The sequence below is a fragment of the Aquarana catesbeiana genome, linkage group LG12 (genome assembly GCF_042186555.1).
Source record: "Aquarana catesbeiana isolate 2022-GZ linkage group LG12, ASM4218655v1, whole genome shotgun sequence".
In the NCBI taxonomy this organism is placed as follows: domain Eukaryota; kingdom Metazoa; phylum Chordata; class Amphibia; order Anura; family Ranidae; genus Aquarana; species Aquarana catesbeiana.
In genome coordinates, this window is record NC_133335.1 from 61820275 (window position 1) to 61892363 (window position 72089).

The 72089-nt window shown below is 44.0% G+C and overlaps 1 protein-coding gene across 1 annotated transcript; it reads left to right on the forward strand.

The window, feature by feature from the left end:
* The first annotated feature begins 3305 nt into the window (after positions 1–3305).
* Positions 3306–19215, forward strand: LOC141114306 (keratin, type I cytoskeletal 47 kDa-like). The gene is made up of 9 exons (XM_073607914.1): positions 3306–3626; positions 7870–7998; positions 11026–11108; positions 11675–11831; positions 13147–13308; positions 15804–15929; positions 17213–17433; positions 17749–17786; positions 18975–19215. The coding sequence occupies exons 1-9, from the start codon at positions 3378–3380 to the stop codon at positions 19115–19117; spliced, it is 1308 nt and encodes a 435-aa protein (XP_073464015.1). The 5' UTR covers positions 3306–3377; the 3' UTR covers positions 19118–19215.
* Positions 19216–72089: the final 52874 nt, after the last annotated feature.

Sequence of the window (72089 nt, forward strand, 5' to 3'; positions counted from 1 at the left end):
AACAGCAGCCCTGCCCGTAACGCAGTGCTGTGAAGAGTCCCATAGGATTTAAAGGGGTTGTGTTTTTAGCACAGTAAAAACACAGCAAAACGCGTCAGTATGAAAGCAGCCTAAAAGCATAAATACGCATCTGTTGCATTGCAGTGCATTGTAGTGTGACGGGGCTCTAACTGGGTGTTACAAACATGTTAGTTAAAGTGCAATCCCGTCCTAAGCTTCTCCAGCAGTCAGTTATATGATATGACCGGTTAAGGGTTATATATAGTGCTCCATGGTATACGGTATACGCTGGGGCTGTGTAAACTTGCAAAAGAAATAAATGCAGCAATTCAGTTTTGGAAAGCCCTTATATCCTGATTATTTATTTTTTTAAACTGCGTTTTTTATTAATCTTTATCACAGAAAGAATACATTATAAGCATAGTACATAGTAAATGTAGTGTACATTTAACAATATGTCAGTGTCATATGTATTTTTTCATACATATATTCAATACGGGAGATTCTGTATTCAATTCCCAGGCGATTAGAAAAATTTGACATTTATTCACTAAACAACCCTAATCAGCTAAACACTTGCACATATAGCAATGAATAGTAAAAATTTTAAGACGCCATAGTTCTTATTTCTTAGATATTTCAGGTAAATAGAATTTTTAGTCCCCATCTCATTCAAGTAGATTCAGTTCTTATGACCAGACAACAGAATTTCAGCCCATCATTCAAAGATGTCACATGTATCCGTAAGTTCTGTCCATTCTCCCCATATTTTCATAAATTTACCAGCACACCCCCTGGCTTCGTATGAGAGTTTATATGTCGGTAATACCCGATTAATCAGGTTTTTCCATTGATTGAGGGAGATTGGTGTGGAATGTATCCACTGCAAAACTACTGTTTTTCTGGCATAATATAATAGGAAGCGCAGGAATTGTTTTTGATATGAGCCCAACTCCACATCCTCAAAAATTGCCAATATACACCACTTTGGGCTGCAAATATTAGGCAAATTAAAGTTATTCGCAATAAAGTGGGTTACTTGTGACCAGAACAGTCTTATTTTTTCACAGCTCCAGAGCATGTGGAGTAGGTCTCCTGTGTTCCTATGACACTTATGGCAGATGGGACTGGTTAGTTTCCACATACGGAAAAGCCATAGAGGAGTGTAATACATTCTATGAAAGATACGTAATTGTATCATTCTGTCCCTAGCAGAAATTGCAGTGACAAAATACGTATTAAGGAGTTCTTCCCAATTGTCATCCGATAGATCTGGTATATCTGCTATCCAATGGTTTTTAAGAGCCTGTAATCGAGTGGATTTATGTTGCCCCAACGTCTTATAATAGGTGGAGATCAGCCCTGTGTGTGCTGGTTGTATTAATGCTCCCTCTAAGGCAGAGTTTTCAAAGAAAACATTTCTAAGACCTAGTTGGGCCATGGCTGCATGTTTTAATTGAAGATACTTAAAACTCCATGTGTTAGGTATCCCAAGTTCCTGCCGTAGTGTTGGAAAAGATTTAAATTGACCTTGATCATATAACTGATGTATATACTTTAGGTCCATTGTCGCCCAGAGACAGGCAACAGGTAGATCATAAAAATGAGGAAATGTAGGGTTAAACCATATAGGATGATTTGGACATATAGAAGCTGAGTCATCTGGAACCAAGGAGAGACATTGTTTGTATATCCTAAGAGAGACCTTTATTATATCTGTGCCTTCATCAACTCTAGCTGTCTTCCTAAATATTACGTTATTTAGAGCTTCGTAGGAGGAAAGCAGAGCAGTGGCAGCATTATGCAGCTGTGGAAAAAGTCACCAGTGTATGTAAACCAATTGTGAAGCATAATAGTAAAGTCTCAAATTTGGTAGAGCTAATCCACCCTGAGTTGTAGGTAATTATAACATAGTCAAAGCTATTCTAGGGTTCTTTGGAAACCATAAAAATGTTGATAGTAGAGAATCGATTTCTTGAAAAAATTTCTTGGGCACATACACAGGGCTGTTTGCCAAAATATATAAGAATTTGGGCAAAAATACAATTTTAAATAGATTTACTCTACCCATTAGTGTCAATGGTAGATTTGCCCAACTGGTTATTTTGTTTTTAAAGGATTCTATGCACGGTAAGAGATTATTTATAATGTAGTTGGAAATCAGTATTTGTATGGTAACTCCCAGATATTTAAACTTTAGAGTGACTTGTAACGGGCAGTCTAAGAGGAGATCAAATGGGAGGGTGGGATCCACAGGGAAAACACTAGATTTAGTCCAATTCACCCTGAGACCGGAAAAGGTTCCAAATTTACTAATTAGACGGAACATTATAGGGATTGTGATTCGTGGGTTAGACAGATAAAGTAACATATCATCCGCATAAAGTGATATGTGTTCTTCTAGTGAACCGATCCACATACCTTGCAGATCCAATGAGGACCTTAGAAGTCTGGAAGAAGAGCGCGAATAATAGTGGTGAGAGTGGGCACCCCTGCCTGGTGCCTCTGTGAATTGTGAAAAGTTTGGATTCTATTCCATTAATCCTAATGCGGGCTATAGGTTGGTCATATAGTATTTTGATCCAGGTAAAAAAGTTATTTCCAAACCCAAATTTTTCCATTATATATAGTAGATAAGGCCATTCAATTGAATCGAATGCCTTGTGGGCATCAAGGGATACGACAGCTCTAGGGACCTTCGACGTATTAGGGGACTGGAGGTTTGCAAACAATCTACGTATGTCTACGTATATTACTATATGTAGATCTCCCCGGGATAAAACTGGTTTGATTGTGGTTTATCAGTGTAGTAATTACTGAATTTATACATGAGGCTAAAATTTTAGATATAATTTTCAGATCTGTATTAATTAGGGAAATTGGCCTATACAATTCACAGTTTATATCCTGATTATTTGTTGCATGTCCCGGCTGAACATTGAAGACGTTTTTAGCATGTGGTGATATTACATAGGACACTACAAGGACATAAATAATATTTTCGGCACTCATGAAATATAACTAGCAGCTGCTGCTTGCCTCTAAATTCCAGAATTAGAATCTGTGCCTTTAAAGAGGTTCAATGACAGCTGCGTCTTATTCATTCTTGCACATTTTTATCTCTATAAAGGTAAAGCTCCCTTTCCATGGAAATACAGTAAAACTTCAGGAATTCATGTCACTCCTCAGACAAGTCAAGCCTGTTTACTTGCAGGAATGTTCTATTGTTTAGACAAGCAGCTATGTGGGTCCCTGGTACAGATAAGAATGCAAGCCCTCCCCCTCTGTTGGGTATATAAGACAGGGCAGAGGGGCCACAGACTAGCTCGCCCTCCTGCACGCTTCACTCTTGTCACTACATCCCTGCCGGAAAAACGATGAGCTTCTCCACCCGCAGTATCAACCAGTCTGCCCGCTTTAGTGGGTCTAGTGCTGGAGCTGGCTCCCCCAGGGCGCGCAGCGTGGCAGGAGGTGCTGCCAGCGTCAGGGTGTCCTCTGCCAGCTATAGCATGGCAGCTCCCGCATTTGGTGCTGGATTCGCAGTCCAAGAGGGCAACGCTTTTGGGGTCAACGGCAAAGAGACCATGCAGAACCTGAACGACCGCCTGGCTACCTATTTGGAACGGGTAAGGGCAACTGGTGTGGAATTTTTAATACCATAGCCAACCTTCAAAATATATTTTACATGCATTGCTATCGGGGAACTGGAGAAAGTGCAGAGAAGGGCAACTAAACTGATGAGAGGCATGGAGGAGATCAGCTATGAGGAAAGATTAGAGGAACTGAATTTATTCTCTCTTGAGAAGAGGAGATTAAGGGGGGATATGATCACCATGTACAAATATATAAGGGGTCCATATAGTGAACTTGGTGTTGAGTTATTCACTTTACGGTCAACACAGAGGACAAGGGGGCACTCTTTACGTCTGGAGGAAAAGAGATTTCAACCCCAAATACGGAAAGTTTTCTTTACATTAAGAGCTGTGAAAATGTGGAATAGAATCCCACCAGAGGTGTTTCTGGCCAGCTCAGTAGATTGCTTTAAAAAAGGCCTGGATTATTTCCTAAATGTACATAATATAACTGGGTACTAACATTTATAGGTAAAGTTGATCCAGGGAAAATCCGATTGCCTCTCGGGGATCAGGAAGGAATTTTTTCCCATGCTGTAGCAAACTGGATCATGCTTTTCTGGGGTTTTTTTCGCCTTTCTCTGGATCAACTGTGGGTATAGGATTGTGTATATTTGATTGTACGATATTTTTTATTTTGTTTATTTATTTATTTTTTATGGTTGAACTGAATGGACTTGTGTCTTTTTTCAACCTGACTATGTAACTATGCTTTCCAAATTTAGGCATCATGCACATAGGGCGTTTTTTATTTTTTATTTTTCCTCCCCTGGACGCCTTTCGTCTTGGCAGGGAAAAAGCAGATAGTAGCGCACCTAAAGCTGCGTTTTGCACACACGTTTAGGTGGATCAAGCGGTTGGACGTTCATGCCTTCCATTAGCTAGAAAATTAATTTATTCAGGCCATTGGAATGAATGAATGCCCAAGAGCTAAATGCACATCAGGCATTTTTTTCTGCACAAATGCTCCTCTCCTGAAGGTCATTTGTTTTTTTTTTTATAGCTCTAAATACTCCTCTTCTAATATGCCTGTAAACGCCTATGTGTACACGAACATATAGGGGGTTATTTACTAAAACAGGTGAGTCTAAAATCTGGTGCAGCACAGAAACCAATCAGCTTCCAGGTTTTATTGTCAAAGTTTAATTGAATAAGCTGAAGGTAGAAGCTGATTGGCTACCATTCACAGCTGCACCAGATTCTGCGTACACCAGTTTTAGTAAATCTCCCTCTCCATAGGCAAAGGCTTTTTTATTTTTATTTAATTCTTTATTTTTTTTACATCTTGTGTGCATGAGGCCGCAAGGTATAGCTTTTCGGGCGTGACAATAAGCCTAGGGCCCCTCATGGAATGAATACATAGCTATACTGAGAGGGAGAGGTATTTTTAGTGCAAATTAGGATCTTAGCCTAGGGTGACCACTCTGCTCCTTCACAGATACAGTACAGTAGAATGACATTGTCATTAACCACTTCAGCCCTGGAAGATTTTACCCCCTTCCAGACCAGAGCACTTTTTTGCCATTCGGCACTGCATCGCTTTAACTGACAATTGCGCGGTCGTGCGATGTTACACTAAAACAGAATTGATGTCTTTTTTTTCCAACAAATAGAGCTTTCTTTTGGTGGTATTTTATCACCTCTGTGGTTTTTATTTTTTTTGCTATAAACAAAAAAAGAGCGACAATTTTGAAAAAAAAAAGCAATATTTTTTACTTTTTACTATAATAAATATCCCCCAAAAATATATAAAAAAACTATTTCTTTTCCTCAGTTTAGGCCGATATGTATTCTTCTACATATTTTTGGTAAAAGAAAATCACAATAAGCATATATTGATTGGTTTATATAGCTATAGTTATAGCGTCTACAAAATAGGGCATAGTTTTATGGCATTTTTATTATTATTTTTTTACTAGTAATGGTGGCGATCTGCAATTTTTATCGGGACTGCGACATTATGGCGGACACGTTGGACAATTTTGACACGTTTTTGGGACCATTGGCATTTTTACAGCGATCAGTGCTATGAAAATGCTTTGATTACTGTAAAAATGTCACTGGCAGTAAAGGGGTTAACCACTAGGGGGCGATCAAGGGGTTAATGTGTTCCCTAGTGTGTGCTCTAACTGAAGGGAGGAGGGGACTGTGCAGTGGAGATGACAGATCGCTGTTCATACTCTGTATGAACAGACAATCTGTCTGTTCTCCCCTCAGAAAACCGCAAACTGGGTGTTTACACACACAGATCCCGGTTCTCCGTGTGCCCCAAACGAAGGCAGGAGGTGATCGCGACCGTCGGGCACTCGCATCGGCTCCGTGGGCGAGCAGGGGGCACGCACGCGCCCCCTAGTGGCCACAGGGTGAAGCGACGTTATATAGTGTCGTTTCGCCCAGCCGTGCCATTCTGCCACAGTAAAACTGTGGCGGATGGTCGGCAAGTGGTTAACATAAGGTCCAAGGTACATCAAAGTATTTAAAGAAAATGCATGAGAGGTCCCAAGAGCCATAGACTACCATATGTACGTCATGTAAATATGGTAGTCTTTGGCTCTTTGGACCTCTCATGTGTGTTCTTTAATGACTTTGATGTACCTTTAGTGGTGTATTGGTTAGCACACCTGCCTTGTAGCACTAGGGTCCTTGGTTCAAATCCCAAGCATGATGCTACCTGCACCCTGTGCGTGGGTGGGTTTTGAAGCTGTTATAGCTGCAAAGGGTGGGCTAACTCAATATTGAACCCTACAGATTAAGACTGGGATGCCATTAATGCTCATGTGCGTGTAAAGGCAATCGTCACAATACTTTTGGTAATATAGTGTATGTATATGACCCTATTATATATATGCATGTGACCTTGGATGATAAAGCAGGCCATACACTTTGCAAATTTTGTCCAGTCTCTGAAGAATAAGCTGAATATGTGATAGTCCCCCTCCTGTTTAACATCCTTTGACCGGAAAATCAAAGGAGCTGAATGCAACATTTTTTGCCAAATAGTGGCAGCACCTGATTGGATGCAGCCACTGCTTGGGTATAATAGGCACCATGGAAGATTTGATTTTTTTTTTGTTCATCCTAAATATAAATATAACGGTGTTTGGCCAGTTCTTTGAGGGCAGTGACTGATGTGAATGTATAATATGTAAAGTGCTGAGTAAATTTCCAGCGCTATATAAATAAATGCAATAAATAATGTGGCAATTAAATCTCTTTGCAATACAGTAGCTTAAGCCTAATACTCCACCCAAAATAATAATAATCAAAGATCATAATAATATAATTCATTTAATAAACATATAAAATTATAAAATAAAAATAAATAAATTCAATTTTATCATTTATATACATTATATTATATTATAATATAATTGTATATGTTATAATGTATATATAAATATATATATTTATAACATTATAAAATAAAAATGATAAAATTGCATTTTATAATTTATATAATTATTATATTATTATATAATATAATTATTTATATAATATTATTCTATATTCTATAAATATAATATTATTATATTTATATAATATATAATTTCTATACATTATACATTATATACATTACATGTATTATATTATTATATAATTGTATATTTTTATAATTTATATATAATAATATTAAATGATAAAATTTATATTATTTATAAAATTTAATTGCAGTTTAATTACAGTAGCTTAATAATAATAATAATATTATATTGCAAATTTTATAATTTAAGTATAAATGATAAGATTTATATATATATTTATATATACATAATATTTATAATTTATAATATTTACTTATATATAAAAAATGTATATACATTATACATTATATACATGATATGTTTTATATTATTATATAATTGTATATTTTATAATTTATATATAAATTATAAAATGTATATTATTTATAAAATTATAATTAAAATTATATTTAATTGCAGTTCAATTACAGTAGCTTAATGATAATGTTACTATATATATAAAATATACATATTACATTATATATATGTGCGTGTGTGTGTGTGTATGTGTATATATATATATATATATATATATATATATATATATATATATATATATATATATATATATATATATATATATATATATATATATATACTGTACTGAATGTACTAATCTAGAAAGAAACACATACATACCACAATTAGAGGAGTACACAGAGAGTGATGAAGGTTTTCTTGTGAATTACTTACAGTTTAATATTGTGTTTCCTCAGGTCCGATCCCTGGAGACAGCTAACAGTGAATTGGAAGTGAAAATCCGTGAGTTCTATGAAAGAAAATCTTCTGTCAGCTCTTTCGACCCAAGTGGATACTATGACATCATCAACAAGCTGCGCTCCCAGGTAACCGGCCTGTCCTTTCATTTTTTTTAATTAAAGGATACAAAACCAAAATTGCAGCAAAAATGTGGATGAGAAAAATTTATTCTGAGTATATTTAGATTCCTATGTAAAAAGTAGAGGTCCTCCCTAAAAGTAATATTTTAGCTATATAGGTAAAGCCTAGTGAGTCAGCCTTTGTTTTTTTTTTTTTTTATATGACTGGGATACTCCAACAGTAAGATCTCCATCCATGCCATAACTAATTCCCAGTTCTGCTTCTGTCAGCTGGGGTGTTCCAGTTGTTTCTGCCATCTTTGTATGTTCCAGTTACTCCAGTTACATTCTTCATAACATAAAATAAATGAAGTCAACAGTGATGGTGGAAACTCCCCATGATGGGGACAGCAAGGGTGTAGACCCACAAACTCAACACAAATATCCCACCAGAGTGTCTCAGAGAGATAGAAGAAACGGTCAGGTTCTACCAAAAACTGAAATATTACATTTCGGCGGACCAACTCTTTAAACTAAAAAATATAATTCCCTAACCTTCCTAAATATCATTCTTTCACAATTTGCATAGTGATTATTTTTGCCCACTGTATAGCTTACCTAAAGCATACAACTGTATGGCTGAATTCGCATTGCACAGAAATCGCATGTGATGGGCACAGCAATGTAAACCCAGGCTTAGACTTTATGCACATTGTATTCTATTGACACTTTTTTTTTCTCCTATAGGAGTTTAGCAGGAGCAAAAATACTGTAAAAAGCAGCGTTTCTGGGTGCGCATTTATGCATGTTCCTGCATCTGGCATTAAAATATGCTATTGGCCAGAATTCTGCCCATTGGAAGGCATTAACGTGGGAACGAGCCTAAACGAGCCTAATAATAATGCATGTTTAGGTGCTTCTTTAAAGCATTTTTTTATGCTCAAAAGCTCCTATCCTAAACGCACAAGTGATGTTTTTTTTTAATTCTGTCTCTAAACTCCTTTGTGTGCATGGACACATTGGTTAACATGGAGGGGTGTTTAGAGGCAGAAAAAAAAGCTCAAACACCTGTAAAAGCATGGTTTTTGACCTCAAGTGTGCCATAATCACCCCATATGTTTGCTCCGGGGCTGACTCCCAGTGAATTCATAGCCCACTGCAGTCACATCTTACACAGGGCTTTCCTTCATTACCAGTGGATGAACAGAGTGCTGGGGCAATCATACCTCCCAACTTTTTGAGATGGGAATGAGGGACACCTATTAGCAAAAGTATGTAGACATTAGGACACACCCCCTGCCCCCCCCCCCTTTAAAGGAGAATTATATTTATACAAAAAAAAAAATAAAATTAGTTGAACCCATAAGTGCTTGTTTTTTTACCACTACTATCCCTTTATGTTGGCTTTTGAAATTTAGAATTTGGATTAAAGGTTTAGCACTAGAAAACACTTTTTGAAAGATAAACAGTGCATTTTATGTACAACTATATAGATCAAAATGAGGGACAAATGGGGAGGAAAATGGGACAGAGGGACATTGTTCCAAATCAAGGACAGTCCTTCAAAATCATTTGGGAGGTATGGGCAATGTACAGATTAAGATGACAGCCCTAGACCCTGCATCTATTAAAACAAGTCAGCAATGTCAGCTCCCATATTTCTATCCAGAAAAGCTAACTTTAAAAACCACAAGGCCATGCTTTCTATATAGCAGGGATCTTAGCAAACGTTCTTGCAGATCCCTATCTGAATTGTCTCTGTAGATGGTGTGTATACATGCTGAAACTAAAGCTGGCCATAGATGGATCAAAATTCCCTGCTGAAACGGCCAAATTTCAATCCATCTATGGCCATTGGAAGTTGATCTAACGATCAACCTCTCTCCAACTGGACTGTTGGAATACTTTCATTCCATCAATGGCTGCAGCACTGATCAGTGTCTCTTGACAGTGGGGAACTCCCCGCTGTCACAATGCAATAGCACAGTGGGGAGAGTCCCTCCTTCCACTTTTCTAGTGTGGATGAGGGGAATCAATTTTTTTTTCCGATCAGCCTTCTGGCCTCAATGGCCGGTCTTATAGGGCGTACACACGGTCAGACTTTGTTCGGACATTCTGACAACAAAATCCTAGGATTTTTTCCGACGGATGTTGGCTCAAACTTGTCTTGCATACACACGGTCACACAAAGTTGTCGGAAAATCCGATCGTTCTAAACGCGGTGACGTAAAACACGTACGTTGGGACTATAAACGGGGCAGTGGCCAATAGCTTTCATCTCTTTATTTATTCTGAGCATGCGTGGCACTTTGTCCGTCGGATTTGTGTACACACGATCGGAAAATGTCCGATGGAGCCCACACACGGTCGGAATTTCCGACAACACGCTCCGATCAGACATTTTCCATCGGAAAATCCGACCGTGTGTACGGGGCATTAGAGTTGTAATACAGGCTCAGCATACCTTAAGATGTGTGCAATTATCTAATCAGACTTGCAGTAATCGCTGCATCTGATGTATACAGAAAAAGGTTTATCGCTAAAATTACTGTACAGGAATTCAGTGCACGCCCGGGAATGCCAAACCTCATATAACAGTCTCCATGTAACTTGACCTAAGATTCTGTAAGAGAGACAGGAGGCCCATTACACTTGGGGGGATGAGGATTCATTCTGGACATTCTGACCTTAAACTGGATGTAAGCGTTATGGAAGATGAGGGTGGCTACAAGTTAAAGTAAAAGTAAAAAATAACTTTCAGTTGAAAACAGCTTAAATGTCAATTTTATTAATCACCTTTTTAACAAATGTAGTTGTACTGTCAGTCAACTTCTGTTTTATATTCAGTAGTCATTGACAAATATAACTAGCTGTAAAACCACATAAAACCACAAGGTGGCGAAAGCAGCTTTATTTAAAATGTTTTGTTTTTTTTGTCACAATATACGTTTAGGAATAGCGCTCTTAAAAATAAAAAAGTACGTATTTACCATAAAGAAACATACAATAATTGTGTATTTATTTAGGCTCATTCACAATATATCTCCCCTGCAGATCCAGGATTCCACCATTCAAAATGCCCGGCTCGTGCTGCAGATTGACAACGCCAAGCTGGCTGCTGATGACTTTAAGATTAAGTAAGTGATTACAGACCATACTGGACTCTGTATATATAGTATGCCTATATGCAAGGATTGTGTCTCTGTGGAGAAGTTATAACATAACACATGATATATTATATTTTTAGAATAGCTCTCTAGAGGACACTATGTCTCTAGAGGACAATGCGTAACGAGAAACCTCCCAGTGGAAGCAGAAATGCCCTGGCATGGATGGGAGTAAGCAATGCCATAAGCTTGGTTATCAGTGGGAATAAAAAAAATTACACCATTGGTGTCAGTGGAACAGTGTCCCATCATTGGTGTCAATGGGAGGAATAGTGCCCCATCATTGGTGTCAGTGGGAGGACAAGTGCCCCATCATTGGTGTCAGTGGGAGGAATAGTGCCCCATCATTGGTGTCAGTGGGAGTAAAAGTACCCTATCATTGGTGTCAGTGAGAGGAATAGTGCCTCGTATTAGTGGAAGGAAAAGTGCCCCAAGGGCCGGATAAAGGCAAGCAAAGGGCCACATCCACAGTTTGGAGACCCCTCCACTAAGAGAAGTAGATTCTTGAAACTGATGTGCTCTGTCGCCACCTGCAGGTTTGAATCAGAACTGGCCATCAGACAAGGAGTGGATACTGACATTGTTGGACTGCGCAGAGCCCTGGACGAGCTGACCGTCAACAGATCAGACCTGGAGCTTGAGATTGAAGGCCTAAAGGAGGAGTTGATCTACCTGAAGAAGAATCACGAGGAGGTAAGATTACCAAGTGTGCTTGGAATATTTTGATTATTAATGCAAAAAGGTAGAGAGACCACGTAGGTGTGCATCTTGCCTTCTATCAGCCTAAGCAATTTTTTGAGTTCAAGTGTTTTTTTTTTTTTAATTTAAACACTAAGGCTGGCTTTAGATTACTTACATTTCAGCTGATTCAGGAGAAATATAAGCACCATCCAGCTTGACAACCGTTGATTTAAAAATTGACTGAGACGGGAGGCAAATTAGCGGCCGAACTGTGAGGGTCATGTTGAGGAACGTTAATCTACAGGATTGTGGTCATGAACTGGTTAAAGTGGAATGTTGCTCTGCCCATTCAGGACAAAGCAACAGATAAACTAAAAGAGACCCTGTTATTAAAATAGAACAAAAAACTGCTGTGGGGTAAAGTGCAATCACTTGGAGGTTACTGAACCTTGGATAAAGATCAAAGTCAATCCTGATGAGATGCAATTCAAGCACTGACAGCCCACCTTTTGTACGTTTGTCCATCTGCATACACAAAAAAAAGCCTAAATCACAACCATAGCACTGTCACATATAAAAAAGGCAAGGGGTTGCCAGTTTTCAAAGTTGATTTACAAGAAGTTATATTTTTTCATCATTTGCAGTTTTGATAACCTCCCCTTCCATAAAAACAATAAGGGCACTTTGACATCAGAATGAAGTGCGGGAAAACCACATTTCATGCACATTTCCAGCCCTGCATTCAAAACGCACTGGGTATGCGATCTGCTGTGGGTGTCAATGTAATCCTAATGACACCCCAATCACAGATCTCAAATACAGTGCCTTTGCATGCAACGGATCACATGGTACTACAGAACATGCAAGCTTTTTGGGTGCGATCCAGTGCAATTTCAACCCATTCAAATTAATGGGCTGAAAATCACATCACATAGGATTCTGGCATAAATTCACACTGTTTCCTTTATGGAAGTTCCTGTACTTCCAAAATTCTGACACTGACCCATCAATTAAGTGCCTTATGATACTTGATCCTTGTGAGTTGCACCATACAGCTCCATTATGGTGGCCTCTGACTGTTGATGATTGAGACACCAAAGCACACATTAAACGTTTCATAAATGTGCCATGGACCTGATCATGTTTAACCATGACCTCAGATACACAGAGGAGAATGGGAAGTCATTCATGACTCAGAGTAAGCCCATCACTAAAAGTGGGGTTAATATCTACATGCGTTAAGGCTATATTGATGAACATTAAAGAAAATACAGTGTTCCCGTATATCATTATGGCTGTGTCCTTACCATCTTCCTTTATGTTTCAGGATCTTGCTGCTTCTCAGCGACGATCTGGAGGAGAAGTTAGTGTGGAAATGGATACCGCTCCAGCCGTTGACTTGTCCAAGGTGCTTGCAGATGTCAGGGATCAATATGAGAAAATGGTGGAGAAGAATCGGCAAGAGGTGGAGATCTGGTATAGAGGACAGGTATGTGGCAAGGGCACTTTGTGCTTGAAAAAACTCTTATGCCGCGTACACACGATCGGATTTTCCGTCGGGAAATGTTGGATGTGAGCTTAATGGTGGTAAGTACGACCGTGTGTATGCTCCATTGGAGATTTGTTGTCGGACTTTACGCCAACAAATGTTGGCTAGCATGCTCTCAAATTTTTCGCCAACAAATGTTTGTTGTCGGACTTTCCGATCGTGTGTACACAAGTCCGTTGCACAAAAGTCCAAAGTACAAATACGCATGCCCGGAAGCAGAAGCGGTCGGTCTTGTAAACTAGCGTTCGTAATGGAGAATTAACATTCGTGACGTGGCAAATTATGAAATCTCCAAATGCAGCGCACAATTCTCTTCTTCTTTAATGGGATAATAATGAAGCTGCTTTGCTGGTGATACCGATGGAGTTATTTCAAACAAATTTTAAAAGGCTTTTTTTTTCTAGTGATATCAAGAAAAATATTATTGTTTTTTTTAATTTTTTTTTTTATTTGTGTTACCACAACACCATTATCCCATAGTTTTTAAGATCAAAGATACAACTATGTTGGTGTCCCTTTTACATTGTATTTTTTTAAATGTAACTGCCTACTCCCAAACTGTCATTTGAAGTAAAACACATAACCAAGTATTATTCTACACAATTTTTTTTATTGTGCATTAAAAAAATAAAACAAATAAAATTAGACATGCTATCTGCCAATAGAGCTAAACCAAAAAGTGCATTCTATGCATCCAAAAATATAGAAAATATACCAAATCAAATCATTATTCAACCAAAAAAATAATGTCAAAGCAATAACTCCAAGGCCAATAATAAATAACATGTTACCGTATATACTCGAGTATAATGGGAAAAACTTATTGACCCGAGTATAAGACGAGGGTGAGAAATGCACAGCTACTGTAAGTGGAAAAGAGGGTCAACAATGCTCATTTGCAGCCTCACTGTGCCCATTTGCAGCCATAGGTCCCCTGAACTTAAAACTCCGTAGTTAAGGGTTTCTAGATGCCCCCTAGCTGCAGCCAAAATTTGGGGTCTCTGAACCCAAAGGGTCCCGAAATGACATTGCTGCAGATGGACACAGTTGACCGACTTTGGGGCCCCGTATCTCGGGGCCACTTAGTGCTAAGAACCCCAAATTTGGTGTGCAAACCCAGTGGAACTAGCACCATAAAATATTCAAAGCTGGGGTTTCTAGCACCAAGTGGCCCTGAGATACGGGGCGCCAAATTTGGTTCAGAAAATGTCAAGCACTTTTCTGCAGCAGAGAATGACATTTTCCAAACCGAATTTGGGGCCCCGTATCTCGGGGCCACTTAGTGCTAGGAACTCCAGCTTTGGATATGTTGTGGTACCAGTTCCACCGGGTTTGCACACCAAATATGGGGTTCCTATCACCAAGTGGTCCTGAGATACGGGGCCCCAATTCGGTTCAGAAAATGAAATTTTTTGCTGCAGAAAAGTGCTTGACTCGAGTATAAGTCGAGGGGGGGCACTTTCAGCACAAAAAAATGTGCTGAAAAACTCGACTTATATTTGAGTATATACGGTATCTCCTCCGATTCCGCAACATGTCTGGTTGACGAACGGCCATTTAGAAACTAAATGAAAAGCACAAATTAACACTAAACAAACTTCTACTAATACGAAATTAGCAGAAGGAGCCCAAAGTGTGGCGCTAAAGAGCTGAAAAGCCACGTAGTACGTCTAGTACATCACTACGTTCGTAATTGTGGCCCAACATTTGTGTGACCGTGTGTATGCAAGACAAGTTTGAGCCAACACCCTTTGAACAAAATTCCACAGTTTTCTTGTTGGAAAGTCCGATCGTGTGTACGAGGCATTAGAGTCTCAAAGTTGAGCTATAGCCAAAACATTTTTGGATGGGGTAAAGAGTTAGTATCTCTGTCTGAATTTGTTATTATCTGTGTTCAGGCTGGAAATTCCAGGAGTTAGAAAGTGAAGGGAAATACAACATTTGCATTGTCACTGAAACAGGAGGTGGAGAGGAACCTTCCAATGGGGACAATTTTTCCAATGACCACCATCTGAGAAGGCGTTTTACCCTCACTTTGGAGAGCTTGCTCACTTTCTGTTGTGTCTCTGGGGCAAGAAATGAAAGGATATTTCCCCTATGGGACACAGAGAAAAAACAAAAAGTTTTACCAATTCCAAACACAACCTTATAGCTATAGGAACAGTTTAGGTTGCCTATACCTGGGGGTGTATATGTCACAAAAGGTCTTTTTTTGGACTAATTTTTGGATAATTAGACCAAATGTGTGGCTAGCCAACTTACTACTTGAAAAATCTGCTTGGATTTCAAATAGGGAAGATGGAAAATTTAGCTGTACAATTTTTGCATCTGCCTGTGTTTTAGCATGATCACTTTTATGTTTTCCAAAGATTACTAATTCAATCACTGTTCCCTGTTTTTTCTGCGTCTTAAGAAATCCTTATTCTCTTTCACAGAGTGAAAGCCTCAGCAAGGAAGTTGCAATAAACCAACAAAGCTTCCAGGCTTCCAAATCTGAGGTCACAGAACTTAGACGCACAGTACAGAGTCTGGAGCTGGAGCTTCAGTCCCTCCTCAACGCGGTAAGTGTACCAGTCTCTTCACCTTCTATCACAGACATGTAGTCCTAGTCATTACTTCATTTTCAGCATTAGTACATGCAGGATGAACTTGTGTCTGCTATAAGCTACTTGTATAACTTACACCAAGGCTGAACAACTCCCATAAGCCAAGTAACTATTGCGCCTTAAAAATTACAGCTGGAGACTAACTTTTGAGGTTTCATTTTTGTTATTGAAGCTGGCTCCTAAACAAAATCCCGCTGGCTACTGGCCTGGATAGACTGGCTCCTGAACTCCATATTCATTTTTCCACCCCTGGCTTACACCATAGAGAGCTTTTTGTTCTGTTTAGTGATTGACCACTACCCTTGGTGATAAATCACCATCAGTAGTATGACTGGGTTACAAAAAATTGCCCTTGTAGCTCCGGATTTAAAGGATAATTGTACTTTACGTAAGAATTTCACTAAGGGCCAATGGCGATGGGCTTTGATGAGTGTTGCCTTGTATTTGACCTGCTTCAGCTGCCTTTGCATTCTTATAGATATGTATGGGGAGAAAAGCAGTTATGAAGAAAACAAAAGCTCATACACACAGACCCTTAGACTCTCCTCCTGGTCTCTGAAACGTGAATTTATATGAGATTCCCATACTTTAGTGTTTGTATATGCTTCTCCTCCATCCTAGTCAAACTCTGATCACATTGCCTACAGTGTGCTGGCGGAACTAAACCAACATTTCTTAACCTTTTCACCCCAGAGGAGCCAACTAAGTAAATTTTAGGTCTATGGAAACCCCTTGCTAAAATAATTTATCAGAGGTGTGAAAACTAAAAATATCGTTGGTGCACTGCCAAGTGGCGTTGGATTCAGAGGTCAATCTGACACAGGTCAAGAAACCCCTAGTAGCCTTTGGAGAAACCCTAGGGTTCCATGGAACCCTGGTTGAGATTGGCTGCACTGAACTTTGTGAGTGAAATTAGATGCACATGAAGCATGGTCTGTGGCCACATTGGTCAAGATTGGGTACAAAAATCATGGCATTTAAACAATCCTGAGGTATGAGGGGCCTATAAAGGTTATTTTTGCAGATGTTGTGAAGGAGGGTGTTTGTGAAATACTTACTTAAAGCCAATCTCCAAGCAAATACAACTAACATTAATTAAAACATGCTTATTGAGACTTTCTATGGTCCTCATTAGACCACTGTCGGCTATATTGGTTCTCTTTTTCCTTAATAAAACTTTCTATGGTCATCATTAGACCACCGTTGACTATATTGGTTATATTTTTCTTCATTTTCAGAAACAAGTGTTAGAAGGCTCCTTATCAGAAACAGAAGGTCGATATGGAGCAGAAATAGCAAAAATCCAGAGCATTATTTCCCAAATAGAAATCGAGCTTCATCAAGTCAGGTCAGATTCAGAGCAGCATGGTCTGGAGTACAGAAGGCTGCTGGACATCAAGACCAGGCTCGAGCAGGAGATCGCCACCTACAGAAGACTGCTGGAAGGAGAAGATGTCAGGTGAGGGTCTTATAAATTCTCTTAAAATATCTTTTATTATAAACTTAATAAAATATATTTTTTAGTTTAGTACACATAAAATACTTCACTTACTGAAGATATATTGAGCACAGATGTCTGTGTATGTAGAACATTAAGTGACACCATATCTTTGGTTAAAAAAAAGACGTGGCATGTGCAGAACAATTCTTTTTTTCCTATGGGAACCAATCCCATTACTGGTATAATTTTTTAAAGTACAGGTAACAGAGCTGTGACTGGAGTGGAGGCCATTCAAATGTTTTAAACATATCATTTTTTTTTTTCTCTCACCAGCTTGTCGTCAGTTAAGCGATTGGAATCATCAGACAAAAGTAAGTCATTGAGCATTTCAAACAAATGATCAATTGTACAGAATTGGCAAGACACAGCTCTTGTATGCAGATGTGTGTCTAATAAAAATAGAAGTCCTTGAGACATGGGTTGAGCATGGCAGTCAGGGAACCAGCAGCTTCAAACAAAAAAAAAAGGTTGACAGCAGCCCAATATATCTGTAATGACAGGTTCATTTACGGAGTCTCTTCTATTAGACAGCTATTAGCTAAAATCGGGACAGAACAATATAATTAAATCCTCATCACAAATTAGTGTATGCGTGTTAATTAGTATAAACACAATAAAGGTAATATTTTAGTTTTTACTGTAATGTTACCCTGCCCACATATGTGCCAGACATATTGATTGACAATCTTTGCACATTTACTTTTAATTGTTAAAATACAATTAATTATATGTACAAAGGGTGGCTTAAAAATCCATTCAAATTATTAGGTCAAGTAGGACCTTTTTTGATAAATATTATGGAAATTACAGAATCTGATTGTAGCGTGGGTTTGCAGTAAGGCCATTATAGAAAATAAAGGGAGGCCAAACCTGCAGGTACATCTAGTTTCCCCTTGGTCATCTATGCCAGCCATTGTGTCCTTTGACAATGTGACTGTTTGTGTTTATCCCAAAGAGTCAGGTGGCTGGTCTATCAGGGATGAAACTCTTGCGATCATACAAGGTTTTCATACATGTCCAGTCACTATATTCCCCAACAAGCTTTGGCTGACTAAGGTGCTCTCTGCCTTGGTTGCTCCTCTTTGTACAAAGCAGCTGCTTCGTACATGATGACAATAAGGGACAACCCAAAGTTATCATTAAAGCTCAGAGCTTTGGGCAGCAGAGAACAACACTTGAACCTGCCAGACTGGGGGATAGGGTAAGCAATACAACTTAATGTTGAACCCCTAGACCAAATGAGCATTTTCCCCTTGCGTTGCAGAGGCGCCCACTGCAGGGGTAGATTTGGTCTAATTCCTGGAGTTCAGCTTTAAATCCACCATCTTCTGGCAACATATAAGTAATCTTGTGAATATGCCATAAGAATGCTCCCTGTGTTCCTGAGATGTTTTCTATGACACTAATCCCATATGTCTCATAGATAGTACATTGTCTCTGCATGCTCCTGTATTAATGAGGGAAAATTGTGTTACTTAATTCTGTCATTTGTCAACTAGGTGTGAAAATTGTCAGCAAAGAAGAAGCACACAGTTCCACCACACAGATCAAGGTGAAGACACTGGTGGAGGAAGTGGTAAATGGGAAGGTGGTGTCTTCCTCCGTGAAAGAGGTGACTCAGGACTCCAAAACCTCTTCATAAAGGCATCAGGGACACGCCAGAGAACGTTATCTACAATAATGTTAACTATACATAGAACTGAACTGAAAAATAAAACACTTGGTGTATTTGCTCTACAACCTGTTTATGTGTTTTTATTCTATTTACAATATATTGATTATGTCTTTATGCAGAGTTTTAAGCTGGCCATAGATGGATGGGAGGAATCTTCCTGGCTGTGTCATTGTATTCTGACAGTGGGACTCCTCCGCTGCCAGAATACAATGATCAGCGCTGCAGCTGATTGGCTGCGTGTGCTAAATGAACACAAATTTTCCAACAGTCTTGGCTGGTCCCTCCCTCTATGGCTAGAAAACTCCCAGAACGTTGCTAAGGATGTTGCTAAGAGACGCACAGCTATTACTGTTCTCATTCACCATTACAGAAGTAAGCTCTCAAATGCTGAGCTCAGGCCTACTGTATCAGGGGAGAGAAAGTGGATGGGAGGAGGCCTAAATCAGAGAAAGAGCTTCCTCCTGTGATGGTGGAGGTGAGCAGTAACACTAGCCTTCTCTTAGCAACAGATTTCCAGTCAGGCTTCATGAGGGATGTAATTGGCCTACACCTATAACAAGGGCGCTATTCAACTTTGGTCAAAGTTGCACAGTTTGTTTTTATCTACAGACATCCCTTATTTGCATAGGCAGATAAGGTGAACTAATCTTTTAAGCAAGGCTGCATTGCACATGCAAGTTTTTATGCATAAGGTATCTTATTCACTATAATTGGGCTGCCAACATAGTGCAGTAGATTGGAAACATACATGACCCTTTCATGGCATCACCCCACCTTATGGCACCACACTAGAACATATGCATTGGTGTGCATTGGGTAATGCCAGCTATACTGTGTATTACCGCAACTCATGAGTTTCAATGGGCCCAAGGGCCCCAATGGGACCAATTGTGCAGACAGCCAGATTCAACTTGATTTCAGGTACATTTAAAGGCTAAGTTCACCTTTTATACCCCTTTTTTTCTAAATTCCAGCTCCCCTATGTACCAATATAGCATTAATGTACTTCTTTTGCAGAAATAACAAAGCTTTCCATTTATTCTACACACACTTACCACACTGTCCTCATGGCTGTTTAAAAAAAACTTCTCCATTACTTTTGCCTTACTTCCTTGACAGACTTTAGGTCATAACACAGGAAGGAGTTGACCAGCTGACCTCATTAGCACACATCCTGCATCATTCAGGGACATCCCCCCTTCCCAAAAAGCTTGTGATGTAACAAATCACAGGACAGCCAGGGCAGAGGGTGCGCGCTCTACCCAGAAGCATTGGTGACGCCCCCACAAAAGGCTACCACATTGAAACTTTACTCACTGGCAGTACTTGTCCTGGCCGGTCGAGACCGTTTTACCTTGTTCCAATGCTGGCTCTACACTGCCCTGCAGTGATTAGACACAATAATTGGGATTTATGATTTCTCCAATCACAAGCAGGGGGCAGGGATTGTGCCTCTCCAAACATTCCCGGCCAGGACAAGTACTGTCTGTGAGTAAAGCGGCAATGTGGCGGCCATTTTTGGGGGCATCAGACCGGCCTGGGGGGAGGGGGGTCCGTGTCAGTTTCATTTCAGGACACTGTATTGTCCTGGAATGAAGGAGCCCGGGACCCGTGACAGACCTGTAAAATGGGGGACACATGGTCATCCTACCTATTACCCACTTCCAGGTGCATGTTTTTTATGTGAAATGCAATCAACCAGTGATCACTAGTCTCACTAAATACACCAGCATCAATTTTTTTTTCCTACCTTAATTTTCATCTTGCATAGATCGTTCATTTGGCAGAGTGTACTGAGTGATCAGATAACAGCCTATGTGGATAGAGCTGCGGTATTGAAAATAAAAGTATGTTCTGGGTTTTGTAAAGCTTATTATACAGCAGGGCTCCAAATTTCAAGTCCTGAGCTACTAGCCAGTCCTCAAGGGTTACTCGCCACCAGTTGCCCCGCCCCTAATTCCGCCCCTAAACACGTCTTCATAAATTATCTCATGAAATGACACTTAAATGTTTTATGCAGAATTAAGTTAAAAAAATAAATATTAACAACAACTTTATCAGTGCCCATCAGTGCAGCCTACCTGTATCCATCAATGCCGCTTCACCTGTGCCCAATAACGCAGCCTACCTGTGTCCATCAATGCCGCTTCACCTCTGCCCAATAACGCAGCCTACCTGTGTCCATCAATGCCACTTCACCTGTGCCCAACAATGCAGCCTACCTGTGTCCATCAATGCTGCTTCACCTGTGCCCAACAATGCAGCCTACCTGTGTCTATCAATGCGGCTTCACCTGTGTCCATCAATGCAGCCTCATCTGTGTCCATCAATGCAGCCTACCTGTGTCTATCAATGCTGCTTCACCTGTGTCCATCAATGCAGCCTCATCTGTACCCAACAATGCAGCCTACCTGTGTCCATCAATGCAGCCTCATCTGTGTCCATCAATGCAGCCTACCTGTGCCCAACAATACAGCCTACCTGTGTCCATCAATGCTGTTTCACCTGTGCCCAACAATGCAGCCTCACCTGTGCCCATCAATGCAGCCTCACCTGTGCCCATCAATGCAGCCTCACCTGTGCCCATCAATGCAGCCTCACCTGTGCCCATCAATGCAGCCTACCTGTGCCCATCAATGCAGCCTACCTGTGTCCATCAATGCTGTCTCATCTGTGTCCATCAATGCAGCCTCACCTGTGCCCAACAATGCAGCCTACCTGTGTCCATCAATGCAGCCTCACCTGTGCCCATCAATGCTGCTTCAGTTGTGTCCATCAATGCAGCCTACCTGTGTCCATCAATGCAGCCTACCTGTGTCCATCAATGTCACTTTACCTGTGCCCAACAATGCAACCTACCTGTGTCCATCAATGCCACTTCACCTGTGCCCAACAATGCAGCCTACCTGTGTCCATCAATGCTGCTTCACCTGTGCCCAACAATTCAGCCTGTGTCGATCAATGCTGCTTCACCTGTGTCTATCAATTTAGCCTCACCTGTGCCCAACAATGCAGCCTACCTGTGTCCATCAATGTCGCTTTACCTGTGCCCAACAATGCAACCTACCTGTGTATATCAATGCTGCCTCACCTGTGTCCATCAATGCAGCCTACCTGTGTCCATCAATGCAGCCTACCTGTGTCCATCAATGCAGCCTACCTGTGTCCATCAATGCAGCCTACCTGTGTCCATCAATGCAGCCTACCTGTGCAGGGGAAGAGAAGAGAGGAAGAGGATTGCCAGCTGGATCATTAGAGCGCCGAGGAACATTGCTGTAACAGCTTTCATTTCAATTGCCGTGTGTTCCCTGCACTCGCTGTCACATACAGCCCTTTCTCCTGGCCCGGGGTCTTTGATATACGTCACACATCCTGGGATTGGACGGGTGTTCTGTCCTTCAAACTAGGTGGGGCTGTATGTGACAGCGAGTGCGGGGAACACACGACAATTGAAATGAAAGCTGCTACAGCGATCTGCATAATAAATATAGGACTGGGACTTTAACCACTTGCCGACCGGGCCATTGCCGAAAGACGGCAACAGCGCAGTCGGCTAGTTCTGGGTGGATGTCCATGGGATGTCATTCCAGAATGTTGCTCCCGCGCGCCCCCTGGGGCGCGCACCCGGGAACATCCAGGACCGCCGGGTCCGGAGGACTCGGCGCATCACGGATCACGGTAAATAGGCACTGATCGCGGCCGTTTACTACGTGATCGTGATCAAATGACGGAGCGGTCACTTGTAAACAAACCGGCGTCACGTCCTCCCTCCCCTCTCTGTACCGATCCGTACAGTGCGAGGGGAGAGGGGGAGAGGGGGAGAGATGGCAGCAGCGCTGTGGGCTGGATGTTTAGTGCCCACAGCACTGCTCAATGTAAATAATGGCAATACTCTGCAACACTGTGCAATACTCTGCAACACTCTGCAACACTTTGCAATACTCTGCAACACTGTGCAATACTCTGCAACACTGCAATACTCTGCAACACTCTGTAACACTGTGCAATACTCTGCAATACTCTGCAACACTGTGCAATACTCTGCAACACTGCAATACTCTGCAACACTTTGCAACACTGTGCAATACTCTGCAACACTGTACAATACTCTGCAACACTCTGCAATACTCTGCAACACTGCAATACTCTGCAACACTTTGCAACACTGTGCAATACTCTGCAACACTGTACAATACTCTGCAACACTCTGCAATACTCTGCAACACTGCAATACTCTGCAATACTGCAAAACTCTGCAACACTCTGCAACACTGCGCAATACTCTGCAATACTCTGCAACACTCTGCAATACTCTGCAACATTGTGCAATACTCTGCCAATACTCTGCAACACTGCAAAACTCTGCCAATACTCGCCAATACTCTACCAATACTTGCCAATACTCTACCAATACTCGCCAATACTCTGCCAATACTCGCCAATACTCTGCCAATACTCGCCAATAAATTTTAACAGAAACAAAGAATTTTTTAATCGAATTTTCAGTCTTTTTTGATTTATAGCGCAAAAAATAAAAAAACCCAGGGGTGATTAAATACCATCAAAAGAAAGCTCTATTTGTGTGAAAAAAGGGACAAAAATTTCATATGGGTACAGTGTTGCATGACTGAGTAATTGTCATTCAAAGTGTGAGAGCACCGAAAGCTGAAAATTGGTCTGGTTAGGAAGGGGGTTTAAGTGCCCAGTTGTCAAGTGGTTAAAGGTGCAGTAGATAACACACAAATTATGTAAAAAATATTACCATCAATCTAATGGTAATTGTACAGAGATTGTACAATCAGCCTTTATGCTTGCTTTAAACTGCTTTTGGAGCTGATTCTAACCTTTTTCCGAGCTGCTTTTACATCTACATTGACTTGTAGGGGAGGAAACCAGTTCTGATACAAAAAGCCCTTGTACACAAGGCTATCCCACTCCTTAGCCTTGTACATAAGCCTCCTAGCCTAAAATCGTACCTATAAAAACGCCTCGAACATCACTCCCAGCCTGGGTATAACAGTGTTCACAATCATAAACACACAAGATTGCTACTAAAAGCAATCTTTAAAAAAAAGTTTCTATAAAACTTCGTCCTACAGAAAATACAGTATGTCTCCAGCCCCAGCCTCTGTCAAGAAGATGAAGGAGCCTTGCGGGTATTCGTTTTCTTTCTGCTGTTGATGGGATTCCTCTTGTACAGATAATTATGTTGCTCATCATGAATTACTCTTGACAGTGCTTTATGATGTGCTATAGCTGCTGGTTATATATCCTGTTTTACCAAAATTAGTCATTTGAGAATGCTTTTAAATTATGACCCGCAGTCAGATTTTTCTTTTTCTTTATGTAGCACCCTGATATTTAGGCAGGGTTGCTCTTAAATTTATTTGCCAAGTGATAGTTGCCTTGACCAATTGCTACGGAGTCAACTGACTTCGCCCTTATTCTGGAATTGCTGCACTTCTCTCTTGTGTCGCTAGGTGGCCGGGTACCTGGCGACATTAGATAAGACAAGGGCATTGCAAGGACAGATTAGGAGTACATGGGGTATCTCTGCCAATGGGCAGGGATTTTCTAGAATCCCTTGGCCTGCTGGGAGAGCCTATTAATTTGGGTGGAGTCAGCTGATTGGGGTTCTGTGCCACCTGGACGGCTGTCTGGGTGGACGTGTGTTGTACAGCCCTGGACTGCTAGGCTAGAGCCTGGGGTCTATCCTGGGGACATCTGGCTGCTGGGCTGTCCGAGGGCCTATCTAGAAGCAAGAGAGCAGTGCAGGGTTGGGACTGCGGCTTGCAGTTCAACCAACAGTGCAGACATCTCAAGTCTCCCTGAGGTGTGAGAGATTCTCGCATTTCTGCGGCAGCTCCCGCACACCCGCAAGCGCCTCCCGATCTCCCGAAAATGCATCCCCATAGCATCCCCATAAACATCCCCATAAACACTAAACAATCTGTACTTGTAATTAGGGCTCCGGTTGGCGGCCATTTTGTTGTGGACCATATTGCATTGTTTTTAACCACTTAAGGACCAGCCTCGTTTTGGATTTTAGGTGTTTACATGTTTAAAACAGGTTTTTTTGCTAGAAAATTACTTAGAACCCCCAAACATTATATAGGTTTTTTTTCTAACAGCCTAGAGAATAAAATGGCAGTCGTTGCAATACTTTTTTTTGCACCGTATTTGCGCAACGGTCATATAAGCGCACTTTTTTTGGAAAAAATTAACTTTTTTGAATAAAAAAATAAGACGACAGTAAAGTTAACCCAATTTTTTTTTATACTGTGAAATATAATGTTATGCCAAGTAAATTGATACCCAACATGTCACGCTTCAAAATTGCGCCCGCTCGTGGAATGGTGTCAAACTTTTACCCTCAAAAATCTCCATAGGCGACGTTTAAAAAATTCTACAGGTTGCATGTTTTACGTTACAGAGGAGGTCTAGGGCTAGAATTATTGCTCTTGCTCTACCGGTCGCGGCGATACCTCACATGTGTGGTTTGACCACCGTTTTCATATGCGGGCGCTACTCGCATATGCGTTCGCTTCTGCGCGCGAGCTCGTCGGGACGGGGGGTTTTTAAAAAAAATTTTTTTATTTTTATTATTTATTTTACATTATTTTATTTATTTTTACACTGTTTAAAAAAAAAATTGTGTCACTTTTATTCCTATTACAAGGAATGCAAACATCTCTTGTAATAGAAAAAAGCATGACAGGACCTCTTAAATATGAGATCTGGGGTCAAAAAGACCTCAGATCTCATATTTGCACTAAAATGCAATAAAAATAAATAAATAAATAAAGTCATTTAAAAAAATGACATGGAAAAAAATGTGCCTTTAAAGCGGGGTTCCACCCAAATTTTGAACAATATCTGTATGTATTCTCTTCCTTGCCTAGATGCTGACATGCCGTTTAAAAAAATTTTAATCGCCGTAATTACCTTTTTATTTTTCTATTCTTCTTTGCACTTCCTGGTTCTCCTCCCGTGGGAGTAGGCGTGTTTCTAGCCTCTCCCAGACTCCTGGGAGCTAGTCTCAGGCTTCCCAGGATGCCACTGAGCATGTGCGGGAACGAGCGGTGAATGCTGGGAGCACAGCATTCACCACATCCAGGAAATAAATGCTTGTGGGCTTCAAATGCCCACAATGAAGATGGAAACCGCCTGCAGTGATTAATATAAGTTATTCTTTCCGACGAAATCTGACACAGGCGGACATATTACACACAATATGTGAGTATGTAATGCTGAGAAGAAAAGTTTGTGAATGAACTCAAAAAAAAAAAAAAACGATAGATAGGTGGACCCCCGCTTTAAGAGGCGTGGGCAGAAGTGACGTTTTGACGTTGCTTCCACCTAGCAGTGTCATGGAGACGAGTGGGCGCCATCTTAGCCTCACTCGTCTCCAGGCACAGGATGGAGACGGACGCAATTGCCTCCGCCGCTACAGACGGCTCAGGTAAGCGGCGGAGGGCACCGGATCGCGGCGGGAGGTGGGGGCCCCTCTCCCGCCACCGATAAAAGTGACCTTGCGGCGATTCCGTCGCAGGGACCACTTTTAACAGAAAGCGGACCACCGCACGAAAACGGGGATACTGGGGGTTATGGCAGCTAGCTGCTGCCATAACAACGATATCCCCCTTCAAAGTTTGGACGTACATCGGCGTGCGGTGGTCCGGAAGTGGTTAATGGGAGAATTCTCAAACGCTAGAGAACAAACGTTCTTCTTGTGTTGAGTCTCCGCCATTTTCCTAAGAAAAACACCTCCTTACAACATAGGACAAAAATAAATAAATAAATAATATAGTATATACCGTATATATATATATATATATATATATATACACACATACAGACTGTTTGTTTATTTGTTAGGTTTTTTACTTTATTTCAGAGTAGATATATATAAAATCTGCTTTGAAGTTAAAAAAAATTATGCTGACATCTTACCATAGCCCCCCAAGAAATATAAAAAAAATTGTAAAAAAATTCTAAGAAATTAAAAAGTGTAAAAAAATAAAATAAAAACTACTGACACCACTCTCCCCTGCCCTACTATCACTCTTCACTGCCCCAACCCCCTCCCCCAAAAAAGCATAGTGAAATGAAATAAAGAAACATATTAAATTGTAAAAAAATCAATTATTAAAAATAAAAAAACTACTGACAACGTCCACTTCCACATACCACCCACCCTCTTCCCTAGAAGCACTGTGGAAAAATATTAAAACGAAGCGCCACCTCCCTAAAATGAGTTTACCACCTCCCTAAAATGAGTTTACCACCTCCCTGAAATGAGATTTTGCAGGTTGGGATGTCTGAAAGTGATGATTCTTCCGGCTGGAGAACCTGTCGTGGTCGGAGGCAGAGGGGAAGCTGTCACCACTAAGGGACCATCCACATTATTACCAGGGACCACAGTGAGTAGCCGGAGCAAGTACCGGAGCAGAATTCTCACCACCCGGGGACGGTGAAGAATTGGGAAACTTCAACAGGTGTTAAGCCAGGACCCAGCCAGCAGAGGTGACGCTTGCAGAGCAGTCTTGTGTGCTAAGCCAGGGACCGAGCAGATCAGTGGGGTGAAGCCTGAAGAGTATCTGCGAGTGCCAAGCTAGGGACCCAGCAGGGATGCAGGAGTGACGTGTGAGGAATATACTGCGTGTGAATATTGAAAGAGCTCAGTGGATCCAATAGCAGTGGATCTACAAGTCTAGTGAGGGAGACTGGGAGCTCGGTTGAGTGAAGTTCTACAAGATGAGATTGTAGAGGAAGCAAAGGAGTTTGTTACAACTTGTGTTAGAAACTGTTATAAGACCATTGCCATAGGAGACAGCGATCCTTCTCATGCAGATGTGGTGTCTTGCTTGATGCCTTCCCCTGCATGGCTGTCTGCCTATAGAAGTCTTGGAGTCTGCCAAATAACATTGCAACTACTTAAGGGTGTCCTGGCCCTAACCCTCTCTCCCGCAGTTCTGTTCAAGAGAAAATAAATCTCTTTGCATTCAAGAAGTGTCTAGCGCCCATTAATCTACCTTGCACTACACTCACCATGCCTTGTAACCCATTCTACATAGAAGGATGTCAGTTGTCCCTAACTCTGGAGGTCACCATTAGGCCTAGAGAGCCCCAGGACCTTGCTACATTTATGTTCGTATTAAGAGGACAATGCAGAAATTCCTCAGCACTCGATCCATTTAGCCAACACAAAAGACCTCATTAAACAGTTCTTAACAGTTAGTGTCTCTGCACACCAGATGTGGGGGGACTGCGTTGGGTGGCTATTCTAGTATAATCCTGGTCTTCTTATCTGCCCAGCTGCAGTGGTGTGAGGCCGGTATGTGGGGGAGTACTGACACGCAGTACTTTTTTTCAGCGCAGTGTGAGGCACGATCAGTGTGAGGCATCTACTACCTCGCACCACGAGGCAGCCAAAAAAATGAAAGTTGCTAAAGTTTTTGCCTTTTCTGGCTCCTGGAATAGAAAAAAACCCCGCTTTAGACTTTCTTATCCACTTTGCCGACCGCCCTATAGCAGGTTTACTGCTACAGGGCTGCTGCGCTGCGCAGGATCATGTGTATATACTCGATCTTGCACTTTTGGGTATTGGGCACAGCGGGAGCCAGGGGCGGACTGACAACACCCAGGGCCACCGGAACAAACAAAGCAAGGGCCCCCTGTCCGGCTCTGCTCATGACCCACCCTTGGCCCTGCCCATGACCCACCCCAGGCCCCACCCTTCATTTTACACAAAGTACAACTTCTTCCTTTTTAAAAAAAAAAACACTGTTTAAAGTGGAGTTCCACCCACTTTTACAACTCTTCAGCATCCCTCACTTTTTTCTCAGCACTTACTGTATATCTGCTGTATTAATTTTTCACTTCCTCCTCCCTGGCCGCGGCCCATCGCATCATTTCCTGTTTGCAATGCCTTCTGGGAAGGGACGGCAACTTCCTCTGACACTGCTGTTGCTATGGAAACCTGACCTGAAAACTATTACACTGCTTGTGCTGCACAGAGCATGTGCGAGATCTGCAAGATGAGATCCAGGAAGAAATACAGTCTGGCTTCAGATGCCCAGACTTAAGATGGCCACGGCCTGCTGTAAGTTTATAAAATAACAAACTACTGCTATAAACTAACAAAACAGACCTTAGTTTACAGACTAACTTTATTAGAATACATTAAGCTTGTGTATTATAAGGGTATTTTTATTTAAAAAGTATAATTTCGGCCGGAACACCACTTTAACAACAGATATAATGGGACCTAGAGGGAGGTCTTTCTCTAAGTGTCCATTGCACAGTCTTTTAGAAAGTGTCCCCTCCAGGCCCCGTTAGAGACTACAACAGAGTCTAATGGGACCTGGAGGGGGGTCTCTCTCTAACAGTGTCCATTAGAAATTCCCTATTAGAGAGAGACCCCCATCCACGAACCATTGGAGATTTCAAAGGAGTCTAATGGGACCTGGAGGGGGGTCTCTCTAACAGAGGCCCATTCAGTGTCCATTATAGAATCTTTTAGAAAGAGTCCCCTCCAGGTCCCATTAGAGACTGAAAAGGAGTATAATGGGACCTGGAGGGGGCTTCTTTCTAACAGAGTGTACAGTGAACACCTTCTTTCACTCTGGTCCTCATGGGACCCCCTCCTTTTGCCATGACTTTCACTCCTGCCCCAACCTCTCACAAAGCAGAAATAAAATTGTCACTGTGAAGCGCTCCTCTTACCTTAACTATGAGTACTGTAGCTGTGGCTGGCTCCCACGTCGTCTGTGGCTGGCTTGGGCGTCCTCTGTGGCTCGCTGGCTCCTGCATCCTCTGTGGCTGGCTCCCGTATCCTCTGTGGCTGGCTCCTGTATCCTCTGTGGCTGGCTGGCTCCTGCATCCTCTGTGGCTGGCTCCCGTATCCTCTGTGGCTGGCTCCCGTATCCTCTGTGGCTGGCTGGCTCCTGCATCCTCTGTGGCTGGCTCCCGTATCCTCTGTGGCTGGCTCCCGCATCCTCTGTGGCTGGCTGGCTCCCGCATCCTCTGTGCCTGGCTCTGGCATCCTCTGTGGCTAGCTGGCTCACATGTCCTCTGTGGCTGGTTGGCTCCTGCATCCTCTGTGGCTGGCTCCTGTTGGTGGCTGGCTGGCTCCTCCTGCATCCTCTGTGGCCTGCTCCTGTGGGTGGCTGGCTGGCTCCTGTTGGTCTCTGTGCTGAGAGAGAAGGGGGGCACTGACAGAGAGGGCGGGCACTGACAGAGAGGGGCGGGCTGACAGATAGAGGGTGCTGACAGAGAGGGTTGCTGACAGAAAGGGGCAGGCTGACAGATAGGGGATGCTGACAGAGAGGGGCGGGCTGACAAATAGGGGGTGCTGACAGAGAGGGTTGCTGACAGAGAGGGGTGGGCTGACAGAGAGGGGCGGGCACTGACAGAGAAGGAGTGAGGGGGTAGATGAGAGAGACCTCAGAAGACACACATCGCACCAGGCAGAGAGGCGGGACTTCGGCAGAAAGTGGCCGTGATCACCCACAGACCAGCCCCACCTCCAGACGTGGCCAAACGCAGGCGCCCATGTCCCCATTCAGCCAATCACAGGGCGCTCGCCGTGCATCACTGAGCTGGGCTTGGAGCAATCACGGCACTGTGAAACCTTTAAAACAGGACAGGTGGTGGCCCTACCCCAGCGGGCCCCTGGACCACGGCCGAATGGACCTACTAACCAGTCCACCCCTGGTGGGAGCTGATCAGCGAGTCCCAAGGACCCGATGTCCGCTGACACCTGCTGATCATTCGGTACACAGGCAGAATGGTGATCTGTCAGTAGGGAAGGCATTGATCCTGTGTTCTTGCAAAGCGGGGACATGGATCAATGCCTTCCCCTAGTAAAAGCACCTCCCACACTGTTAGAAAACACTGGCTAGGAACACAGTTAACCCTTTGATCGCCCCTGATGTTAACCCATTCCCAGCCAGTGTCATTAGTATAGTGACAGTGCATATTTTTTAGCACTGATCACTGTATTAGTGTCACTGGTCCCCAAAAAGTGTCAAAAGTGTCAGTTAGTGTCCCGATTGTCCGCCACAATATCACAGTCATACTATAAGTTGCTGATTGCCGCCACTACTAGTAAAATAAATAAATAAATCAGTATACGCTTATTGTGATTTTTTTTTACCAAAAATATGTAGCAGAATACATATTGTCCTAAACTGATGAAGAAATTAGATTTTTTCTTTTTTTTTTGGACATGTTTTATAGCAGAAAGTAAAAAATATATATATATTTTTTTTAAATGGTCTGTCTTTTTTTAAATATAGCGTAAAAAATAAAAACCGCAGTGGTGATCAAATACCACCAAAAGAAAGATCTATTTGTGGGAAAAAAAGGACATCAATTTTATTTAGGTACAGTGTCACACAATTGCGCAATTGTCAGTTAAAGTAACGTAGTGCTCTATAATAAAAAATGGCCTGGTCACGAAGGGGGGGGGGGGGTAAATATTTCCATGGGGCAAGTGGTTATTAAATAAAGGGGTCTCAGGATATGGTGAGCGCTCGTCATTTCGGGTGAACCGTTCACAGCACATATGCATTAAGGCAGCATATGGTTGGAGATAGAGGTACATTGCACCTGACATGAAAAGTGTGGAACCCTGAGCACTGTTTGGACACTTGAATTAGAATTAAGGAATTGTTTGAAGCAAGATTCTATGTCCAGTCATCATGCTGGAATGGACTGATTTGTTATATTGATGGACACTGCACCGGTCACTTAATGTTTGTACTAATAAGGGATAGTTCCATATATTTGTGTATTTAAGGTGCACATGCTAGCACTTTATTTATCACTTTATTAATAGTGCTGTATATTGTAATATTCATATACGATGTCAGGGTGATATCATACACAGCTGCTGTGGATTTTGCTTGGAACAGGCATGGGGTAGCAAGATCCATTATAATAGACCAGAGAAAAAAAAAATTAAACATAAAAATGGATGCCCAACACAGAAAAACCTAAGACAGTGTGAACAAAATAAACCAAACCCTTTAACATTCAGACTAATGAAGACTTTTCCTTCACTGGTTTTCGTAAGAAAAGGCCTGAGGGCTGCACAATAGGTGTTAAAGGGATTGGGTAACGGGCTCCATAGTCTCTAAAGCAGTGTACATACGGGCGGACTTTTCGACCGGACTGGTCCGACTGACCGATTCCGGCGGACAATCCGACCATGTGTGGGCTGCATCGGACTTCCGACGGACCATTTCGGTCGGAAATCGAACGGACTTTAGATTTGAAACTTGCTTCAAATCTTCCCGCCGGAACTCCGCTGGACTCAGTTCCTATCGGAAAGCCCGTTTGTCTGTATGCTGGTCCGACGAACCAAATACGACGCAAGTGCAGCTACAGCACCTGCCCGCGAGAATGTTTCCGGCGCGATCTCGGCAACAGGGTGCTACATCTCGTGCTCGCTGCAATAGGAAAAACACATTTTCCTATTGCAGCGAGCGCGGGGGGGGGGGGAGGCGACCATGTCCCTTAGGTCTGGTATGGATTTTAAGGGGAACCCCTACGCCGAAAAAACAGCGTGGGGTCCCCCCAAAATCCATACCGGACCCTTATCTGAGCACGCAGCACGACCGGTCAAGAAAGGGGGTGGGGACGAGCGAGCGACCCCCCTCCTGAACCGTACCAGGTCACATGCCCTCAACATGGGGGGTGGGTACTTTGGGGGAGGGGAGCGCCCTGCGGCCCCCCCCAAGCACCTTGTCCCCATGTTGATGAGGACAAGGGCCTCTTCCCGACAACCTTGGCCACTGGTTGTCGGGGTCTGCGGGCGGGGGGCTTATCGGAATCCGGGAGCCCCCTTTAAAAAGGGGGCCCCCAGATCCCAGCCCCCCACCCTATGTAAATGAGTATGGAGTACATCGTACCCCTATCCATTCACCTAGGGAAAAAAGTGTCAATAAAAAAACTCTAGATGGGTTTTTAAAGTAATTTATTAGGCAGCTCCGGGGGTCTTCTTCTGACTTCGGGGATCTTCGGGGATCTTCTTCTGACTTCTCCGCTCTCTCCGGCCTCTTCTCCCGGTGTCCGGTTCTTCTGCCGGGCTCCTCTGCTATCTTCTGCCGCTCTTTTGCTAGCGGTGGCCTGGTCTTCTGCGTTGTCTTCTTCCCTCTTCTCTTCTTCCGATGCTGACACGATGCTCTCTCCTGCTGTAATGCTGTGTGGATGGTGCGTAATGACTTATATAGGCATGGGGCGGGGTCACCGGGTGATGTCATCCTATGACCCCGCCCCTTATGACGTCACAGTCCCAGCATGCCCCCGGAAGAGGGAGCATGAGGGAGGAAGACGACAGAAGATAGCGGAGGAGCCCGGCAGAAGAACTGGACACCGGGAGAAGAGGCCGAACACCAGGAGAAGAGGCCGGAGAGAGCGGGGAAGTCAGAAGAAGACCCCCGAAGTCAGAAGAAGACCCCCGAAGTCGGAAGAAGACCCCCGGAGCTGCCTAATAAATTACTTTAAAAACCTGTCTAGAGTTTTTTTATTGACGCTTTTTTGCCTAGGTGAATGGGTAGGGGTACGATGTACCCCATACTCATTCACATAGGGTGGGGGGCCGGGATCTGGGGGACCCCTTATTAAAGGGGGCTCCCGGATTCCGATAACCCCCCGCCCACAGACCCCGACAACCAACGGCCAGGGTTGTCGGGAAGAGGCCCTTGTCCTCATCAACATGGGGACAAGGTGCTTTGGGGTGGGGGGGCCGCACCGGTTCCCTGAGACTGGAAAGTTATTTCTAGGGTTCCTCTGTGTTGAAAAGGATGAGAAAGGCTACTCCAAGGGCTCATTCAAATGGACAGACAGGTGGTAGTAAAAGCAGGCGGTTAAGCCGAGGTTTTACCACCCTCAACCTCCTACCTAAAAAAGGACATGCAGCCACTCAGGGCTGTACACATGCTGCTGCTAGATTGTCCCTGTCACAACCCATTCAAGGTGCAACTACCCTACAACCATGTGCAATACATGGGGTTGTGTGTTGTGGTTCAGCCTTTTGAGGCTTAAAACAGACTGCCTGTCAACCTCCCACTCGCTTTTCAGAAGGGCGGCAAGGGCTGCCTTATGTCTGAACGAGCCCTGAATCTGTCTGAATGATGAAAAGCCAGGGGGTAATTCTATTTTCCAGCATTGACCCAACTATAAGTTTTGGTTGCACTAAGCTTTAACCACCACTAGATGGCAGTCAGAGTATAGCAAATCGAAGCAGAAGCTTAGTATAATGTAAAAAGTTGTTGATTGTGACTTAACACTTTTATGACATCTTGTCGGAAATGTGGCATATTGATATTTAATTCAATATTGAGGTATTGAATTAAAATTAATGGCAGTCCGTCACTAAAATTTTCTTCCAGATGAGGTCCGAAACTCAAGATTTTTTTGAACAAAAAATAAGAAGTGTAAAATTTCCATAGCATATCAACAGGATTTATCCCCCAGTGTCCCTTTACATCAGGTGTCCCAATCAAATTACCCTCATATAGCAGGTATCCCCATCAGAATATCCCCACCACAGAGCAGGTGTCCCCACTCCCCATCAGAGTGCCCCCATAGAGCAGGTGTCCCCATCAGAATGCCCCCATAGAGCAGGTGTCCCCATCAAAGTTCCCCCATAGAGCAGGTGTCCCCACTCCCCATCAGAGTGCCCCCATAGAGCAGGTGTCCCCATCAGAATGCCCCCATAGAGCAGGTGTCCCCATCAAAGTTCCCCCATAGAGCAGGTGTCCCCATCAGAATGCCCCTATAGAGCAGGTGTCCCCATCAGAGTGCCCCCATAGAGCAGGAGTCCCCATCGGAGTGCTCCTATAGAGCAGGTGTCTCCATCAGAGTGTCCCTATAGAGCAGGTGTCCCCATCAGATTGCCCCTATAGAGCAGGTGTCCCCATCAGAGTGCCCCCATAGAGCTGGTGTTACCATCAGAGTGCCCCTATAGAGCAGGTGTCCCCATCAGAGTGCCCCTATAGAGCAGGTGTCACCATCAGAGTGCCCCCATAGAGCAGGTGTCACCATCAGAGTGCCCCCATAGAGCAGGTGTCCCCATCAGAGTGCCCCCATAGAGCAGGTGTCCCCATCAGAGTTCCCCCATACAGCAGGTGTCACCATCAGAGTGCCCCCATAGAACAGGTGTTCCCATCAGAGTTCCCCCATACAGCAGGTGTCCCCATCAGAGTGCCCCCATAGAGCAGGTGTCCCCATCAGAGTTCCCCCATAGACCAGGTGTCCCCATCAGAGTGCCCCCATAGAGCAGGTGTCCCCATCAGAATATCCCCACCACAGAGCAGGTGTCCCCATCAGAGTGCCCCCATAGAGCAGGTGTCCCCATCAGAATGCCCCCATAGAGCAGGTGTCCCCATCAAAGTTCCCCCATAGAGCAGGTGTCCCCATCAGTGTGCCCCTATAGAGCAGGTGTCCCCATCAGAGTGCCCCCATAGAGCAGGTGTCCCCATCGGAGTGCCCCTATAGAGCAGGTGTCCCCATCAGAGTGTCCCCATAGAGCAGGTGTCCCCATCAGAGTGCCTAGATAGAGCAGGTGTTCCCATCAGAGTTCCCACATAGAGCAGGTGTCCCCATCAGAGTGCCTAGATAGAGCAGGTGTCCCCATCAGAGTTCCCACATAGAGCAGGTGTCCCCATCGGAGTGTCCCCATAGAGCAGGTGTCCCCATCAGAGTGCCTAGATAGAGCAGGTGTCCCCATCAGAGTTCCCACATAGAACAGGTGTCCCCATCGGAGTGCCCCTATACAGCAGGTGTCCCCATCAGAATGTCCCCAAAGAGCAGGTGTCCCTATCAGAGTGCCTAAATAGAGCAGGTGTCCCCATCAGAGTTCCCCCATAGAGCACGTGTCCCCATCAGAGTGCCCCCATAGAGCAGGAGTCCTCATCAGTGTGCCCCTATAGAGCAGGTGTCCCCATCAGAGTGCCCCCATAGAGCAGGTGTCCCCATCGGAGTGCCCCTATAGAGCAGGTGTCCCTATCAGAGTGTCCCCATAGAGCAGGTGTCCCAATCAGAGAGCAGGAGTCCTCATCAGTGTGCCCCTATAGAGCAGGTGTCCCCATCAGAGTGCCCCTATAGAGCAGGTGTCCCCATCAGAGTACCCCCATAGAGCAGGTGTCCCCATCAGAGTGCCCCTATAGAGCAGGTGTCCCCATCAGAGTGCCCCTATAGAGCAGGTGTCCCCATCAGAGTGCCCCCATAGAGCAGGTGCCCCATCAGAGTGTCCCTTTACATCAGGTGTGCCCATCAGAGTTCCCCCGTAGTGCAGGTGTCCCCATCAGAGTGCCCCCATAGAGCAGGTTTCCCCATCAGAGTGCCCCCATAGAGCAGGTTTCCCCATCAGAGTGCCCCCCCCCCCCCCCCCCATTTATTTATTTATTTTTTGAGCACTTATTTTTATTTATTTATTTATTTTTTCATTTATTTTTGATATCAAACATCTCACTACACTATCACAATCCACCCCTCTTTCCTTTCCGTCTTTTTCATCTTGTCACTTGTTAGTATCCCTCTGCTATCCTATGGTTTCCACCACCTCCATGTCCCTACCATCCTTGGCCCAGGCCTTTTACTTGTATATACATATCTGTATGCGAATACTCATTGATTTTACTACTTTAGATGCCTGACAAACATACTCATGCTTATAGGCTATACTCTTTATGGACTAATGAGGTCTTTAGGGATACATCACTACCCTACTATTACACAATCACAGTCCACCTCTTTCACTTCCCTTTTTCTTTTCTATCTTTGCACCTGTTAGTATCCCTCTGTTATCCTATGTTTCCTACCATCTCCATGTTCCCTACCATCTTTGGGTACAGGCCTCTCATTTCATGCATATATATCTTCATGCTAATACTTATTGATTCTACTTTATTACTTTAGATGCCTGACAAACATACTTATGTTTACAGCCTACACTCTTTATGAACTAACGAGGTCTCTAGGGTTACATCACTACACCTATGCCATGTCTGCTCGCCGTTTGGCCCCTGGCGGGGTCCCATCTGACTTCACCCCCTCGGCTCCCTGGTGAGGCACCTGCTGCTGCTATCTTGGAGCCGCACACCTGTATCCATGGTCAAGCTCAGTGGTGAGTATGGGGACCCATAACCCCTCCTACCCTGTGCCTTTATAACCAATACTGTGCCATTTTGCCAACTATATACTTTTTTATCTTAGGTACAATGTTACACACATCCACCCCTGAAGAGCGAGCTGGATCTCGCGAAACTAGTCGGTTAGTATGATGCCCATGTACTATGACTGCTATTACATCCATGTACCAATATTTCTTGTTCTATATATCTTTTTTTGGCAACTGTTGGTGTTATCTATGCATGTAAACAATTTTACTTGAATAAACCATATACTGTATTTACTACTGTTATGTTTACTGGCGGAAACCGTACCCACTTCATTTAAAGTCCCAGGGTGAATCCTTTGTTTTACTATCATCAGAGTGCCCCCATAGAGCAGGTTTCCCCATCAGAGTGCCCCTATAGAGCAGGTGTCCCCATCAGAGTGCCCCCATAGAGCAGGTGTTCCCATCAGAGTGTCCCTTTACATCAGGTGTCCCCATCAGAGTGCCCCCATAGAGCAGGTGTCCCCATCAGAGTGTCCCTTTACATCAGGTGTGCCTATCAGAGTGCACCCATAGTGCAGCTGTCCCCATAATAGTGCCCCCATAGAGCAGGTGTCCCCATCAGAGTGTCACTTTACATCAGGTGTCCCCATCAGAGTGCCCCCAAATTGCAGGTGCCCCCATCAGAGTGCCCCCATAGAGCAGGTGTCCCCATAAGAGTGCCTCCATAGAGCAGGTGTCCCCATCAGAGTCCGCCCATAGAGCAGCTGCCCCCATCAGAGAGCAGGTGTCCCCATCAAAGTGCCCATCCTTAAAGCAGAAGTAAACCAATCCATTTACCAGTTTCAAAAAAGTTTCATTTCGGGCACATGCCGGAAATGTAACACCCCCATTGGTTGTGCTCTCAACCAAACTGTCAAACCATCCAATGGCTGGTGTAATAACTGATCACATGTGCAGCATCATGGCAGTTTTAGATTAAACAGAGGCAAAGATGGCAGCTTCCTTGGCTGAAAATGATAGGAGGGTTTACTTCCACTTTAAATTTCAGTTTTGAACCATCACAGTGCACCTATAATTGGTAGAACAGTGTACCTAATGGATAAGTCCAGCGTGGGGCATTTTGGACTGAGCAGCCTATTTTTTTTTCTTTTTTTAAACCAAAAGCTTACTGTGAGAGGAGGACCAAGACCCCTGCAGGCTTATTGGAGGTCGGAAGACCAGCACAGCACCGGAGAAGAATAAAGAATCTGGCTTTGGCCACAGTGTATTTTAAATTGGAGCTCCACCTTGCCCAACGCATTAAGATCATGAAAAAAAAAAAGCAGCATATCGCGTTTTACAACGCATCGGTTAGCCTCTAGATGGCAGTAGAAGAATAGTAAATAGCTACTTTAGGACAATCCATGTTCCTAAACAATTCACGCTGCCAGCAGATGTCATCATAAGACTGCTAGATGTAACGTTTGGCTTTTTCAGATTGTCAATTATTCCTGAACAGTTGGATGAGAAATATAATATGCAATAAATTATTTCAGACTAGAAAATGCATTTTAAACAGCTTGATCCTGCCTGATCTGACACTGGGGTAAGGATTTGGGTATTAGGAGTAACATATTGAGAACCAATGGCTTGTTATCATGGAGAGGGTGCCTATGTGTTCTATTTTATGAGAAAAGGGAAGAAAGGTGCATGTACTGCTGTCCATGGGGACAAGCTGCATTTAACCCCTCTGTGTCCTTTCACAGCAGATTTGATGTCACCGTTGTTGGCGTACAGCCGTTTGTACAAATCAATGATAGGCCATGACCATAACAGTTGTTGGTGGATCTAAAAGTCATTGTTCAATCAGATTGTATAGTGTATGTTCAGTTTAATATTAACTGCTTCAGAACCGCCCACTGCAGTTATACTGCGGCAGGGCGGCCCCGCTGCGCCAAATCACATACATGTATTGAACATGGTATTTCCGGGTAGGGGGTGCATGCACACCTGCCGCCCTGGCTGTGCTGTCATTCACTACAGCACAAGGCAATCAGTGGGTCCTGGCCACAATGTTCTGGAGCACACACTGGTCACACAATGGTCTGGAGCACACACTGGTCACACAATGGTCTGGAGCACACACTGGTCACACAATGGTCTGGAGCACACACTGGTCACACAATGGTCTGGAGCACACACTGGTCACACAATGGTCTGGAGCACACACTGGTCACACAATGGTCTGGAGTACACACTGGTCACACAATGGTCTGGAGTACACACTGGTCACACAATGGTCTGGAGCACACACTGGTCACACAATGGTCTGGAGTACACACTGGTCACACAATGGTCTGGAGCACACACTGGTCACACAATGGTCTGGAGTACACACTGGTCACACAATGGTCTGGAGCACACACTGGTCACACAATGGTCTGGAGTACACACTGGTCACACAATGGTCTGGAGCACACACTGGTCACACAATGGTCTGGAGCACACACTGGTCACACAATGGTCTGGAGCACACACTGGTCACACAATGGTCTGGAGCACACACTGGTCACACAATGGTCTGGAGCACACACTGGTCACACAATGGTCTGGAGTACACACTGGTCACACAATGGTCTGGAGCACACACTGGTCACACAATGGTCTGGAGCACACACTGGTCACACAATGGTCTGGAGTACACACTGGTCACACAATGGTCTGGAGTACACACTGGTCACACAATGGTCTGGAGCACACACTGGTCACACAATGGTCTGGAGCACACACTGGTCACACAATGGTCTGGAGCACACACTGGTCAAACAATGGTCTGGAGCACACACTGGTGACACATTGGTCTGGAGCACATACTGGTCACACAATGGTCTGGAGCACATACTGGCCACACAATGGTCTGGAGCACATACTGGTCACACAATGGTCTGGAGCACACACTGGACACACAATAGTCTAAAGCACACACTAAACACACATTGGTCGGGAGCACACACTGAACGCACAATGGTCTGGAGCACACACTGGTTGTTATATATATATCTATATATATCTATATATATCTATATAGATATATAGATATATATACACACACAGTTCAGTCAGAGTAGAGTATATAATAGTGCATTGAAGTGGTTAAGGGGAACCCTATGACAGAATTAAGAAACAAAAAATGACATGAGGTCCCCCTCAAAATCTCTGGTATGGATTTTAAGGGGAGCTCCGCCAAAATGAAAAATAAAAAAACAGCGTGGGGTCCCCCCCGAAATCCATACCAGGCCCTCATCCGAGCAAGCAGCCTGGCAGGCCATGGAAGGGGGGGGGGACCTTCGAGCACCCCCCCTCCTGAACCATACCAGGACGCTTGCCCTCAACATGGGGAGGGTTCTTTGGGGTCCCCCCAAAGCACCTTGTCCCCATGTTGATGGGGACAAGGGCCTCATCCCCACAACTCTGGCCCGGGGTTGTAGGGGTCTGTGGGTGAGGGGCTTATCGGAATGTGGAAGCCCCCTTGAACTCCACGCCAGAATTTTAAAAGAAATTGGCGTGGGGTCCCCCCCAAAATCCATACCAGACCCTCATCTGAGCAAGCAGCCTGGCAGGCCATTGAAGGGGGGGACGAGCGAGCACCCCCCCTCCTGAACCATACCAGGACACTTGCCCTCAACATGGGGAGGGTTCTTTGGGGTCCCCCAAAGCACCTTGTCCCCATGTTGATGGGGACATGGGCCTCATCCCCACAACCCTGGCCCGGGGTTGTGGGGGTCTGTGGGTGAGGGGCTTATCGGAATCTGGAAGCCCCCTTTAACAAGGGGGCCCCCAAATCCCACCCCCCCATGTTAATGGGTAGGGGTACATTGTACCCCCTACCCATTCACCAAAAAAAGTGTCAAAAAGTAAAAACCACAAAAGACAGTTTTTAATAATTCATTTATTAAAAAAGTGTCCCGCGATGTCCATCCATCTTCAATTACGCCACCTGACCGAAGTGAAAAAAAAAAGCTCCGCCTCGAGACAGCTGTTATATAGGTCATGTGACGTCAGAGGGGGTGGGGTCATTTGGTTACGTCAGCAGGTGGCCCCGCCCTTGTCTATATAAAAGCTGTCACAGCCAAAAGACAGCAGTCGACGGAAGGCCTACCATGGAGGCGGAGTTTTTTCTTTTTCTAGTCCATTTGGCAGCGTGATTGACGATGGATGGACATCGCGGGACACTTTTTATTTTTTAATAAAGGAATTGTTAAAAACTGTTTATTGTGGTTTTTACTTTTTGACACTTTTTTTGGTGAATGGGTAAGGGTACATCTTCACATGCTGCAAAATGCATGAAAATGAGTCCCCTTTAAATCCTATCTAACTGTTCACATCTGTGCGCTGCGTTATTTGAAGAGTCCTGCTAGCGCCCTGTTTGTCGATGAATATGCACCAAAAAGGCACATGTCAATTTTTACCCAAGTGACCAGGGATGAAAACACACGCATTATGCGCTGCATTAAATGTTAATGCAATGCATTAAGAACTTGCTGAAAAAAAAAAGCAGCATATCGCGATTTACAACGCACCGATTAGCCTCTAGATGGCAGTAGAAGAATAGTAAATAGCTACTATAGGACAATCCCTATTCCTAAACAATCCACGCTGCCGGCAGATGTCATCATAAGACTGCTAGATGTAACGTTTGGCTTTTTCAGATTGTCAATTATTTCCTGGATGAGAAATATAATATGTAATAAATTATTTCAGATTAGAAAATGTATTTTAAACAGCTTGATCCTGCCTGCCTCTGTGTCCTTTCACAGCAGATTTGATGTCATCGTTGTTGGCGTACAGCCGTCTGTATAAATCAATGATTGGCCATGACTGTACAGTTGTTGGTAGATCTAAAAGTCATTGTTCAATCAGATTGTATAGTGTATGGTCAGTTTAATATTAACCGCTTCAGAACCGCCCAGTGCACTTATACTGCTGTAGGGCGGCCCCGCTGCGCCAAATCACATACATGTACTGAATTTGGTATTTCCGGGTAGGGGGTGCACGCACACGCCTGACGCCCTGGCTGTGCTGTCATTTGCTACAGCACAAGCCAATCAGTGAGTCCTGGCCACAATGTTCTGGAGCACACACTGGTCACACAATGGTCTGGAGTACACACGTATCATACAAGGGTCTAGAGCACACACTGGTCACACAATGGTCTGGAGTACACACTGGTCACACTAGGGTCTGGAGCACACACTGGTCACACAATGGTCTGGAGTACACACTGATCACACAATGGTCTGGAGTACACACTGGTCACACAATGGTTTGGGGGCACACACTGGTCAAACAATGGTTTGGGGGCACACACTGGTCACACAACGGTTTGGGAGCACACACTGGTCACACAATGGGCTGGAGCACACACTGGTCACACAATGATCTGGAGCACACACTGGTCACACAATGGTCTGGAGCACATACTGGTCACACAATGGTCTGAAACACACACTGGTCACACAATGGTCTGGAGCATATACTAGACGCACAATGGTCTGGAGCACACACTGGTCACAGAATGGGGAGGGGGGGCGAGCGCCCCTCCTGAACCATACCAGATCGCTTGCCCTCAACATGGGGAGGGTGCTTTGGGGTCCTCCCCAAAGCACCTTGTCCCCATGTTGATGGGGAGAATGGCCTCGTCCCCACAACCCTGGCCCGGTGGTTGTGGGGGTCTGCGGGTGTGGGGCTTATCGGAACCTGCAAGCCCCCTTTAACAAGGGGGCCCCCAGATCCTACCTCCTCTATGTGAATGAGTAATGGTAGCCAACTGCTGTCTCTTGGCTGTGACAGCTGTTATATAGGCGAGGGCGGGGTCACCCAGTGACGTTGCCAAGTGAACCCGCCCCTTCTGATGTCATGTGACGTCAGAGGGGGGCGGTGTCATCTGGTTACATCAGCGGATGCCTATATAACAGCTGTCACAGCCAAAAGACAGCAGTCGCCGGGAGGCCTCCCATTGAGGCTGAGTATTTTCAATTTTTCAGGTCCGTCGGGCTGCGTGATTGACGATCGATGGACAAGGAATTCTCAAAAACTGTCTATTGTGGTTTTAACTTTTTGACACTTTTTTTGGTGAATGGGTAGGGGTATAATGTACCCAATACCCATTCACATAGGGGCGTGGCCAGGATCTGGTGGCCCCCTTGTTGAAGGGGGCTTCCAGATTCCGATAAGCCCCCCACCCGCAGACCACCACAACCACTGGGCCAGTGTTGTGGGGATGGGGCTCTTGTGCTCATCAACATGGGGACAAGGTGCTTTGGGGGGACCCCAAAGCACCCTCCCCATGTTGAGGGCAAGCGGTCTGGTATGTTTCAGGAAGGGGGGGCACTCGCTCGTCCCCCCTTTCCTGGCCTGCCAGGCTGCTTGCTTGTATAAGGGTCTGGTATGGATTTTGGGGGAGGACCCCCACAGCAATTTAAAAAAAAAAAATTGGTGTGGAGTTCCCCTCAAAATCCATACCAGGGGACTAAGCCAATGTTTATCCTTGATTTTTCATCTATATTGCCGGGAGTCGGCAATACATTACAGCCAGGAGAAAGTTTAAATGAAATATTTTCCTTTAGAAATTCAATTTTGCTGCGGCACTGTTCTAGACATCACACAGATGCACCACTTTACAGGCAGACACGATATTTAAAGGAATATTTCATTTTTATTGCTTCACTTTAAGCATTATTATACACTTTTTATGGCAATAACTTGCATATAAGCCTTTAAAATGAGAACTGTTGATTTTTCATGTTTGTGTCCCATAGACTTTAATAGGGTTCGCATGTTACATAGTTACATAGTTACATAGTAGGTGAGGTTGAAAAAAGACACAAGTCCATCAAGTCCAACCTATGTGTGTGATTATGTGTCAGTATTACATTATATATCCCTGTATGTTGCGGTCATTCAGGTGATTATCTAATAGTTTCTTGAAGCTATCAATGCTCCCCGCTGAGACCACCGCCTGTGGAAGGGAATTCCACATCCTTACCGCTCTTACAGTAAAGAACCCTCTACGTAGTTTAAGGTTAAACCTCTTTTCTTCTAATTGTAATGAGTGGCCCCGAGTCTTATTAAACTCTCTTCTGCGAAAAAGTTTTATCCCTATTGTGGGGTCACCAGTACAGTATTTGTAAATTGAAATCATATCCCCTCTCAAACGTCTCTTCTCCAGAGAGAATAAGTTCAACGCTCGCAACCTTTCCTCATAACTAAGATCCTCCAGACCCCTTATTAGTTTTGTTGCCCTTCTTTGCACTCGCTCCATTTCCAGTACATCCTTCCTGAGAACTGGTGCCCAGAACTGGACAGCATACTCCAGGTGCGGCCGGACCAGAGTCTTGTAGAGCGGGAGAATTATCGTTTTATCTCTGGAGTTGATCCCCCTTTTAATACATGCCAATATTCTGTTTGCCTTATTAGCAGCAGCTTGGCATTGCATGCCATTGCTGAGCCTATCATCTACTAGGACCCCCAGGTCCTTTTCCATCCTAGATTCCCCCAGAGGTTCTCCCCCCAGTGTATAGATTGCATTCATATTTTTGCCACCCAAATGCATTATTTTACAATTTTCTACATTGAACCTCATTTGCCATGTAGTCGCCCACCCCATTAATTTGTTCAGGTCTTTTTGCAAGGTTTCCACATCCTGCGGAGAAGTTATTGCCCTGCTTAGCTTAGTATTGTCCGCAAATACAGAGATTGAACTGTTTATCCCATCCTCCAGATCATTTATAAACAAATTAAATAGGATTGGTCCCAGCACATGTTCGCTTGAACTTTTTGCCTGTTCACATGTTCTGCTGCAAACCGGGGGTGTTCGGCCCATCCCTAGTCAGGAGATCACACTGGGCACAATGGTCTGCAGCATGCACTGGTCACACAATGGTCAGGGACACACTCTGGTCACACAATGGTCTGGAGCACACACTGGTTGCACAATGGTCTGGAGCACATATTGGACACAAAATGGTCTGGAGCACACACTGCACACACAATGGTCCTGAGCACACACTGCACACACAATGGTCCTGAGCACACACTGGCACACAATGGTCCTGAGCACACAATGGTCTGGAGCACACACTGGTCACACAATGGTCTGGGGGCTCACACTGGCCACACAATGGCTAGGGGCACACATTGGTCACACAATGGTCGGGAGAACGCATTGGTCACACAATACTTAGTCTGGAGCATGCACGGACCACACAATGGTCAGGGGCATGCACTGGTCACACAATGGTCTGGAGCATGCACTGGTCACACAATGGTCTGGAGCATGCACGAGTCACACAATAGTCTAAAGCACACACTGGTCACACAATGATCTGCAGCACACACTGGTCACAGAATGTCTCAACAAGTATAAAGAGGGGTGATGGCTACAGTGCTTGCTGTAGCTTCCCATAGAAATGTCCATAAATTGGGCTTTAGCCTGGGGTGGAGCTGACAGCCAGTGCAAAAAAAAAAAGGTATTTTTTTTTCCTCAACCATGCATGGATATGGTGTACCTGGGAGATCGAACAAATATTTTCTATTGCTAGAGTTTATAAAATTGCATTATTCCATGCCCATTTAAAGAAGCAAATATGAGCAAAGTATAGTACACCAAACCTAAATATGTGTATAGAGCATATTTAGGTTAAAGCCCAACTCCAGGAAGCTTGAAAACTCTTTATTGCCAAGGGCTGTGCCCACGCTGCAAGGGTTAACTGCTTGGCTCGGTCCAGAGAAGATTGACTCCTCCCCCTACATTGTGCACTTCCTATATAAGTAATTTATACAAATTGTAGTATTTCTATAAAGATACATTTTATTATTGTGACTGCATAACCCCTGTGCAGCACTATGGTTGCCACCTGTCTGGGATTCACCTGGACAGTATGGGTTTTAAATCATTTTGAATCATGTGTTTGGATCTCTGTCCGCCTGGAACCTGACACATGATCCAGACCAGAATGGCATAGATGCATAGAATGCATTAAGGTGAAAAACACTGAAGATTTACAATCCTTTAATCAAGCACAAGCACTATTATCCTTAAGCAGAAGTTCTGGCGTCCACTTCTATACTAATCTGCCAGGGCATGTATTTGCCGGAAACCGCAGCACAAGGAATACTCGACTGAAACTATTTGATGATTTTCGGGCTCAGGCTAAGTAATCTTTGTGTTGCAATTCCTGGCAATTACATGCCCCAGTGGACTGGTATAGAAGTGGACGTCAGGACTCTGATCAAATTGTATGAACTGCTCTACAAGGATTAGACTGCTGGTGCCTGATAAACATGAAATGCAGAGAAACACAAGAGGTACGCACTTGAGCCCAGGGGTTAAATAGTCATGTTCCTTCCCCTGGCCCCCAACTGCGCAGAACTTTTTTTGTAATTGCTGTAGACAAGTGGTTACTCAGCAATAGACCTGTTCATGTCCCCAGTTCCCCACTAAATTTCACAGAATATACTGGAATGGCTGAACAGCCTTAGGGCTCATTTACACATGTAGTGCCCTCTAAAGAGCAATCCACATTTGGATCGCTCTTCAGAGGGCATTTGACAGGCAGTGGGGAGGTGTTATTTCTCCTCCTCACCACCTGTTTAAACCCCACAGCAGTGCCCTGCAACTGAATGCATTGCACAGGGATGCAGGAAGCCCCCATTCACTTGGATGGGCCACGTTCGACAGGGATTATTGCTCACTGAACCCAACAAATCAGAGAATTTTCGCTACACCGTGATGCAAAGCATTTTGGCTGCGGCATGTGTACACCCTCTGATGCCTTTGCAGTTTAAGAGGAATGGTTGGGTAGTAGTAAAAACACAGCTGAACCTCTAATTTTTACTGTCCTCCAACCACAAGTGTAAACAGAGTTGCAGGGCACTCTGAAGAGTGATCCATGGTGGATCATTTTTTAGAGGTATCTGACAGGTGGTGAAGAAGCGTTATGTTGCCACCTGTTTTTTATTGTCAGAGTATTGAAATCATGCGCTAGAAGCTTCTTGTATACAGCAAATGGTTTTACTTTTATGGAGGATGTTAGATTATGTCTTACAGCATTAGAAACATGAACAGGAAGAACGAGCATACAAGTACATACTTAGATACAGAAGGTACATCCTGTGATTATATTACCACAGAGAATACACACTATAATACTGCAGTGCTACCTACTGGTATAGATAGGTATAATGCATATACCTGTATATAGTTTACAAAATAGAAAGCTACTTGCTGTTGCTTCTTCCAACATTTTAACACCTAAAAACCCATGCCACTGTGCTGTAGCCATGTGCACTGTACGTGGTTGCAGCACAGCCCCATTCAGTTGAGTTAAGCAAGTGCAATGCCATGTGCCACAAAAGTGTTTGGGTTTGGGTTTGGCTTGAAGAAAACATGGCAACCCTATGCAGCACTATGAAGCAGGAAACAGGAATAGAATTCGGGTTTCAGTCCCCCTGAAACCCGGACACAATATTCAGATATAATTGTATCTTGGAACAGGGCCTGACAGGATGGTGAAGGGGCACTATGTGTGCCACATTACTATTCTTATACCCAAAGGTGTCCCAGGTCTTTTATCCTACAGTGCAGCGGTCCCCAACCTTTTTGGCACTGGGGACCAGCTGCGTGGAAGACAATTGTGCCAAGCCTCAGGGTGGGGGTGGGGCGCATGGGGGGTAAGTGCTTTTTCGCGGGCAATTTGTCAGGGCAATGGCTGGTGTTAACGCTTCAATCATCCTGGCACCATGGTTGATATGGTGTCATGGTGATTGAAGCTAATTTTTTTCTATTATTACATTGTAAATTAAATAGTTCAACTCACCAAGTTGCAGAATCAGTGGGAGCCCTGAGCGTGTCACTTGCCACGTTGCCTGCCACCAGATGCAGCATGTCACTTGCCACGTTGCCTGCCACCAGATGCAGCATGTCACTTGCCTTGTCGCCTACCACCAGATGCGGATCGTCACTTGTCACATCGCCTGCCACCAGATGCAGCTTGTCACTTGCCACGTTGCCTGCCACCAGATGCAGCTTGTCACTTGCCATGTCACCTGCCACCAGATGTTGATTGTCACTTGCCACATCGCCTGCCACCAGATGCAGCTTGTCACTGGCCACGTGGCCTGCCACCAGATGCAGCATGTCACTTGCCATGTCGCCTGCCACCAGATGCAGCTTATCACTTGCCACGTCACCGGCCACCAGATGCGGATTGTCACTTGCCATGTCGCCTGCCACCAGATGCAGCTTGTCACTTGCCATGTCGCCTGCCACCAGATGTGGATTGTCACTTGCCACATTGCCTGCCACCAGATACAGCTGGTCACTTGCCACATTGCCTGCCACCAGATACAGCTGGTCACTTGCCACGTTGCCTGCCACCAGATATGGATTTTTACTTGCCATGTCGCCTGCCACCAGATGCAGCTTGTCATTTGCCATGTCGCCTGCCACCAGATACGGATTGTCACTTGCCATGTCGCCTGCCACCAGATGCAGCTTGTCACTGGCCACGTGGTCTGCCACCAGATGTGGATTGTCACTTGCCACATCGCCTCCCACCAGATGAAGCTTGTCACTTGCCATGTTGCCTGCCACCAGAAGCAGCTTGTCACTTGCCACATCGCCTGCCACCAGATAAGGATTGTCACTTGCCATGTCGCCTGCCACCAGATGCAGCATGTCACTTGCCATGTTGCCTGCCACCAGATGCAGCTTATCACTTGCCACGTCACCGGCCACCAGATGCGGATTGTCACTTGCCATGTCGCCTGCCACCAGATGCAGCTTGTCACTTGCCTTGTCGCCTGCCACCAGATGTGGATTGTCACTTGCCACATCGCCTGCCACCAGATGCAGCTTGTCACTGGCCGCGTGACCTGCCACCTGATGTGGTTTGTCACTTGCCACATCGCCTGCCACCAGATGACGCTTGTCACTTGCCACGTCGCCTGCCACCAGATGCAACTTGTCACTTGCCACATTGCCTGCCACCAGATACAGCTTGTCACTTGCCACGTTGCCTGCCACCAGATATGGATTTTTACTTGCCATGTCGCCTGCCACCAGATGCAGCTTGTCATTTGCCATGTCGCCTGCCACCAGATACGGATTGTCACTTGCCATGTCGCCTGCCACCAGATGCAGCTTGTCACTTGCCATGTCGCCTGCCACCAGATATGGATTGTCACTTGCAATGTCACCTGCCACCAGATACGGATTGTCACTTGCCATATTGCCTGCCACCAGATGCAGCTTGTCACTTGCCACATTGCCTGCCACCAGATACGGTTTTTTACTTGCCATGTCGCCTGCCACCAGATGAAGCTTGTCACTTGCCATGTCACATGCCACCAGATGCAGCTTGTAACTTGCCATGTCGCCTGCCACCCGATGCAGCTTGTCACTTGCCATGTCGCCTGCCACCAGATACGGATTGTCACTTGCCATGTCGCCTGCCATCAGATACAGATTGTCACTTGCCATGTCGCCTGCCACCAGATGCAGCTTGTCACTTGCCATGTTGCCTGCCACCAGATGCAGATCGTCACTTGTCACATTGCCTGCCACCAGATGCAGCTTGTCACTTGCCATGTTGCATGCCACCAGATACGGATTGTCACTTGCCATATCGCCTGCCACCAGATGTGGATTGTCACTTGCCTTGTCTCCTGCCACCAGATGCGGATTGTCACTTGCCATGTTGCCTGCCACCAGATACGGATTGTCACTTGCCATGTCGCCTGCCACCAGATGCAGTTTGTCACTTGCCATGTCACCTGCCACTAGATGTTGATTGTCACTTGCCATCTCACCTGCCACCAGATGCAGCTTGTCACTGGCCGCGTGACCTGCCACCTGATGTGGTTTGTCACTTGCCACATCGCCTGCCACCAGATGACGCTTGTCACTTGCCACGTCGCCTGCCACCAGATGCAACTTGTCACTTGCCACATTGCCTGCCACCAGATACAGCTTGTCACTTGCCACGTTGCCTGCCACCAGATATGGATTTTTACTTGCCATGTCGCCTGCCACCAGATGCAGCTTGTCATTTGCCATGTCGCCTGCCACCAGATACGGATTGTCACTTGCCATGTCGCCTGCCACCAGATGCAGCTTGTCACTTGCCATGTCGCCTGCCAGCAGATATGGATTGTCACTTGCAATGTCACCTGCCACCAGATACGGATTGTCACTTGTCATATTGCCTGCCACCAGATGCAGCTTGTCACTTGCCACATTGCCTGCCACCAGATACGGTTTTTTACTTGCCATGTCGCCTGCCACCAGATGAAGCTTGTCACTTGCCATGTCACATGCCACCAGATGCAGCTTGTAACTTGCCATGTCGCCTGCCACCCGATGCAGCTTGTCACTTGCCATGTCGCCTGCCACCAGATACGGATTGTCACTTGCCATGTCGCCTGCCATCAGATACAGATTGTCACTTGCCATGTCGCCTGCCACCAGATGCAGCTTGTCACTTGCCATGTTGCCTGCCACCAGATGCAGATCGTCACTTGTCACATTGCCTGCCACCAGATGCAGCTTGTCACTTGCCATGTTGCATGCCACCAGATACGGATTGTCACTTGCCATATCGCCTGCCACCAGATGTGGATTGTCACTTGCCTTGTCTCCTGCCACCAGATGCGGATTGTCACTTGCCATGTTGCCTGCCACCAGATACGGATTTTCACTTGCCATGTCGCCTGCCATCAGATGCAGTTTGTCACTTGCCATGTCACCTGCCACTAGATGTTGATTGTCACTTGCCATCTCACCTGCCACCAGATGCAGCTTGTCACTTGCCACGTCGCCTGCCACCAGATGTGGATTGTCACTTGCCATATCGCCTGCCACCAGATGCAGCTTGTCACTTGCCATGTCGCCTGCCACCAGACGCAGCTTGTCACTTGCCATGTCGCCTGCCACCAGATGTAGTTTGTCACTTGCCATGTCACCTGCCACCAGATGCAGCTTGTCACTTGCCATGTCTTCTGCCACCAGATACGGTTTGTCACTTGCCATGCTGTCTGCCAACAGATGTGGATTGTCACTTGCCATGTCACCTGCCACCAGATGTGGATTATCACTTGCCAGGTTGCATGCCACCAGATGCGGATTGTCACTTGGCACGTCGCCTGCCACCAGATGCAGAATGCCACCTGCCACGTTGCCTGCCACCAGATACGTTTTTTTACTTGCCATGTCGCCTGCCACCAGATGAAGCTTGTCACTTGCCATGTCACATGCCACCAGATGCAGCTTGTAACTTGCCATGTCGCCTGCCACCCGATGCAGCTTGTCACTTGCCATGTCGCCTGCCACCCGATGCAGCTTGTCACTTGCCATGTCGCCTGCCACCAGATACGGATTGTCATTTGCCATGTCGCCTGCCATCAGATACAGATTGTCACTTGCCATGTCGCCTGCCACCAGATGCAGCTTGTCACTTGCCATGTTGCATGCCACCAGATACGGATTGTCACTTGCCATATCGCCTGCCACCAGATGTGGATTGTCACTTGCCTTGTCTCCTGCCACCAGATGCGGATTGTCACTTGCCATGTTGCCTGCCACCAGATACGGATTTTCACTTGCCATGTCGCCTGCCACCAGATGCAGTTTGTCACTTGCCATGTCACCTGCCACTAGATGTTGATTGTCACTTGCCATCTTACCTGCCACCAGATGCAGCTTGTCACTTGCCACGTCGCCTGCCACCAGATGTGGATTGTCACTTGCCATATCGCCTGCCACCAGATGCAGCTTGTCACTTGCCATGTCGCCTGCCACCAGACGCAGCTTGTCACTTGCCATGTCGCCTGCCACCAGATGTAGTTTGTCACTTGCCATGTCACCTGCCACCAGATGCAGCTTGTCACTTGCCATGTCTTCTGCCACCAGATATGGATTGTCACTTGCCACATCGCCTGCCACCAGATGCAGCTTGTCACTAGTCATGTTGCTTGCTACCAGATACGGTTTGTCACTTGCCATGCTGTCTGCCAACAGATGTGGATTGTCACTTGCCATGTCACCTGCCACCAGATGTGGATTATCACTTGCCAGGTTGCATCCCACCAGATGCGGATTGTCACTTGGCACGTCGCCTGCCACAAGATGCAGAATGCCACCTGCCACGTTGCCTGCCACCAGATGCGGATTGTCACTTGGCACGTCGCCTGCCACCAGATGCAGAATGCCACCTGCCACGTTGCCTGCCACCAGATGTGGTTTGTCACTTGCCACATCGCCTGCCACTAGATGTGGATTGTCACTTGCCACATCGCCTGCCACCAGATAAAGCTTGTCACTTGCCACGTCGCCTGCCACCAGATGCAGCTTGTCACTTGCCATGTTGCCTGCCACCAGATGCGGATTGTCACTTGCCACATTGCCTGCCACCAGATGCAGCTTGTAACTTGCCATGTCATCTGCCACTAGATGCAGCTTGTCACTTGCCATGTCTTCTGCCATCAGATGCAGATTGTCACTTGCCACATCGCCTTCCAGCAGATGCAGCTTGTCACTAGTCATGTTGCTTGCTACCAGATGCGGTTTGTCACTTGCCATGCTGTCTGCCAACAGATGTGGATTGTCACTTGCCATGTTGCCTGCCACCAGATGTGGATTATTACTTGCCACGTTGCATGCCACCAGATGCGGATTGTCACTTGCCATGTCGCCTTCCACCTGATGCAGAATGTCACCTGCCACGTTGCCTGCCACCAGAGGCGGTTTGTCACTTGCCACATCGCCTGCCACCAGATGTGGATTGTCACTTGCCACACCGCCTACCACCAGATGAAGCTTGTCACTTGCCACGTCGCCTGCCACCAGATGCAGCTTGTCACTTGCCATGTCGCCTGCCACCAGATGCGGATTGTCACTTGCCACATCGCCTGATCACCAGATGCAGCTTGTCACTTGCCATGTCTTCTGCCACCAGATGTGGATTGTCTATGCACGCCCACCCGCTGGCTTCTCTCATCCGCTCACCTGCTTCTCTCATCCACCCGCTCACTTGGCTCTCTCATGCCGCCCGCCCGCCTGGCTCTCTCATCCGCCCACCCACCTTATTCTCTCTAATGCCACCCGCCCCCCCCGCTGCAGAGAGGCCACGGCCCGGTAGTGGGCCACGTGCCGGGGTTGGGGGCCCCTGCTATAGTGTATAATAAAACGAAAAAAAGATTTGCTGTGCATCGCTAAAGTGTTCAGGTTTGGCTTGAAGAAAGAGTGGCAACCCTAAATAGCATATGTAATGAGCAAACATGGCTCCCTCAATACATATGTATCATTACAAATTTTACATAGAAGCAACACATTTAAAACATACAGACAACACAAAAAAAGTCCATTAAAAAGCTTCTGACCTTGCAAGAAGATAAACTTGCCAAGTTTTATCGAATTTGGACTCTCTGGGTCAAAAATGTAGTTTACCTGTCACCTTTAACCACTTCAGCCCCGGAAGAATTTACCCCCTTCCTGACCAGAGCACTTTTTGCGATTCGGCACTGCGTCGCTTTAACTGACAATTGCGCGGTCGTGCAACGTTGTACCCAAACAAAATTGATGTCCTTTTTTTCCCCACAAATATAGCTTTTTTTTGGTGGTATTTGATCGCCTCTGCGGTTTTTATTTTTTGCGCTATGAACAAAAAAAGAGCGACAGTTTTGAAAAAAACGCTTTATTTTTTTACTTTTTGCTATAATAAATATCCCCCAAAAATATATAAAAAAAACAATTTTTTCCTCAGTTTAGGCTGAAATGTATTCTTCTACATATTTTTGGTAAAAAAAAATCACAATAAGCATATATTGATTGGTTTGCGCAAAGGTTATAGCGTCTACAAAATAGGGGATAGATTTATATAATTTTTATTATTATTTTTTTTTTTTACTAGTAATGACGGTTATCTGCGATTTTTATCGTGACTGCGACATTATGGCAGACACATCGGACAATTTTTACACATTTTTGGAACCATTGGCATTAATACAGCGATCAGTGCAATTAAAATTGCATTGATTACTGTAAAAATGTCACTGGCAGTGAAGGGGTTAACTGTGTTCCCTGGGAGGTGATTCTAACTGAAGGGGGAGGGGACTAACTACAGGAAGTGACGGATTGTGGTTCCTAACTAATAGGAACACACGATCTGTCACTCCTGTCAGAACAGAACAGGGAAGTGTATGTTTGCATTGTGCACTGTTGCACAGCCATGTTGGAACAGGAAGGGGCCATCCCAAAATGGTTCCCACAAGGAAATGTCTTGGTATGCTGACATCTTAAGAGTTCCCTTCACTGGAACTAAGGGGCCAAGCCCAGCTCCTGAAGAACAACCCCACATCATAATCCCCCCTCCACCAACTGATTAGGACCAATGCACAAAGCAAGTTCCATAAAGACATGGATGAGCGAGTTTGGGGTGGAGGAACTTGACTGGCCTGCACAGAGTCCTGACCTCAACCCGATAGAATACCTTTGGGATGAATTAGAGTGGAGACTGCGAGCCAGGCCTTCTCGTCCACATCAGTGCCTGACCTCACAAATGCGCTTCTGGACAAATAGTCAAACATTCCCATAGACACGCTCCTAAACCTTGTGGACAGTCTCCCCAGAAGAGTTGAAGCTGATATAGCTGCAAAGGGTGGACCAACTCAACATTGAACTCTACGGACTAAGACTGGGATGCCAATAAAGTTCATCTGCGTGTAAAGGCAGGTGTCCCAATACTTTTGGTAATATAGTGTACTTATCAATTGGCAGATCAGTTCATCTGTATATTATGCTGTTTGCCTGGAATACAGCTTTAAATATGCACTTTGTCCTTGCCCCGTATGCGACAGATTCTATTTTTTATTTTATTTTACTAAACAGATTTTGGCATTATACACATTTTATACTTTGTGCAGTGTTTTAGATTAGTTTGAATTTTGTCCATGCTCAGGCTTTGTGAAAATGTAGACTGGTATAACAGGATTTGTCCATTAAAATTCCTCCGTCATTCAGAGATTGGGTGATCCGTGATGTGATATATGAAGAAAACTTCAGGCCAAATACAGCTTTCCCAAAATATAAGGTTTACATTCCAACCTTTCACCAGAACTGCCGTATCAGAATAGGCTGGTACAAGGACATGTGATAATCAGATTGTGCAATTTTGTTCACAGTTTTCAAGGTAAGGGTGTCTGAAGTCTAAATAACACCATGATTCTGTTTCTGCACCTCTGTGGTTTCCCAATGAAAAGGCAAAGCTATCCAGAACTGGAATACAAGGCTGTTGAGTTACCCTTGTATTTATAGGACTCTGGGACTTTGGATCTCCAAGCTTGACTTTCCAGCCTCCATAGCTACTGTGGCAAAAAAAGTCTTCTTGTTGGATGTTTTATTCATTGTAAAATATATACTATGATGAGTGCAAAAGACAAAAGAGAAATAACTCAAAGTAGGCCAAACAACCAAGATGTAAGGGACAGGCTTGAGTTGTGTTATGGGGCGTACACACGGTCGGACTTTTCAGCTACAAAAGTCCGACAGCCTGTCCGACAGATTTTCGACGGACTTTCGATGGACTTTCTAATGACCGGACTTGCCTACACACGATCACACCAAAGTCCGACGGATTCGTACGTGATGACGTACACCGGACTAAAATAAGGAAGTTGATAGCCAGTAGCCAATAGCTGCCCTAGCGTCGTTTTTGTCCGTCGGACTAGCATACAGACGAGGGGATTTCTGGGTCCGGCGGAGTTACGACGTAAAGATTTGAAGCAAGTTCCAAATCTAAATCAGATTTGTGACTGGAAAAGTCCGCTGAAAGTCCGGGGAGGCCCACACAGGATCGGATTGTCCGCCGGATTTGGTCCGTCGGCGTCCGTCGGACTTTTGTAGCCGAAAAGTCCAACCGTGTGTACGCCCCATAAGGGAGATCAGAGGCATTGCACTTTATCCAGTGCTCCCAGTAGAGGCAAATGTTGGCATGTTCAAAATGCAGTCAACCATATACAGTTATTGCCTGTAGGCAACCCCTACCATCTTTTTATAGCCACTGCCAGGAGGTACCCAACAAACCACCATTTACAGCCACTGCCAGCAAGCAACTTCTCCCCACCTAACACACACTTCGTATGCCACTGCAGGCAACCCCAACAGGTGAAAAGTTAGAAAATCCTGCTTTATGCAATGACATACTTCCATAGATCTGTTTATCTAGACAATATGGTCACCTGCTGATTTAGCACCCTCAACAGGCAGCTTAACCATCTCCTTGTCAAAAGAAGTTTATTGAGTATACATTGTTATAAAGATACATAAAGTAAGTTTACAAGGATCTATAAAGTAAGCTCATTGTTTTACAGGAGGGTTTATATAGGTAAATATCATGAAATTTCAAATATTAAACATTGGGTTCACGTAAACCTAAATTAAAGATATATATAATTTCCTTAGTTACTTTTGTAGGTATTTAAATGATTTATACCTACTATACATATTGTTTACAAGTAGAGTGTATATAGGTCAAATAAATTCTGATAATGAGCTTTAATCGTAAGGTGGAGAAAAGGAAAGAGAAAGAAGAAAAAGGGTAGAAAGGCAGAGGTATGGTCCACAAGGTTGTCCCGCTCGTCAGTTTATTATTCTTTTTAGTTCTCTTTGAAGCCTTAGAATGGGTGTCTCTGTAAGTTATTTAATCTGTTACCATGGCAACAGGACAGAGTCATTGAAGTTTGACAGGAACTGTTGTTTTATCCAAGGATGCCAAAGTTTTTCAAATTTTGGAATTTGATTTTGATCGATGGCTACCATCTTAGCATGGGACATTGTATTATTCATTCTGTGAATTGTTTCTGCTAGTACCAATGTAGGAGATTTCCATGCCTTGGCCACTGTTTGTTTTGCAGCCGTTATTAGTTGGATCATAAGTTTGAATTGAGAGAGTGTTAACCATTCCGGTTTTAGATTAAGTAAAGTTAAATATGGATCTGGTTGTATTATTTTTTAAAATATTTTAGATGCAATCACGAAGACTTCCTTCCAGAAGGTTTGGATTACTGGGCACGTCCACCATATGTGTAAATATGTGCCTATTTCTGGGCATCCTCGAAAACAAAGAGCTGAGGTATTAGGTGAATATTTTGCCACTCTAGCGGGTACAAGGTACCAGCGAGTTAGGACTTTATAATTTGTCTCCAGTGCTAAGATGTTGGGTGAAGATGACTTAGATGTGAGCCATATGTTAGACCAGTCCGTGTCTTCTAAAGTTCGTCCCAGTTCCTCCTCCCACCTCTGAACGTAAGAGGGTCTATTAAGATTTGGTACTCCATATAATTGATTATAAAGTGATGAAATTGTACCTTTAGCAAATGGATCTTTTGTACAGATTGATTCAAAAATGGATAATTGGGATAATGGTGTATCCCCCTTTAGGAATGGTGTATAGAAATTTTTGATTTGGAGATATCTAAATATCTCAGAGTTTGGTAGATCATATTTTTCTCTAAGCGATGGGAATGAAAGGAATGATTTAGATGCTATGAAGTCATTTAGTGTCTGAATGCCTGATGTTGTCCAAGCTTTAAAAGAATTTGGGTAGATCCATGCCGGATAAAAGGCCGGATTTCTGATAAAAGAAAGGAGAGGATTGTGTGGAGATTGTAACTGATATTTGGTTTTTAGTTTATCCCAGAGAGATAAGAAGTGTTTAGTTATGGGATTATGAATTTTAAAGCGGTCTTTAGGATCAAGCCATAATAAATTTGATATTAATAGAGGGTCATTTTCTGAAGCCTCTATAAATACCCATAATGGGATTTCCTGTTTTGCATGGTATTTGGACAGACTGGCCAAATGTGCCGCTCTGTAGTAGTTAGTAAAATTAGGGTATCCCAGGCCTCCTTTATTTTTGGGAAGATGTAGTGTGTGTATAGGTATACGTGGTTTAGAAGAGCCCCATATAAACGAAGTTGCTCTTTTTTGTACTATTCTCAAAAAATAGGAAGGAATTGGAATAGGGAGGACTCTGAATAGATAAAGCAATTTGGGTAGAATAGTCATTTTGATTGCATTAATCTTCCCCATCCAGGATAAAGGAAGTTGCGACCACTGTTTTATTAGATTTGTGATCTGTCTTAATACAGGAGGATAATTGGTTGAGAATAAGTCAGAATGAGAGGCTGTTAAATGAATTCCAAGATATGGGATTGATTTTTCTGCCCATGTGAATGGGAGTGCAGCCCTAGCCGGGATCAATTCCATGTTTGTGAGTGAAATATTAAGCACTAGGCATTTCTTAGGATTAATCATAAGGCCGGATAGGGCTGCAAATCCATCAAGAGCTGGTATTAAGTTAGGACCAGAGACCTGTGGTGATGATAGAAAAAGTAATATATCGTCTGCAAATATACATAATTTGTGTGTAATACCTCCTACTTCAATGCCAGTTATAGTTTGGTTTGTTCTGATATATTGGGCCATGGGTTCGAGTATAAGGGCAAATAATAAGGGAGATAATGGGCAACCCTGTCGGGTACCTCTTTCGATATTAAAGGCTTCAGATTTGTATCCAGCATATTTTATATAGGCTTTGGGTTTATTATATAATGCTTTGATCCATGTTAAAAAGTGGGGTCCAAAACCCCATTTTTGTAATGAATATTGCATATATTGCCAGGATACTGTGTCAAATGCCCTCTTAATATCGAGAGATAGAAAACATAAAGGGATTTTCCGTTTTTTAGCAATATGTGCCAATAACACTGCCCTGCGTATATTATCGCCTGCCTGTCTATTTGGCATGAAGCCTACTTGATCTCTATGTATTAAATTTCCTATAATGCTATTGAGGCGTTTTGCTATTATTTTTGCTAATAATTTAATATCGAGGTTTAACAGAGAGATAGGCCGATAATTCACACAGGAAGTATCATCAGAAAGGGGTTTTGGGATCATACAAACAATTGCCATTAGTGTTTCTTGCCGAAAAGAATGTCCATCTAGAAGTTTGTTAAAAGTTTCAGTGAGAATGGGAGAGAGTATTTCTGAGAATGTTTTATAGTATAAAGCCGAGTAGCCATCTGGGCCTGGTCTTTTGTTAAGTTTTAGGTCTTTTATGGCATTAGCAACTTCATCTATAGTTATAGGCTCATCCAAACTGCTTTTTTGATTCTGAGATAACTCAGGTAAGGTTATTTTTGAGAAGAAGGATTCAGCCTCTGTAGGATTAAATTCATTGTTTGTCTTGTATAAAGTTGCGAGATGTGAGTGAAATTTATGGACTATTTTAACTGGATTACAAGTGTAAACATTTTTTGATAATTTCAAACGTATTGGTTTGAAAGATTTGTTAGTTGAATTTAATGCCCGAGCCAAATATGTACCTGGTTTGTTTGTATTCATGTAGAAATTGTGTTTGGAGCGTTTGAGGGATTTATCAACTGACTCAGTGAGAAATAGATCGTATTCCAATCTAGATTTTTCCAGATGAGATTTTGTACTCTGAGATGGATTATCTTGAAATGATATGTAGGCTGCATTAAAATTGAGTTCTAGTTTTTTTGCTAGATTTTTGCGTTCCCGTTTAAATAGTGCCATTTGTCTTTGTATTGTACCACGCAAGACAGGCTTATGAGCTTCCCACAGTGTTATTGGGGAGATGTCTGTTGTATTATTAATTGATATGTATTCCTTTAAAGCTTGTTCAATGGCCATCTGATGTAGTGGGTGTTTGAGCATTATGTCCGGTAAGTACCACGTTGGGTCATGCGCTTTTGGTATGGCTGAGGCTATAGTAGTGTATACTGCATTATGGTCAGACCACGGAATCGGAATTATATCTGATGCAATAATTTCTGGTATCATTCCTATTGTTAGAAAAATATGATCTATTCTGGTGAAGGTTTGATGAGGGTGCGAGAAATAAGTGAATTTCTTTTTCATTGGGTTACTTTCTCTCCATGAATCTACCAGATTGTATTTGGAAAGAAGTTGAGAAAAAGGTAATCTAGAGGTTATTTTGGATGGTGTAAAAGGTGATTTATCTAGAAATGGGAGTAGGATCTGGTTCGAATCCCCACACATTATCACTGTTCCTATTTTGTGTGTATTAATCACTTGTAATATATGTGAGAGGAATGGTGTAGGTTGTTTGTTAGGTGCGTAGTAGGAAATCACCGTGATTGCTGTATCCATTATATAACCCATGAGTATCAGGTATCTACCTTCTGGGTCTTTAATTTCTGATGATAAGGTGAATGGTGTGGATCGGTGAAATGCAATTAGAGTTCCCCTTTGCTTGGTACAGGCAGAAGCCGTGTAAATTTGTTGATAAAAAGGAGAAATATATTTTGGAGTAGAATCTTTGGTGAAGTGTGTTTCTTGGAGGCATACTATGTGAGCCTTCTTGTTATGGAAAGTACGGAAGGCTTTGGTCCTTTTTTGAGGGACATTTATTCCCTGAACATTCAGGGAAAGTATATTCAGTGGTGCCATGGCAACAGATCAAATAGTTTTGACTTACTTTTTGTTATGCAGAGCTGACTGCGCAGATCAACCTGTGTGGACTGAAGAGATGAATAGATAGAAAAGAAACCAGTGAATTCTGGAGTAAAGAGTAAACAAAAAACATGTGAGATTAGATGATACATTGTATAAATTATTTTTTGCAAGTAATCACAATTTACCCGTGAAAGAGAATAAATATCTCTCTCAGGGGAATAAGTGCCTTCGTCACACTCCCACATAATATGGTTGGGAGAATGAGGAGGGCTAATGGGGGTACACGGATCTTCCGCTTACAGGAGAGAAGTGCTATGTCAAAAGACATCAAATTGATGTTTCATTAGTTGGAGTGCAGGATATAGTTTTTGTTGAAATTATTTATTCCAGGGTGGTTGTATATGGTTAGTCTTGCCCTAGGCTAAATAATTCAGTTAGAAAGGTACTGTTAATAACTTTGGTATTGATGAAGATAGTTTGAATTATTTTGGGGTTTTAACCCTTTTAGAGTAAACAATTACATATTTTATTCATATGTAACTGTTTAGATATGTTAACTCATAAAATTGAGGTTGTATTGCTTCAGATTAGAATAAACAAAAACATAATTCTAGGAATTAGAGTTAGGTAATAATATAATTGTTTTAAGAAAAAGAAAAAAAAAAAAAAAAAGCTTCCATTACTTCTGGATTATTGAACATGTTTTTCCTAAAAAGTAATAAATCTATTGTTATTACCTGATAATATATAACTGATCAAGAATTTCCTTATTTCACTTATATATTCTAAGGCTATATGAATCAGAAGTAATAAGAAATATAACTGGAATGTAACATGATCCCACACAGTGTGTGACTATCAGAATGCAGTTACATTCAGTTATAAATATAGGTTTTTTTATAGAGAACCATCTCTTAGTATAATAAATGAAGAGATATCAGGAATTAGGATGTCAGTCCATTGAATCTTCTTGGTCCATGGATGATGTGGCATAACGGCCTCTTTTGTGAGAATGATGATTCCTATTTTGTTCTGGAATTTTCTGGGTGCTGCCTGAAGGTGAAGATGATGCCATTCTTCTGCGTGTGGGAGTGTTGCTGCTTGTGGGTTCTGTCAGATTTAATTTTAAAAGAGTTTGTTGTAGTTCATCTGCTGATCTGCTTCTGTAAATTGTACCTTGGTAGTTAAATCTGACTGAAAAGGGGAAGCCCCATTGATACATAATGTTGTGGCGTTGCAGTTCCATTAGTTGGGGTTTCATGGATCGTCTTTTAGTAATAGTAAGTTGGGATAGGTCAGCAAAAATTTGATAATTGTGTCCTTGAAAATTAAGTTCCTTTTTTTCTCTTGCAGCAATTAGTATTTGTTCTTTCGTTCTGTAATAATGAAATTTTGTGATTATATCACGTGGGGGTCCATCTTTCTTTTTGGCTGTGAGGGCTCTGTGTACTCTGTCCAGTTCTAAACGTTCAATAGGGATATCTGGCTTTAGTTCTTGTAATAGAGCAGTAATAGTAGATTGCAGGTCTGTCACAGTTTCAGGTATTCCCCTTATGCGCAAGTTTGAACGTCTGGCTCTATTTTCGTAATCTTCGAGCTTAGTTTGAAGTATTAAATTCTCTTTTTTTAATTGTTCCAATTCTGTTATATTTTCTTGGGTTGTAATTTCAATTTCATCCATTTTTATTTCTAAGGCTGCGGTGCGGTTTCCCAGCTCTCTTATTTCTTTGGTTAGGCTGTTTGTTATTTGGTCTGAGGTTTGTTTTAAAGCCTTATGAAGCATCTTTTCAAATTGTAATAATATTACTGGGGATACTGAGGAGGCTTGTGGAGAAGTTTGTGAGAGGATTTGTTCTGTATCTGACTCAAATGGAGAGTCTTGCTGTGACATTTTCTGTCTGTGAGAGCGCCCTGATGCTGTATCTTGTGAGGTGACTGGAGCTGCTTCAGCTGCAGTGAGTGCCTGTGAGCTCTTTGTGAGGTGATTTTTATTTCTGCCACGGTTTCCTCCCCGTACCATATTTCCTGCCCAAACTTTCACAGTTTGTTCCCTGGGGTAAAAAGGTTCAAATGGATACCTTTTGAGCCTGCAGGCTCCGCTTTGTCCTTCTCTTCTCTCCTCAGCGGTGTGGAGCTCTAACAATGCATGTCTGCTCCGCTAGGCTCCGCCTCCTGCCCCCAGCTTAACCATCTCAATACAGGGCATTTTCACCCCCTTCCTGCCCAAGCCATTTTTCTGCTTTCAGCGCTGTCACACTTTGAATGAGAATTGCGCGGTCATGCAACACTGTACCCAGATAAAATTGTTATCATTTTTTCCCCACAAATAGAGCTTTCTTTTGGTTGTATTTGATCACCTCTATGTTTTTTATTTTTTGCACTATAAACAAAAGAAGAGTGACAAGTTTGAAAAAAAAACACAATATTTTTTACTTTTTGCTATAATAAATATCCATTTTTTTTTTTAAACAAATTTTTTCCTCAGTTTAGGCCGATATGTATTCTTCTACATATTTTTGGTAAAAAAATAGCAATAAGCGTATATTGATTGGTTTGCGCAAAAGTTATAGCATCTACAAAATAGAGGATAGATTTATAGCATTTTTATTATTATGGTAATGGCGGCGATCTGCGATTTTTACTGTGACTGCGATATTGCGGCAGACATATCGGACACTTTTGACACATTTTGGGACCATTCACATTTATACAGCGATCCGTGCTATAAAAAAGCATTGATTACTGTATAAATGTGACTGGCACGGAAGGGGTTAACACTAGGGGGGTGATCGAGGGGTTAATTATGTTTCCTAGGGAGTGTTTCTAACTGTAGGGGGTGGGGATTCACAAGGGGAGGAGACCGTGCGACCGTGTGTATGCAAGACAAGTTTCAGCCAACATCCGTCGGAAATAAATCCACGGTTTTGTTGTCGGAAAATCCTATCATGTGTACATAGCATAAGTGGACAAGAGGTTTGATTTACTAAAACTGGAGAGCGTAAAATCATGTGCAGCTCTGTAGAGAAAGCAATCAGCTTTAATTTTTTTTTTTTTTTGTCAAAGCTTAATTGAACAAGCTAAAGGTAGATGCTGATTGGCTACCATGCAGAGCTGCACCAGATTTTGCACTCCCCAGTTTTTGTAAATCAACTCCAATGACTTTCCAAAGCCCTGTCTCTGCAAGGACCGAACACTGACTGAAGAAACATGGAAGAAACAGATAGAGTCTAGCTAGGACTTAACTAACACTAAACAGGGCCACCCCACCCACTGGAACTGGAGGACTCTGGGATCAAATAAGGAAGGCTCCTCACAGTTGCTGGGTCTTGTCAGGAAAGTGCATGCTATTGGTTCTGGCATGGGTACCTGCACATCAGTTCTGACAGTGAAGGACTTCTCAGCTGGCTGCTGATCCTTTGCCCAGCTACCTCTTCCTCATCAGGAGTGGACTCTCTAAGCTTCTGAGAGACAGAAGCTGAGAAATGTATCTTCCTTGGACAAGTCCAGGAACCCAGAGGGTTGGGGGAAAAAGAGGTAAAGCAGAGTGCCCCTGGAGGCATAAAGAGTAAATGGGTTCTCTGCTACACTGCCACCTTTGTATAGTCATTGCGAGCCAGCATTCCCCCACCAATTGCAGCCACTGCCAGACAGAAGCCCACATGTACAGCCAAAGACTGCTGTATTCTCCCTTTTACAGCTATACACAGCCAGGCAGCAGAACCTACCCCTTCATGTAAAAACACATGCACAGTGCTACCACAATTCCATTATCCAGCCCCCTCATACAAATCCCTAATATACTTCTTTTAGGCTTATTTGCATTGCTTGTGTCTGAGGGCACACAATTGATTAGTGATGGTGGGCTGCTGGGCTTCCTTTTGGTCAGAATATTGACATAAAAAAAATGGCAAGAGTAAGCAGACATTGCAAGTTTATAGTGATGGGACTGGGGAGGTATTATGTAACAAAGCATACCTATATCAGTATCTAGGATGGATTATTACAATGGCATTCACAAATTGGGGCACTAAGAAGAGACATGTGCTTTCAATGTCTGGGCCTACTGAGGCTTGTGAGGGCAGTCTCACCACTAGAGTCCCCAAAAATATTGCTTTTGCATGGTTTAGCACTCTAAAAGAGAACTCCAGGAGAGGGATAATGAGGCAAGGCTGCGATATAAGGAACTGGCTTAAAGGTCCTTTTCATCCAGTTCCCCTTCAGTTGCTCAATACCAATGGGCACATCAGGCAGTAGAATTGTCTCTAGTGGTTTGTGGTGACACTCTTCACATAAAGACCACAGGCCGTGGAAAAGTGTCCCCTTACATTGTTGATCAGTTGCAGGGGTGCCCGCTTACTCTGGTGGTCCATGGAGAAGGGCCCCCCTACATTCACAAAGTATAAAGCTAGCCACTTGGTGTACTCTCAATAAAAAAATCCTTTTACTGGCCACATATAAAACGACACAGCATCAAAAATGCAAAGCATTTGGCTTATACAGCCTTCCTCATAGCATACTATTCATACTGTTTAAGCTGAAACCCATTGCATTTTTGATGCTGTGTCATTTTATATGTTGCCAATAAAAGGATTTTCTTATTGAGAGTACACAGTACTTGGTTTTATACTTTGTGGACTTATGCTTTGGGAGATGAAAGCCCCAGCCTCAGCGTTGGTATACAGCATCTGGAACTTGAATATAGCAGTCAAACTAGGGTAAAGTTGGTTACATTGCCCCCTTACATTGGTAGCCAGTGGAGAAAGATCCCTTACATCGGTAGCCAGTGGAGAAAGATCCCTTTACATTAGTAGCCAGTGGAGAAAGATCCCTTTCAATGGTAGCCAGTGGAGAAAGATCCCTTATATTGGTAGCCAGTGGAGAAAGACCCCTTACATTGGTAGCCAGTGGAAAAAGATCCCTTACAATGGTAGCCTGTGGAGAAAGATCCCTTACATTGGTAACCAGTGGAGAAAGATCCCTTTCAATGGTAGCCAGTGGAGAAAGACCCCTTACATTGGTAGCCAGTGGAGAAAGACCTCTTACATTGGTAGCCAGTGGAGAAGGATCCCTTCTACTGGTGCACAGTGGAGGAATGGTCCTGTTATTCTGGAGGAAAGCAAGAAGAATGCTCCCCTTACAGATCACTAAAAAGACGATAGGCATCAGTGGCTATTTACTATAGAGTCTATACTATAGTAGCCAGTGGAGAAAGATCCCTTTCGATGGTAGCCAGTGGAGAAAGATCCCTTATATTGGTAGCCAGTGGAGAAAGACCCCTTACATTGGTAGCCAGTGGAAAAAGATCCCTTACAATGGTAGCCTGTGGAGAAAGATCCCTTACATTGGTAACCAGTGGAGAAAGATCCCTTTCAATGGTAGCCAGTGGAGAAAGATCCCTTACATTGGTAGCCAGTGGAGAAAGACCCCTTACATTGGTAGCCAGTGGAGAAGGATCCCTTCTACTGGTGCACAGTGGAGGAATGGTCCTGTTATTCTGGAGGAAAGCAAGAAGAATGCTCCCCTTACAGATCAATAAAAAGACGATAGGCATCAGTGGCTATTTACTATAGAGTCAGAAATCGCTCATAGCTTAGGGAACCCCTAGAAACCATTGAAGGACCCCTGGTTAAGAAAGGCTGGTATGGAGTGAGCATAAAATCAACAGACACCTTTGCACTTTTGCTTTAATATAGTTACAATATTTAATACAATATCTGTAGTAAATTGTAAGGGTTACATAAAAAAGTTCCTAAACTTTGCTACGTGTGGTATGTCAGGAGGCTTGTCTAGCTGATCTGTGTAAACCTGTTTAATATAGGAGGTATTCCTACTATGAGTCACATTGCTAGAGGGAAAAACTCACAAAAAAAAAAGAGAGAAACGCAAACTTAACTCTTGCAGTATTCGAATGTAAGCTTACATTATAGCAAAAACTAGAATTTTCTAAGTTGACTGACCATATTTTAAAATACATAGAGACTGGGAGATGCACCTTACCATGTATTATTAGGGTATGAGCTAAGCAACATTACCTCCTGCCAAGTCTAAAGATAGGTATATACTGTATATAGGGTGCAAACACAGGCAGTGTTAAAGGGGTACTATAACTACCCTAAGTCAACCCCCCCTTTCATGCTACTTGGACCCCTTGTACTTACCTTAGATCAGTGGGTGATCCTGTGCAGGGGCTACACTATGGGATTGATTTACTAAGACTGAAGAGTGCAAATTATGGTGCAGCTGTGCATGGTACCCAATCAGCTTCTAACTTCAACCTGTTCAATTAGGCTTTGACAAAAAAAGGAAGCTGATTGGTTTCTATACAGAGCTGCACCAGAGTTTGCACTCTCCAGTTTTAGTAAACCAACCCCAGTGTCGCACCCAACAGCTCCTCTATTGGGGTCTATCCAGTTTAGACAGTATCATTCTGCCCCACTGGCTAAAAAGAGAACAGTAGTGCTGTCTTGCATAGGCTGTGGCTTCTGTACTGGGTCATCCCAGCAGATCTCAGGTAAAATGGGGTACAGGTAGTATGGGGAGGGCAATGGGGAACTGTTAGGATTAGGTTTGTTAAAATTATTCATATCCTTTAAACAGCAACCATGACATCAAGGGACCCAAGTATAGCAGTCACCCCAGGTGTATACTCACATCAGCTTAGGTACCCTTTACATAATCTGATTGAGCCCCATGTAAGCTACTTAATCTTTACCAAAAAAGGTCTAATTTTATTAAATGTTAGCAGCAAGGGGCTGACCAATTGTAGTCTGGGAAAAGTAATAACAAGGATCTAGTTGAGATTTTCCATCAGAGCCCTTTGGCTTCTGGTTAGGCTTCAAGTCACCCAATTTGTGCTTGCATGGTCTGCGTTTTGCAAAGATGTTCCTAGGTTCAATTGACCATTCAACATACATTACAAGCTGGTGTATATGTGTAACTCAAATGTAAAGAGAGAGACAAGGCTCTCTCTGGTAAAATTGGATTTTTGAAGGGAGATAATGGGTCTGTTAACGGTGAGCCATTCAATAGTTGATATAAAAGTATAAATTTTATTGGAAATATTTTAAAATATACATTACAGAAATAGCAATCAAACGTCAGGATGACCATGCAATAGCTTGTGTTCAGAAATCATTTGTGATCAGCCAGCCAACATGTTTCGCATATATTTTGCTTCGTCAGGGCATTAGGGACATCACTGATTTTCTCTAGTCTATTGCAAGTCGGAAGGACAAAAGAGCAGCCACCTCCACAGCCAAATGCCCCCTAGTACATCACCCGGAACAAAAAGCCCATGGGTGCCAGATGAATGATAGGCAGAGGTCTAGTAATGGAGTACCGAGGGACTAGAGGATCCCGGTGTTAGCAAGGGCAGCCAGCGCTCGCCAGTTCTGACGGGGGACCGCGGGGTGCGTCTGTAGGTGGCTGCTCTTTTGTCCTCGCTAACAGACACATTATCTCCCTTCAAAAATCCCATTTTACCAGAGAGAGCCTTGTCTTCACATTTGTTTTGCTCTTTAGGGATTCGGAGTCCTGTCTCTGTTTTCCCTGTAAACTAGTCCAACCATTCACTTTCATAGTCGCTATATGTGTAACTCAGTTGCTGCAGGCAGGTGCAAAGTTTTTTTGCTGGAGAATTCATAAAGGTTGTTATAGTCACCCTTTAGAATTCTGTCAGGGCGCATCCCCTAAATTACCAGTGCTCGCGCCCAATTAATATACGTTTTAAGTACATGAATCTGCCAATGCCAACAATGAGGTAGGAGTGTCTACACTGGACCCACCTTCCTCAGTGCACTCCCTCCCTTACTGCAGCGCAGTGTACCCGCAGTTTTTTTTCAAGTTACATATTATTTCCAAAAGACTTCTATTAGATTGGGTACTTGTAGGTGGGGTGCAGCAGGGTTCCAGCCAGGATGACAGCATCGGTAGAGGGGCAGAATGCAGCCTGGTCATCTTGTGCCCAGTCTGGAAGATGCCCAGAGGAGATGTGACCCTAAGCTTTCCCTCCTCATCGGGAACCTTTCCCTAAAACTAGCACTGTCCCTAACAGATGGGGTACCTTTCCCTGCACTACCTACTCGCATAAAGCGTACCAGTCCTGGGAGCCAGGGCTTTAAATAGGCTCTGTCTGACCCAAGATGGAAACCAGAGTCATGTGGGGAAACAGCATCCAACCGGATCACTTCCCCAGGGACCAAGGAAAATACACTGTTTCCCGGAAAATAAGACCTAGCGTGATTGTCAGTGATGGCTGCAATATAAGCCCTACCCCCCAAATAAGCCCTACCCTATTTCCCCGAAAATAAGCCCTACCCTGAAAATAAGACCTACAAGGACTTTAACTAGGGCTTATTTGGGGGGTAGGGCTTATATTGCAGCCATCACCGACAATCACGCTAGGTCTTATTTTCGGGGAAACAGGGTATAAAGGAATCAGGTTCCTTCTGACTTCCTCTTCAGCTGCAAAGCCACTGCGGTTGAGCGCCACCTGCAGTTGAGGAAGCAAACTGCACCTGCCTATATGCTTCTGGTGTGTTTTCTAAAAAAGCATCAAAAGTCCTGTATGCTACATCTGTGGTGCACTTTTAGAAAATGCACCAAAACCCTCAGATCTAATAGACGTCTATGGAAAAGCGTGGGAAACCCGCACAAAAACCGTAGGTACACTGCTCTGCACCCTCACTGTGGGGAAACCAGAGCAGGGCAGTGTGAAAGGGGCCATACCACCAGTAAAGTAATGTTTCTGATTTATTATTGAATTTCCCTGTATGTTTTTGGTCTAATCCCACCTCCTACCTAATGTTACGTTGTGATTGGCTTTAGAAAACATTCCACCCACCTGGGAAAATCCTGTCTTTCTGGAAGTTTTCATTCAGCTCTGACTAACATCAGCCAGGCTGACTGTTAGGTTTCGTTCAGATGGGCATTGACACCCATTCTGCGTGCGGGCTGCATTTTTATTCTGCTTGCATCCACCCTAAGCTGTGCACAGGCAGCCTATAGGGTGGATGCAGACGCAGTGGCTGCAAGGACACATTCCAAAATTTGACATGCGTGCAGGAGTGGGTGCACAGATTCAAACACAAACAGTGTGCATTCGGATCCGTGCACTCGCTCCTGCTTGCATGTCACATTTTTAAAATTCAGCTGTGTTAGGGTTGCCACCTTTTCTTCAAGTCAAACCCGAACACTTTAGTGGCGCACAGCAATTTTTTTTATTTTTTAGTATAAACTATACATATATTTTGTTGTTAAATAACATTTTTAATCATATGAAGTTAATAACAAGAGTCCCCCTTTACATCAGAGTTCACAGAGTTCCCCTTTTACATCTAAACTCGCCAGAGTTCCCTTTCACTGTAAGGGGGGACTCTGCAGACTCTGATGTAAGGGAGAACTCTGGGGACTCTAACATGTAACCAGATGTATCTGAGGCTGCTGAACTTCAAATTTCCAGCCCTCACTTTCCTTTTCTAAGGAGTGTGGGCAGACACAGAGGGGTAGGGGCGGGAGGAAGAGGTGCAGATCAAGCCCTCTCTCCTCTCCCATCTGTGTGTGTTTGGGGGGGTTTGTTAGTGCTGGCTTTGGGCAGCATGAAAGAGAGTGTAACAGACACTCTCGGCTTAGACAACTGCAGCCAACAAACCTGCTGGGAAGCCATAGTCCAGTCTGAATAATGTGTCCGGGTTTCAGGCAGTCTGAAACCCGGACATATGATTCCAAACCTGAACTGTCCGGGTGAATCCCGGACAGGTGGCAACCCTAAGCTGTGTCAATGCAGCCAATGCGCTTGCATCTACCTCTATAGGATGCCTGCGCACATCTCTGGGTAATAATAACAAATGCGGCCTGCACGCAGAATGTGTGTCAACACCCGTCTGAATGAAGTCTAATGCCGCGTACACGATTGGAAATTACGCCAGCAAAACTCAGATGAGAGCTTTTTGTCGGAAAATGTGGCCGTGTGTATGCTCCATCGGACTTTTGCTGGCGGAATTCCAGCCAGCAAAAGATTGAGAGCAGGTTCTCTATTTTTCGGTCAGGAAAAGTTCCTATCCGAAAATGCGATCATCTGTACAAATTCTGACATGCAAAATTCCTACGCATGCTCGAAAACAATTCGATGCATGTTCGGAAGCATTGAACTTCATTTTCTTGGCTCGTCGTAGTGTTGTACGTCACCGCGTTCTTGACGGTCGAAAGTTCAGAGAACTTTTGTGTGACCGTCTGTATGCAAGCCAAGCTTGAGCGGAATTCTGTCGGAAAAACCATCCAAGTTTTTTCCGACGGAAAATCCGCTCGTGTGTACGGGGCATTATGGTTCTGCAGCAATCATAGAACTAGCTGTACATAGTGAGAATCTTCAGCATTCAGCAAGCAAAACCAAAACTGGTAACTGCTTCCTGCAAGGAGAGTTCCTAAAAATGAAGTTAGTGTAGTGGGGGTCACACATCATTTTCAGTTTTAAACAATCTTTTATTAGGCATCCAATTTTAGATATAAAATAGGCAGCTTGTCCACAGCAGAGCAGCATTAAATACTGTCCTGTTTGGCACTAGCTAAATAAGACCGTTACTACCATTTGAAAGGACTTTGTACCCAGATCCCTAAAAAGCAGTAGTCAAAGCTGGCACCACATAGCGTCTCTCTGGAGGTCAATATACTCTGGCTTCCTTAAGGGTTTCCAAAGTTCTAGAAAGACATATCTGAAGGCAGATGATCAGAACTGACCTTGATTACACAAGGTTTTCAGATACACACAACGTTCTTTCCTTGACAGATTGCCTCTCCTTATTCTTCCACCACACACAGTACTTTAGAATAAATTAAAATTGTTAGCAGGTACCCTTTGCCACAGGTCCCTCTATCTTTACAAATTCTGCCATCCTCCTGCATGCACCACCACAACCTTTCAAAGATCCCAGGTCCTCCTACCCCCTTCCTTGTTATGGTACACAGGCCTGGCACTTGATTGCTTACAGTAGGCCCCAAGCATTCGTTCTAGGATGTAGAATACATTCCACAGACACAAAAGAAAAGGCAAGATGGATGCCAAGAGAACAATCAGAACATTTATTTACGGTACATTGGAGGATCTTTTATGTGAAACATACAGGACTATCTGTTCCGACTCACCTATGTAATATGTAGAGGTGAATGTACCTGTATGTGATACAAATAACATATATAGAGTAGATATTAATATATATAGTATAAAGAGACCTAGCTGTGATTGGAATTGATACAGTTTACTGTGTGTGGGA

What these genes read in the sequence shown, in the direction of transcription:
- LOC141114306 (XM_073607914.1), top strand. Translation starts at nt 3,378, where the DNA reads ATGAGCTTCTCCACCCGCAGTATCAACCAGTCTGCCCGCTTTAGTGGG. An exon ending in GCTGATGACTTTAAGATTAA is followed by an intron (nt 11,109 to 11,674) that starts GTAAGTGATTAC and finishes CGCCACCTGCAG; the next exon opens with GTTTGAATCAGAACTGGCCA. An exon ending in AGATCTGGTATAGAGGACAG is followed by an intron (nt 13,309 to 15,803) that starts GTATGTGGCAAG and finishes TCTCTTTCACAG; the next exon opens with AGTGAAAGCCTCAGCAAGGA.